General features: G+C 41.6%; 1 protein-coding gene across 1 annotated transcript; it reads right to left on the bottom strand.

The window, feature by feature from the left end:
* Positions 1-21,103: 21,103 nt before the first annotated feature.
* LOC134353306 (interferon-inducible GTPase 5-like) lies at positions 21,104-32,009 on the bottom strand. The gene is made up of 2 exons (XM_063061340.1): positions 31,905-32,009; positions 21,104-23,049 (listed from the first exon to the last, which is right to left on the bottom strand). Exons 1-2 carry the CDS (start codon positions 31,922-31,924, stop codon positions 21,849-21,851), a joined length of 1,221 nt encoding a protein of 406 aa, XP_062917410.1. The 5' UTR covers positions 31,925-32,009; the 3' UTR covers positions 21,104-21,848.
* Positions 32,010-72,089: the final 40,080 nt, after the last annotated feature.

Raw genomic sequence — 72,089 nt, 5'->3', positions numbered from 1 at the left:
ATCAATTCTGTGACTAAAGGTTTCCAAAACACGGGGGCTTATATCAGTGATTTAGTAGAATGACACGTGGGAAGAGCATACTGCAGCGGTAGAAAAACTGTTTGACAGACTTTCCAAGGCCAATCTTACTGTGAACCTCGCTAAGAGTGAGTTTGATCATGCTACTGTTATTTATCTTGGCTATGTGGTAGACCAGGGCCAACTGGCTGCTGTACAGGCCAAGGTTCAAGCTATTGCTGAGGTTCCTGTTCCGACTGGCAAGAAAGCTTTAAGAAGGTTTTCAGGAATGGTTGAGTATTATCATAAGTTTCATAAGAAATTTGCTGACATCGCTCTCCCCCTAACAAAACTCCTAGGGAAGAGTGAAATATTTGTATGGAATGACCTTTGCCAGGGGGCACTTGAACGTCTGAAAACCATCCTGTGTTCTCATCCTGTGCTCAAAGCATTGGATTTTTCCAAACCATTTTCAATAGCAACTGATGTTAGTGACGAAGCTGCTGGGGCAGTAATGTTACAGAAAGGAGTGAATGACATTGAACATCCAGTAGCTTATTTCTCAAAGAAATTTAATGTGCACCAGATAAATTATTCAACTGTTGAAAAGGAATTGTTAGTACTTATTCTGGCCTTACAACATTTTGAGGTTGATATTTTTCCTGCTCAAAGACCCCTTGTGGTTTCCACGGATCATAATCCATTAGTGTTTCTAACTAAAATGAAGGATAAGAATAGAAGGTTATTAAATTGGAGTCTGATATTGCAAGAATATGACCTGAAAATCAAACACGTGAAAAGTACTGACAAATATTATAGTTGATTATTTATCCAGCTATTAAGTTGGAAATTGCACACGTTTTTGCTCTGTCGTCTGATGATCATACATGTATTGTTTCAAACTCTGTAATTAACATTTAGACAAAAAAAATTTTGCCTTCGGCAAAATTTTTTTTTTCTCTGAAGGAAGGGAGTGTGATGGGGTCCTGAATTACCCCTATGAACTGTGCTCTTGAAGAGAGAGAGAGAGAGAGTTATTTAACACCGATATTTTGTCTTGATAAGAGAGAGAGAGAGAGACGAAGTCTAACTGTTGGACTGTCACTTGAAGGCACTGGGAGTAACTTTTTGATTTCTGCTGAGCTGGATGGACCTAGCAGCTCGTAAGTCACTATGGTGACTGAGGGTGGTGTTATTTGATGGCCAATGGATGTTATGATTTTCGGCACCGTGTTTATACTTCACAAGAACATTTGCCTGCTAGTGCATTTCTAACACAGACAAAGGAAAGAGGAGTTATTTGAATGACAGTTGGTACTCAGTACGGTGAGATAAATAGGTGGTCAGATGATATGGACTGCAGACACATGTTTTGGACACTGAATGAGCTTTGTTGTGCCCGCAAAAAAAAAAGTGGGATTTTGGAGGATCGATCGGATGGATCAATGAATGGCTCTTGCAGTCAGAAAAGGGATTGACTGGTGGGGAGTTGTCCATGTGTCCACCCTTGCCTGGGTTGATAGCTCCATCACAGAAAAACCGGTCCCCTTTGTTGTGGTCACAGTTGGTGACTTTTAAAGGATTTTGGAGGACAGCGGGAAGATTGACAGCATCACCTCATCTGAAGACTCAAATCTCTCCCTCTCTCTGTCTCCATCACTACTCAACTCAATACCACGAACTGAACTGAACTTTACTCATCATCGCAAGACTGTATTTTTTTTACCCCTAGACTTGAAGAAGCTTGGTATTTCATATATATATTTCCACACATACTGATTTACTTACTTAAACATATAATCATTGCTAACCTGTTTGATTTGTCTACATTTATGTTACTGTATTGCGTAGTTACGAATAAATATTATTTGTCAATAGCAATACTGGACTCCAAAGTCTTTTCCATCTCTGCTGGTTCTTTATTCCCATCACAGGGTACGTGACAATATGCAGAAAGAACATGAAACTTTTGTCTGAACAAAATATTTTCTGCAGGGAGTAATCTCAAACTTTCAAACTCACTTGGTACAAATCAACATCAGACCCAGATCTGCCAGCAGTGAAATTTGTTGGAGAGGAAGCTGAGTAAATATTTTCAAAATTTTATTCTCTTCGCTTATCAGTTCATGGCCTGGGTCAGAATTGCAATCAAAGTGATGGTGAAATTTAGATACTGCATTGAGTTTGGCTGAATGTGGTGGATTATTGCTGTGAGAACACAGACGTCACTCTGGCCGTCAACTGCAGACTGCCAGGAGTTTGAAGTTACTAGATTTTAGAGGAGCTGGATGAAGGTCCATCGCCTGGTTACAGAGAAATGCAGTGAATTTTGGTGAAATTAACTATTCTTTTCCCATGGAATTAGTTTAGAAATATCAGTGTGGATCTTGTGGTGCTTTGGTGGATTCATTTGGAATAACTGACCCACCGTCCTGCCGAAGGGTTTCCGCCCAAAACGTCCACTGTACTTTTTTCCATAGTTGCTGCCTGGCCCACTGAGTTCCTCCAGCAATTTGTCTGTGTCTCACAGCATCTTTTTCTAACAAGGACAGCAGCCCAGAGATGAAAAGAGACACCCAGCATAATACTGACGGCTAGCGGAATAGAGACGGTCTTACCGTCCTCTCGAACTGCATATTATATATCTTATTAAAAGTTTAAATTATGTAATAATCACAATTTATGCATAAAGGACTGTGCCGAACATTTTCTCAACCTCTGTGGACATTTCATCAGCGAAACCTCTCTTTCTAGCTTTTGTACACGAAGAAATTTTTGAACAATAATAGAAAAAATATTTGTCACATGGAAGGTTATCTTTATTTGCTAATCGCAAATTATTTCGAAAGTTGCTTTTACCGTATTTGTTAATGGTTGGTATATAATCGCTGTCCGATTGGCTCGCTCCCTACACTGTGGTACCGCCTTCTGGTCCTAAGCCACCTGCTACGATATTGCGACTGGTTTCCTGTCTTCAATTGTGTAAAGGTCTTCACATGTGCGGGTCTCTCTTTTTATTCCGAGCTCGATCCATTCTATGAGCCAAGCTATGATCCATGCTATAAGCATTGGAGAAATTATTTGGATTGTGTGTTTAGCCCACTACTCTACTCACTCTACACCCACAAATATGCAGCTTGGCACAACTCAAATAACATCTATAAATTTGAAGATGATACCATTGTTGGCATAATTTCAGATGGTGAGGAAAGGGAATACAGGCGCAAGATATACCAGATGCTGGAGTGGTGTCGCATCAATAACCTTGCACTCAACGTCAGCAAGACCAAAGTGTTGATTGTGGACTTCAGGAAGGGTGAGATGAGAGAACACAAACTAATCCTTACAGAGGGAACAGAAGTGGATAGAATGTGCAATTTCAAGTTCCTGGATGTCAATATCTCTGAGGACCTAACCTGGACGCAACCTGTTGATACAGTTATAAAGAAGGCAAGACAGTGACTATATTTCATAAGGAGCTTGAGAAAATTTGATCTGTCAACGAGCACACTCAAAAACTTCTATAAATGTACAGAGGAGACCATTTTGAGTGGCTGCATTATTGTCTGGTATGGGGCAAGGTGGGGGTGGTGGAAGAAGAGAGCTACTGCGGAAGGTCGAAGTAAGTTACAAAAACTTGTAAAATTAGTCAGCTCCATCATGGGTACTAGCCTCCGTAGTGTTGAAGACATCTTCAAGGAGCGGTGCCCGAAGAGGTGGTGTTCATCATGAAGTACCCCCACTACACAGGACCTGCCCTTTTGTCATTGTTACCGTCGGGAAGGAGGCACTGCAGCCTGAAGGCTCACACTAAGCGATACAGGGACAGCTTCTTCCCCCACTACCCGCCATCGCATTCCTAAATGGACATTGAACCCATGAACCCGACCACACTATTTTTTTACTTGCTTTTTTTGCACAACTTGTTTCAACTTAACTATGTGTATGTGTATTTCTCTATATTTATTTATCATGTATTTCATTCCACTGCTGAATAAAGTTAATGAATATCATTACATATGCCAATGAGATTAAAACTGATTCTGTTTGTTTATTGCCTGCTTCATCTTGTTGTGTAAATTGGACAGATTTAACAAGCGTATTGAGTGGTTAGTGTTGCCGTTTCTGTAGTTTGGGTGACTTGGATGAGCGCTTGTTTGATTTCCAATAAATTATTTCACTGCTGGCTTTTGAACAAACAGTTGCTGTATTTACCTGCAGTCAGTGTCTGTTGTTTCACCCACCCGAACGTGTGAATCTGCTGCCATACAACACTATTGATGGAAATTAACGAGTTTTCCTGGATATTATTTTTAAATGGGAAGAGTGTGGGATTGCGCTCGATTGTTGTATGCTACTCGCATTACTGCACAAAAACTTAATGAAACCCGGAACACTTTCACTAATAATAAAACTAATAATTTATTGTTAATGATCACTTCCATAAAGTGACGAAGAATTGTCAACAAGAGACAATCCCATCAGAAGCATTTCAGGGTGTTTCTGTTTAAAAATAACCCACTACAAAAAGTGCAGCACTTGAACAAAAGCAAAATAATCAACGATGGTCGAATCAGATTTCGGAGACACTCTCAGGGACAAATTAAGTTTCAAGATTCATTTATTCTCCAAGAATGTATAAGTTATACATTTGCCTGCACACAGGTAACCGCAAATCAAGAAAAAGGAAAGAACTAAACTAAAGAAAAAATATAAATAAATAAGGAGTCAGTACTCGATGCATGAGAGAAAGGGAAAAATCTAATCAGTCAAACAATTGAAGTGAACAACATCATTCCAAACGAAAATTGAGTCCTCAGTTCAGAACCCCAGAGAAGGCCCAAAGCCTCGCTTGTCAGTTCATCATAATAGCAGGCACCTGGAGCACAGCAATCCCGTGTACGGTGGATACAATAGATTACAGGAACATTGATGGACTCCAACCATACTATGAACTTTGAGAGAAAAAGCTCATCATAGAGTGAGCACCTGACGCAGCGCAGGGAATGTCATCAGGATCCTCCACAGCCGAAAACTCTTTTGTCACCAAAGTCCATATCTACCTTGGGTAACTGAAATTTGAGACCATGTACCAGGCAGGAAATCATTGTAATCCAACTGATAACTATTTCGTCTTACTTTGACAGTCTATTACAAATCTTCAACCGTTTTAAGGTATGGGAACAGCGGGCATATCCGGGAGCACCAGAGTCCTCCAGGCACCGACATTCCCCCACCCATGATTATTAGTCATTTACACCTGTGTCTCGTTTTACAGATCAGTGCACCTGTGGCCTGTTTCTCTATTTAAAATCTCCATGTTTTGTTTCTCTTCATCAGTTTTGAGTTTAACTACTATGTGTACAGTGATTCTCATTTTAGTCAGTGGCCTCTACAAATCTACAAGTGAAGATTCTTTGTTCAACTCCATCCTTGTGTCTGGTCTCCTCTACACTTAGATCTACCTGGTCTAAGCTTTTCCGAATAGTCCACTAGTTGAAGATACAGAACTCTGCTGTAATAATTCTGGATCAAACAGCCTGGCGACCACTCCTTGAGACACTTTTCAAGAGGAAAGCTTCGACAATAATGTTGTACAGAATGGAGGTACTACTGAAAGTTTATAAGATCAGGATGGATCTTCACTCTCCACCTTTCAAAATTCTCAGCCGATTATGTCAAATATCTTTCATGACACTTTGTTTTAGCCATCAGCATACTGAGACAAATACAGGACTAAATTTACACTACATTAGCGAATTACGGGAGATTTTTACAACGAAAAAGACTATCCAGTTCCCTGTCGACTGCTCATCTGTCTCCCTCTGAGTTTTTTCGTCACTTTTTGGTGGTGACATGGACACACAAGATACGAACTCTGTTCTTTCCAATGTCACTGCACTGCCCAACCTCTGAACCATGCCTGGGTATGTTTACAGAGGGAGCATGTGGTTTTTGGGGACGAGAACAGGATTTCCAAGAAAGGTTGCTACCACACCAGAAAGCGAAGTGCTTTGTGAATAATAGTGCTTGTATTTTAATTTGAAATGTTATTATTTTGTAAACCGTTGATTATCATGTGTATTTTACCAGTGAATAAACTTTCGTAACTTTATTTTTAAAAATGGGGGCTTCCGCTTGCAGCTCAATGGAGTAACACACAAATTCTGTGGTTGCCTTTAATTCCTCCTTTTCCCCAGTTTAAACTTTGAATTTTTAACTTTTAATTGTTGGATCTTAGAGGGGAACAGTTGTCATTATGTCACAATCTTTAAGAAGCAGAAAGCAGCTTTCTGAATCCAGCAATGGAAAGAGAAAAACTTCCAAAGAAAAATCAGAAGATACGCCTGTCTGGGCTGAGCGTTAAGAACATGCGTTGATGGCTCTCGACAAGAAAATAGATAATAACACTTCTGGGATGAAGTCGTTCTGACAGAGTTTTCAGTTTGTAGAGGTAAATAATATTTCCTTGAATACTAGGCTTAAAGAGTCAAAGCGTCAGATAGCGGATATTTCAGCCCGCTTGGAACAGGCTCAACGCAAGATTATCGATTTGGAAGCAAGGTCTCGTCGGAATAACATTCGAATTGTTGGACTGAAGGAAGGATCCGAGAGTGGGAATTTATTGGACTATTTTGCTAATTCGTTTCAATCTCTGTTTCCGGATAGTCTCCCTTAGCCTCCCAATATTGAAAGAGCACATAGGATTTTTACTTCGCGATCTCAAGATCCAGGTAAATCAGGGGCAATTTTGGTCAGTTTTCTTCATTTTAAAGTTAAAGACCAAATCATAAAATGTGCAAGGAAACAGAGTTTTTAACTTTAAGGGTTCCGTGATTCATTTTTATGAAGACTATCCACGGGAAGTTATGGAACAGCGAATCAAATTCGTTCCAGCTATGAAGATAGCCCATGCTAAGGGATTATTCCCATCACTTCGCTATCCAGCCCGATTCAAATTATTTCCTAAGATTCGACTCCATGTGTTTTTTTGGATCCCCAAGCGGCATTGGACTGTGTTAATTCTATTTTGGAGGTGGCCGCGGTCTGAATGGTATTAGGTCTGCTGAATAATTTTCCGAAACAAAACAGGCTTTGAAGATTTCTGATATGTTGAAGATGTCCTTTGATCGATGGACTATTTAAAGAAGATGTGAACTTCTTGATTTGACTGATGAATGACTTTTTCAAAGTCTGTTTGGTATACTGAGTGAATTAACACAGCGGATAGATTGTTAACTGGTATGATTATCTGTTTTTTTCTTCCTTTTCTTCATGAATTAAGTGATAGCTTTCATTGTTTATATAGACTTTTTCATATATATATATAATGAGGAGTGCTTCGTAAATAGATAATTAGTTTTAGTTTTTCTGTTAAAAACAGTGATTTTTCATCGGGCAGTAAATCAAAGGGATAATGGTGCTGATTTTTTTTCATTAGAGATTACAATGTTTAGGTTTAATTTTATTGCATTGACGTCTCTGGAGATTGTTTTTGCATTCCCTAGTTTATTTTTAATGATTAAGTATAATCATCTTTTTTTTTCTTTCTCTGTAGCGCTTTCTTATCTTAGGGCCATGTGTTTCTTTTTTTGTAAAGGGGAGGGGGGAATTAAGAAAAAATTTAAAATCACTATTTAAATTGAGCAGCTCACAGAGTTCTGTTTCTTTTTTTCTTTTTCTATGGGGATGCATTCCGGCTTATTTCTTCTTTTTGCCAGATTTTTACCTTTTGGGATGGTGGGAGGATTGGGGGTAGTTTTGAATTATAGGTTTTATTGTCGGATTAATTTCACATTTTCCAGTTCTTTTTCTCTTCTTCTATTTTTTCCCATTAAGGAGTTCTGGAGCATACGTGTTTTCTATATGGTTATACTCATCACCACCATTTTTGATTAGCCCACGTTGGTATGCGTGTACTTTCGTGTTTTAAAAAATATTTTATGGCAGTTAAACAGATAAACATTATTAATTGGAACATACGTGGCTGGAGTCACCCTATTAAGCGAAAGAAGACTTTTAAAATTATTAAGCGATTCCAGCCCAATGTAATTTTTGCTCAAGAAACGCATATCAGAACGGGTGATCAAAATGATTTTTTAAAACGTAGAAGGGCCTTCAATATCATGCCACTTGTCAAAATAAATCAAAGGGAGTATCTATTTTTATTAAATCTAATATTTTATTTATCCAAGAAGACATTGTGTCAGATATTAATGTTAGATTTTTAATTGTCAAAGGAACAATTTGTAAGAGAAAAATTGTCCCAGTTAATCTATATGGACCTAATGTAGATGATCCTTCTTTTTTTAAAAAATGTATTTGGTTTATTGCCAGATTTAAATGAATATATGTTGTTTATGGGTGGTGATTTCAATTGTTGTTTAAATCCTTTCATTGATAAGAGTTCAACCAATCAGCAGCTGAGGACTGGGAGAAATTCAGAGTTCAGCAGAGGAGGACAAAGGGCTTAATTAGGAAGGGGAAAAAGATTATGAGAGAAAACTGGCAGGGAACATAAAAACGGACTGTAAATGCTTTTATAGATATGTAAAAAGGAAAAGACTGGTAAAGACAAATGTAGGTCCCCTGCAGACAGAAACAGGTGAATTGATTATGGGGAGCAAGGACATGGCAGACCAATTGAATAATTACTTTGGTTCTGTCTTCACTAAGGAGGACATAAATAATCTACCAGAAATAGTAGGGGACAGAGGGTCCAGTGAGATGGAGGAACTGAACGAAATACATGTTAGTAGGGAAGTGGTGTTAGGTAAATTGAAGGGATTGAAGGCAGATAAATCCCCCGGGCCAGATGGTCTGCATCCTAGAGTGCTTAAGGACGTAGCCCAAGAAATAGTGGATGCATTAGTGATAATTTTTCAAAACTCGTTAGATTCTGGACTAGTTCCTGAGGATTGGAGGGTGGCTAATGTAACTCCACTTTTTAAAAAAGGAGGGAGAGAGAAACTGGGGAATTATAGACCGGTTAGCCTAACGTCGGTGGTGGGGAAACTGCTGGAGTCAGTTATCAAGGATGTGATAACAGCACATTTGGAAAGCGGTGAAATGATCGGACAAAGTCAGCATGGATTTGTGAAAGGAAAATCATGTCTGACGAATCTCATAGAATTTTTTGAGGATGTAACTAGTAGAGTGGATAGGGGAGAACCAGTGGATGTGGTATATTTGGATTTTCAAAAGGCTTTTGACAAGGTCCCACACAGGAGATTAGTGTGCAAACTTAAAGCACACGGTATTGGGGGTAAGATATTGGTGTGGTGGAGAATTGGTTAGCAGACAGGAAGCAAAGAGTGGGAATAAACGGGACCTTTTCAGAATGGCAGGCGGTGACTAGTGTGGTACCGCAAGGCTCAGTGCTGGGAGCCCAGTTGTTTACAATATATATTAATGACTTGGATGAGGGAATTAAATGCAGCATCTCCAAGTTTGCGGATGACACGAAGCTGGGTGGCAGTGTTAGCTGTGAGGAGGATGCTAAGAGGATGCAGGGTGACTTGGATAGGTTGGGTGAGTGGGCAAATTCATGGCAGATGCAATTTAATGTGGATAAATGTGAAGTTATCCACTTTGGTGGCAAAAATAGGAAAACAGATTATTATCTGAATGATGGCCGATTAGGAAAAGGGGAGGTGCAACGAGACCTGGGTGTCATTATACACCAGTCATTGAAAGTGGGCATGCAGGTACAGCAGGCGGTGAAAAAGGCGAATGGTATGCTGGCATTTATAGAGAGAGGATTCGAGTACAGGAGCAGGGAGGTACTACTGCAGTTGTACAAGGCCTTAGTGAGACCACACCTGGAGTATTGTGTGCAGTTTTGGTCCCCTAATCTGAGGAAAGACATCCTTGCCATAGAGGGAGTACAAAGAAGGTTCACCAGATTGATTCCTGGGATGGCAGGACTTTCATATGAAGAAAGACTGGATAAACTGGGCTTGTACTCGTTGGAATTTAGAAGATTGAGGGGGGTTCTGATTGAAACGTATAAAATCCTAAAGGGATTGGACAGGCTAGATGCAGGAAGATTGTTCCCGATGTTGGGGAAGTCCAGAATGAGGGGCCACAGTTTGAGGATAGAGGGGAAGCCTTTTAGGACCGAGATTAGTAAAAACTTCTTTACACAGAGAGTGGTGTATCTGTGGATTTCTCTGCCACAGGAAACAGTTGAGGCCAGTTCATTGGCTATATTTAAGAGGGAGTTAGATATGGCCCTTGTGGCTCCGGGGGTCAGGGGGTATGGAGGGAAGGCTGGGGCGGGTTTCTGAGTTGGATGATCAGCCATGATCATAATAAATGGCGGTGCAGGCTCGAAGGGCCGAATGGCCTACTCCTGCACCTATTTTCTATGTTTCTATGTTTCCGAGTTGTTCAGCATCACTTATTAACTCTATTTAATTGATTGTGGTTTGATTGAAATCTGGAGAAATTTACATCCATATGATAGAGATTTTTTTGTCACATGTTCATAAAAAATTTGAGAATTGATTATTTTATAGCTGATTTCCGATTTTTGTCCAATGTCCAGAAATGTGAATATGACATTATCGTTGTCTCAGATCATGCGCCTTTATGATTAACTTTAGAATTGAATGATGTCAGTATTGCGAACTTGCCTTGGCGTTTTTCAGAAAATTTATTACAAAGTTTGGACTTTGTCAAATTTATTGAGACTCAGATAAAAGATATTTTTTCTTTTTAATAATATGGGAGATGCGTCAAAATTGATTATATGGGATATATTTAAAGCATATTTGTGAGGTCAGATAATCTCCTACTTGGCGAAGCTTAAGAAACAGACAAAAATAGAGTTAGATTTTTAAAAATGGAGGGGAATGTGCAGTCAACATTTCGGGTTGAAATCCTTCAACAGGTCTGGAAAATTAGGGTCAGAGGCCAGAATAAAAACAAGGACTCTAACTGCCGAAGTTTCCTCTCCTGCATGAATAATAGATATTATGAATGAACAGACTGCTCGCCAACAGATTCTGTAAAGTGACAGGTGGAAATTCGTCTATATATTGGAACAGAAATTGCTTCACCACCCACAGCGCTCTCCATCATGAACAGGGTCCCGCCTGATTGTGCAGAGATCAGATTCGAAAAAGACGGGTCAAAACAATTCGGGATCTGTCAGCAGCCTCGGATCAGTATTGAAAAATTAAATGAGTTTGTTTCATTCTGGGTGCTGATTAGTCGTTGCATCGGTCTACCTCCCATCCCTTTACGGATTGCCAGTTTGAAGTCATTGATGGCAAGTTCAAAAAAATACAATCATCTTCCCACCACATCTTCACTGACACCGAGCAGAATACTTGGAGTATTGTGTGATGTTCTGTTGCCCTATGATAGGAAGGATGTGGAGATTGTGGAAAGGTGCGGTAGAGGTTTAGCAGATTGCTACCTGAATCAGAGGGCATGAGCTATAAAGGAATATTGGACAAATGTGGTTGTTATCGAGAGCGTCGGAGGCGGAAGGGAGTCTAGTAGGTATTTTTAAATTGTAAGAGGCATAAATGGCATAGACAGTTATAATCTGCTCCACAGGGTAGAAATGCCCACTACCTGTAACGCGAAGTTTTAGTGTACTTGTCGGTCGAAAGCCATTTCTGCCATGCCGGTCATCAATTGGCCCGTTCAAAAGATGCAGCAGCCCTTTCTTATTGAGTGCCACGGCACCAGTGTCTTGTTCCAGTTGCCTCAGGGGTATAATAGTACGTGCGAGAGACTGGCTGGCTCCCTTTGTCTCTGGGGCTCATCTTCACTGTGATTGCGACCAGTGCTGAAGGACCACTGGGAAAGTGCTGCAGATGTAGGAGAGCCCATGTGCACACTGAGCTGAGTATCTGTTGAATGTTTAGTTTTGTAGTAATGCAACTTGGGGAGACATAATTAAGTGTTGAAGTGCTTTGAATGTTTGGTATCTTAGTTTTTGTAACTTGGGGTGACTCAGATGTTGGGTCAAATGTTTCACTGTTTGTGTGTATTCGTGATAATACCAGAGTTGTCGGTGTGGGAGATTTTAATTTCCCGAATATTGATGGCATCTCCCTAGAGCGAGGGCTTTAGATGGGGTGGAGTTTGTTAGGTGTGTTCAGGAAGGTTTCCTGACACAATATGTAGATAAGCCTACAAGAGGAGAGGCTGTACTTGAAGCAACACACATAAAAGTTGCTGGTAAATGCAGCAGGCCAGGCAGCGTCTCTATGAAGAGGTGCAGTCGACGTTTCAGGCCGAGACCCTGACGAAGGGTCTCGGCCTGAAACGTCGACTGCACCTCTTCCTGGAGATACTGCCTGGCCTGCTGCGTTCACCAGCAACTTTTATGTGTGTTGTTTGAATTTCCAGCATCTGCAGAATTCCTGTTGTTTAGGCTGTACTTGATCTGGTATTGGGAAATGAACCCGGTCAGATGTCATATCTCTCAGTGGGAGAGTATTTTGGAGATAGGGATCACAATTCTATCTCCTTTACCATACCATTGGAGAGGGATAGGAACAGACAAGTTAGGAAAGCGTTTAACTGGAGTAAGGGGAAATATGAGATTATCAGGCAGGAACTTGGAAGCATAAATTGCGAACAGATGATCTCAGGGAAATGTACGGAAGAGATGTGGCAAATGTTCAGGGGATAGTGCGTGGAGTTCTGCATAGGAATGTTCCAATGAGACAGGGAAAGGATGGTAGGGTACAGGAGCCGTGGTGTACAAATGCTGTTGTAAATCTAGTCAAGATGAAAAGAAAAGCTAACGAAAGGTAATGATAGAGATCTAGAAGATTATAAGGCTAGCAGGAAGGAGCTTAAGAAAGAAATTAGGAGAGCCAGAAGGGGCCACAAGAAGGCTTTGGTGGACAGGATTAAGAAAACCCCAATTGATTCTACGAGTATGTGAAGAGCAAGAGGATAACGCATAAGAGAATATGACAAATCAAATGTGACAGTGAAAATGTGTGCATGGAACCAGAGGACATAGCAGAGGTATTTAATAAATACTTTGCTTCAGTATTCACTATGGAAAAGGATCCTGCCAATTGTAGGGATGGCTTACAGTGTACTGAAAAGCTTGAGCATTTAGATATTTCAGAAGAGGATGTGCTTTTGGAAAGCATCAAGTTGGATAAGTCTCCGGGACCGGAAGAGATGTCCCCTAGGCTATTGTGGGAGGCGAGGGAGGGGTTTGCTGAACGTCTGGCAATGATCTTTGCATCATCAATGGGGACGGGAGATGTTGTGGAGGATTGCAGGGTTGTGGATGTTGTTCCCTTATTCAAGAAAGAGAGCAGAGACAGCCCAGAAAATCATTGACCAGTGAGTATTAATTCAATGGTTGGTAAGTTGTTGGAAAAAATCCTGAGAGGCACGATTTATGACTATTTGGAGGGGCATAATATGATTCGTAATAGTCAGCATAGCTTTGTCAAAGGCAGGTCGTGCCTTCCAAGCCTGATTGAATTTTTGAGGATGTGTCTGAACACATTGATGAAGGTAGAGCAGTGGATGTAGCGTATATGGATTTCAGCAAGGCATTTGATAAGGTACCCCATGCAAGGCTTAGTGAGAAAGTAAGGAGGCATGGGATCTAAGGGGACATTGCTTTGTGGATCCAGAACTGGCTTGCCCACGGAAGGCAATGACTGGTTGTAGATGGATCATATTCTGCATGGAGGTCAGTGACAAGTTATGTGCCTCAGCGATTTGTTTTGGGACCCCTGCTCTTTGTGATGTTTATAAATGTCCTGAATGAGGAAGTGGAGGGATGGGTGAGTAAATTTGCTGAGGACACAAAGGTTGGGGTTGTTGTGGATCGTGTGGAGGGCTGTCAGATGTTACAGCGGGTGATTGATAGGATGCACAACTGGACTGAGAAGTGGCAGATGGAGCTCAACCCAGATAAGTGTGAAGTGGTTGATATTGGTGGGTCAAATATAACGGCAGAATATAGTACTAATGGTAAGACTCTTGGCAGTGTGGAGGATCAGAGGGATCTTGGGGTCAGAATCCACAGGACACTCAAAGCTGCTACGCAGATTGACTCTGTGGTTAAGAAGGCATGCGGTGCATTGGCCTTCATCAATCATGGAATTGAGTTTAGGAGCCAAGAGGTATTGTTGCAGCTATATAGGATCCTGGTCAGACCCCACTTGGAGTGCTGGTCGCCTCACTACAGGAAGGAAGTTGGAACCATAGAAAGGGTGCAGGAGAGATTGCTTTGATTGGGGAGTATGCCTTATGACACTAAGTTGAGTGAACTTGGCCTTTTTTCCTTGGAGCAACAGCAAATCTGTGGTGTCCTGATAGAGGTATATAAGATGATGAGAGGCAGTGAATGTGTGGATAGTCAGAGGCTCTTTCCCCAGGGCTGAAATGGCTAACATGAGAGGGCACATTTTTAAAGTGTTTGGAAGTAGGTGCAGAGGAGATGTCAGGGGTAAGAATTTTTACGCAAAGAGTGGTGAGTGCATGGAATGGGCTGCCAGTGACAGTGGGGAGGCGGATACGATAGGGTCTTTTAAAAGGCTCCTGGATAGGTACATGGAGCTTAGAAGAATAGAGGGCTATAGATAACCCGAGGTAATTTCAAAGGTAAGCACATGTTTGGCACAGCATTGTGGGCCGAAGGGCCTGTATTGTGCTGTAGGTTTTCTATGTAATCAGTGTCTTCTGTCTCACTTACCAAACCCGTGAGCCTGCTTCCTCATAGCACACCAGATGCTGTGCCTTTAATGTTGGGGGGGAGGGGATGAAGTTTAAATATGTCGAGATTTTTGGTACGTGGAATCGAACAATGCAGAAGACAGATTTCAGAATCCAGAACTAATTCTTTTTTTCATTGCAGTCTACCATGAAATTGCAAAAGCTATGAAATTTGTTATTATTTTTCCCTTGGCATCGCACAACTTGGTAAGTAAGGAATCTTCGCAGAACCCCGACATTTAAATCAGTATACTCATTTTAACAACCATACCTTTTCCAATGCACAATTTCAAGTTTCTGATAATTCTAGCTGAAAGTGTCAGGTAATTCTATGTTCAAACTGCTTCAACCACAGGACTACTTTATCCTTCACCTTTCCTTTCAAACTTGAACAGATCCTGAATTCTAACAGTCTTCATCCCCTTGAACACGTATCCCTCCAACATTCCTGTCTGTTTGTGTTTTTGCTCCCCCTCTGATTACAAGTGATTCATGGTATCAGCTTCACCACCGTCTTCGTAAGTTCTGATACCAGAATGATGGTGAGCTCTTCTTTCCCAACATTTGCCTCTGTACCTACAGTTTTGGTCAGGAATCTGTTTTTCAGGCTGAGGGCACATTGTTTCTCCGCAGATGAATATAGCAATCATGGCCTATCCATACCACTCCATTCCTGCCTCTTCCATCTCCATTCTAATACACTTCCAAGCATAAATTACACACTGTTCTTCTTGCCTTCTTCTGCACTTGTAGTACTGCATTCACTACAACAACCTCAATATTATCAAACATAATGACAATTTTGAAATTGTGGAATGGTGAATTGCCTTCTAACTCACAGAAACTGCATATTAGCAATCGGAAACTTCATCGTGCCACTCATGGACTGTACACATATCTGAATATCAGGCAATTGTCTTTCAAACTATCTTGACCACACTTCCTCTGCTGGTCAGGCTTCCAGAATTTCTAAACTAGGAATATCTCAGCCTGTCACAGTCCACTGTGAGCACTTACCGAACATTCACAGGTGGAACTCTCAAGACAGACCTACTGTTTCAGCCTTCACTTGCCCACATAATAATTCCTTCACTTTCTCGTTATTCTTTCCATCGCCCTGGTTCTTCTAACTTACACCCACAACAGCTTGGATTCTTCCTGCCATTTTGACAGTTAATGCAATGATCCCATTGTTCCAACCACCAGATTTGATTCTGACTCTACCTGTGATCACATACGTTTCCTTCAGCTTCTCTGGGTTCTTCTCACATTTCTAAGTTGGCAAGTTTGATATGTTAATTGGCTTCTGTAAATTATTGTTAGCATATGAAGATAAAAGGAAAACCATGAAGTCAGCTTGTAAGGTTTATGCTTTTTAATAATATTCTCTCTAGAACACGGACAATAAATGTCACAACAAAAATGAGCAGATTAGTATAAGAGCCTGGATAGACACATTCCCTTATCTCCCAGCATTCCAATTGCACTGAATGGACAACACTCCATAATTTTCACCGTTTCATTACATTCCAGCACCATTGATTTCTCCCTGCCCTCAGCACCTTTTGGTATTCCAGACAGACTACTACCTCCATGAGATAAGTTCAAATTCCTCCCGCCACCCACCCACTTCCACTTGTTTTCTTTAATTCAATGTGACCTTCATTAACCATATAACCATACAACAATTGCAGCATGGAAACAGGCCATCTCGGCCCTTCAACTCCATGCCAAACTCTTACTCTCACCTAGTCCCACCGACCTGCATTCAGCCCATAACCCTCCATCCCTTTCCTGTCCATATAGCTATCCAATTTAACTTTAAATGAGAACATCGAACCTGTATTTACTTTGGTCCCCTGTGATCAGAGATGTTCCCATTCGTTCCTCTACTTCAACCTGGCTGATTTTGCAAATTGCAACATCTTTCTTACTTTTTGATGTAGGTTTATGTGTCAACGGTGATCAACCCGATGTTATGAAACAAGTACCACAGTTGATTCTTTTGCACCTTTATTGGCAGCAAGCTATGAGAGAGAACCTTCCATCTGCACTCACAAGGGAGTCAGCCACGCAAGTCTCTCTCTCTCTCTCTCTCTATCTCTCTCTCTCTCTCAAAGCACAGAGATACAGAGTTTTTATAACATCTTTGTCACGGAAGCTCAGCAACAGTGATAGTTCAAGACAAAGGTCACTTAATCACCTGAAACAGAGGTAAACGTACTTGACAAATCACATCAGACACAGGTAAACAGAGAACAGAGTATAATCAATTCTCACATCTTGCGTGTCCTTGTCTGGACACTCAGCATTTAGATGTTAGCAGGACAGATTGAACCTTTAATATCTCAATACAAAAGAACAGTCAGATCAACAGACATTCCGGCTAATCAAATAGAGCAGAATTTAATAATTTAGATAAGAGACTTAACCAAAAATAGGAAAAGAATGTAAAGAATGCCCTGCCTTATCTCCACCTTTTGTTGAAACCAGAAAGTGTGAAAACTAGGAGATGTCTTTCTTGTGGGTTTGGTAAATTTATAATCCTTATTTTTACTCAAAGAAGCAGTTGTGAGACATTATTCAAACATACTGCAGTTACAGACATAGTCGGTACTTAACCCAAAGTTGAAATTTAAACACAAAATCAAAGGGTGTGAAAAGTCAGGAGACAACAGTTGTTCAAACTGCAGCCATTCTCAAACCAGAATACACAGACTCAACCTTAACCATTACTTACAGGAATCTGAGACTCCCCAATTTCCTTCAAACTTTATCATATGCAAAACTCTCAACTACAAGTACAATTGCAGTTTCTCTGACACTAAAGTGCTCAGGTCAGACTAATGTACAAAATAGGTACGGTAGAAGTAATGGAACAACCAAATGCCAATCATGGGTAGGATATCAGCTTTTTCCCAAAGCTACCGAAGAGCTAGATTTGTGATACAGCAGCTTGAACCACTGCAACAATCAACTCAGCAGAAGAGGTTGCACTTTAGGTTTTCAAACACTTAAGCACAAGAAAATTCCATGATAGAGGTTCTTGTGGTTATTGTTCTTTTAAATCAAATTATCCCCATAAAACTAACAGGGTAATATATTACATTTTTCATTGGTTGTTTTAAAAGCCCTCATGGGAGATGTTTCAAGGAAGTCTATTGTCAGGAACCCTTTTGGCTCGTTGAGTTTAGCGTAGCTTACAGAAAGTAACTTCCCCTAATAATTTCCTCCATAACCCACTCATTCCATGTTCCTATCAATCCCATCACTTGCCTGCACTTATAGCAATTTACAGTGGCCAAATAACCTGAAACAGAGCATTTGGGAGAAACCCATCCCAATGCAGATATAAAAGGCAGGAAAAGGTGAAGGAGGGAACAACTGACAGAATAGAATCTCTTGTGTTTTTGATGGCACCATTCCTGAACACAGCTCCTTTGATGATGATGGTGTAAAGCATCAGACTGCTGGAGACTGGCTAATTTCTCTGAAAATTGAAGTCCAGGGAAGAAAACATGGGAGCACTCAGTGCTCACAAGCCGGCTAGTGGCGTAGTAGCATCAGTGCTGGACTTTGGGGCAACAGGCACCAAGTTCGAATCCAGTTGGCTCCCTTGCATGCTTTCCATCCGTGCTGGGTTGAGCGTCAAGCTAGCAACTCGACCTCGTAAAAATAAAGATGCTAAAGAAACGCCACATGATGAGCAATCGTCAAAAAGATCGAAGCAAAAAGCTTGTCTTGACTGCGCCCCAATGACTCCACCAGGAATTAAGAGCATTTCTTCCTCTTCTACTCAGCGCTCACTCTGTAATATCAATGTCATAACGTCTACTGTTTACTTTAATTATATTTACTTATTTTCCCCACACAACTAAATACTCATTAATGCAGCAGAGCATTGAATTAATTGCCAAGATTTAAAGTAACTGAGTTTAATTCATTCCTTCAATGTTTTACTCTGTATTCTTACATTGAGTCAACAATATTTTGTGATGTTTTAGTGATAATAGCCAAACAAAGACGACATTAATTCACACTCTGCACTGACGTTGAATTCTGTGTCCTTCTGCTATACAAGGAGGAATCATTGGAATGTTTGAAGAAACTTTTGGTGCAGTTTCAAATGAAGGGAACTGATTTCAATCATGAAATTTCCTTCTCTTACTGTAAGTGCTGCCTGATTTTGTGAGCATCTCTCTCAGTTGGTTTTCATTTCAGTTTTCTAGCTACTATGGCATTTTCTTTTATTTTTCACCAGGTGCGTGAGAGAATCGAAAATGGAATAGTTCAGGTAGAAGCAAGACAATTTATTAATCTGTTTATCAGAGTTTCTACAGTGGGAATGCCACAGAACAGTGAAAACAAGTTAGCATTTACGAAGCAGGATCATTTTATCTGACAAAAAAAGTACAGTTTAATATTGATAGTGGGATATAATGAAATTCCTATCAACTGGATTTGCAGTGGAAAAGTGGAAAAGACTGAATGTAATTTGCACAATCACAAACGGTGTGTTTTCAATAATATCACAAGAGTGAGTTTCATTTCTGAAGTAGTTTGGAATAATTTGAGATATTGGATGTGACACAGCACTGGTATCATCCAGCGCTGCTCCCTTCAAATCTTCATAAAGGAGGAGTTAAGCTCAATCAGAGTGAAGATAATACAATGTGAGCTTAACTTACAGTTATAACAATGTAAAGTTTTATGATTATTTCAATAACATGTAATTTATTCTGTTTCCTTGCAGTATTCCTTAATTTTTATATTGTGATTTATTAACAAGTATTGATAAACTACTTAGAATAATTCTGACTTGCTGTGCTGTATGGGTGAGTGTTCATGCGAAACTCACAGAACCTACAGAAGGGAGAGTTACAGACAATTTTTTGACTATCTTAAATGATTTCTGAATATACAAGCCCTTCATTGATCCCAGATCTTGCCATTAGCCTTATGCTAAATTCACTAACAAAGTTTTTTTTAAATTATTCAGAGGTCCTCTTTAAGGTAAGTGAAACTGAACTGGTTGTTAAGCATTGAACACAGGGAAAATCTTCCTGGTAGTTAACATCGGATGGTTGGGATGACACTTGTTCTATGTCATTGGTTCAAAGATCATCTCAATTGATACAGACATTTATACACTGCATCCAAGTATCCATCATTTAGCCTGTGCCATTCTATTTTTTAACAAGTAATTGGCTGAGTAATGCATGGTGCTGCTGATCATTGCCCAGCAGCCCACACTGCTGAGTCATCTGTAGGCCAGTGTCGAGCAGGTACATCCTTCCTGTACAATTCTGCAGGCAGATATAGCATAATTTTAAAGTTTAACCAGACAATGGGGTGACCCATTGGGGCACCCTTTGAGAGAAGGGTAGTGCAGACTGATGTGACCAGAATGAACATGAAATTTTCCTGAATGCTATTGGTATCACTTTGCTTTGGAAATTGAAGAAGAAAACCTCAGTTTTTTAAAGAAGCATAACGCATAGCAAGGCAAATACAGCTCCTCCTTGTTAACGAAGGACACTTTTGATGACATCATTTCTGGTTGATCTGCCACCCTTGTGCCTCTTGTTGTCATTCTGGAGATGTGCAGTCCTTTCATCCACCGTCTCTTCATCTCTTCTGCTGTTTGTTGTTTGTCTCTGATGCTGGAGACATGCATTTCTGTGCTTCTTTGTCTCTTCCTCTTTCCTCCTCCTGTACCTGTTTTTGTTAATCTGCAGATGTGCAGTCCTTTCATCCTCCATCTATTCATCTCTTTCTGCTGTTTGTTGTTTGTCTCTGTTGCTGGAGACATGCATTTCTCAGCTCCTTTGTCTCTTCATCTCTCCTCCTTCTATGCCAGTTGTTGTCATTTTGGAGACATGCATGTGTCTCCTCCTCTGCCTCATCTTTTCTGTCCTGACTCTTTGATCCTGGAGTCGTGCGGCCCTGGCCTCATCCGATTCTTGTTCACTCCCTCTCTTTGAAGCTTCCCGACAATGTTTGGCGTCATCTCTTGACCATAATGTCCCCCTTCTCTTTCCAAGCGGCATAATTAGGCTGACCATATTTTTTTACTCTAATGCTGGATAGAAGGTACAAAGCAGTAACACCAAAGCCTCCAGGCTGCTGATTATTCTTGATGATGGCGCTCTCCTAAATGGACGTGATATATTCATCACTGTCCTTTGCAGCAAAAGGATTGATGGGTGTCTCAAAGTACATCATTACAATAAGATATTTTTTTCTTTTCAAATCTTTTTATTGTATAGATAGGAAAAATAACATGAGTACATTGAGGTAACAACACTTACAATGCCTTAAAAAAACCCATCATCTTAAAGATTGAAAACTAAATTTTGTGATAACAAAAAAAACCTACTGAGCAGAAAAGTGAGGGAAAAAAAAAGAGAACCCATTAGGTGTACAACCCCAGAGCCATACGTCATACAAAAAGGTTCTAAAAATAAACATCAAACTGCCAGCAAGAAAAAAAAATACAATAAGATTTAATTATCTCTTATTGATGGGTCTCAGTTTGATCTTTCCCAATCCTGCACATGCTGATGGCGATTAGCAGAACATGACTGGTCGAAATAGCGCTGTCCTGCCCTTTTGCTCCGGTTAGTGTCACTGCTGTGAGCATCGTGAGTCACTTCTGAGGCTGGCCGTGCACATATGTCCTGGTGTCGTGTTGCGGTTTCCATTGTGGCTGACATCGGCTCTCGGGTGAAAGTGGGGCTGTTGATTTTGGCGAGTGAGGAATTTTATACAAATATATAACCCTGAACTATGCCTACATTCTGTAAGTTAGCACATTTTAAGTCGATTTAGTCAAAAATAGTGCCACTGTCTGTACCATTTGCACTAATTGGAGGTCACAAACAGAGCATGAGAGTTTTAGTAGTATATAGATTCATTGAGTAACACTGTTAATTTTGCCCCAGTTTTCCAAATGCTGCAGATCAGAAAGTCCCTCCCAACCCCCTTCAGTGATTAATAAAAAATATTTCCAGGAAAGAATGCAGTAGAAGTGAGCGTTATTGGGTAGAATTAAATAAGTATTTGGTGTTAGATAACATCAAATTATGAACCACAACAGGATATAAACTCTCCTGGTAGATGTTTGTACAGCTCAGTTAATCAGTTTCAAAGGCAACTTTCACCACTGTCTCTGCATTCTCTGTAAGATCCTTCAGTGCAGCACTCAGTATCTTGTACGTCATGAGAAATGATGAGCCTGCTCCAAAAATGGAGCCAATGACAGGGACAAAGTCGAGAGCGAATTCCAGGGCTGAAACGGTAACAACAGCAACCCCCCAACCTAATCTCACAATTACATCTGGGGTTATTTCGCCCAGCAATGGAGCTTTTACTGTCGCCTTCAGCTCTTCCACAGGTTTTCCTGCTCTGTTGGCCAGTCTTTGAAGAGAAGCATCATCCAGACCCAGGCATTTCCGGAAGTGGACAATAGCTCCAATCACTATACCGATATCACAAGCAAGAGAGAAGCCGGGAACTGGGACCGCTCCCAATCCCCCAGAGAGTGTTGCAAACATCCAGACATGTTTTTTCAGAATCTCATTTTTCCTCTGAACTATCTCCACACTTAGATTTGGAAGGGCCAAGACAAAGATCCTTTTCTTTACATTATTTAAATCACCCTCGAGTCCTTCATTTAACCGAGTGAAATCAAAATGTTTCGGCTTTTTACCGGCTATCAGGAACACAGTTGGATCTGGAAACCCTGCCTCTGCCAAACTCCTGACACAATCACTCCGAATCTTTTCCAGCTCCTCTTCTTCATTAAAAACCACCTTTTCATCCCTCGTGTTGTAAAGATCAATGTCAATCTTAGAGCGGACAAAATAGAACTTTTTCCCCAGCCGTTTAATCTCTTTGGCAAGTTTTACATCATTTTCTTTGAATCGACAAGCAGAAATTATGATAAAGAAATCATATCTTTTGAATTTCATTTCTGTGAGATACCTAGCTGCTCGAAATTTTGGAGATCCAATCCCTGGCAGATCCCAATAGCGAACATTGGGCAGAGTGGGATGTGAGTACCCAGTTGGCTCCTTTGTTGTTTCTGTGGTCCCAATTTCAGCTGCTCCTGGATCATCACTCCGAAGTCCTCTCATAGCATTGATGAAGGTGGATTTTCCTGTACCTGATTCTCCTGTCACTGCGATGTTAAGCTCTGTCTTGTCCAGATCAGTTACTTTCTTCTCTATCAGTGGTTTTACTTTTTCCACCCCACCTGTATCAAAATCAGACTTCAGTTTGTTCAGTTCTTCCTGTGTGAAGAATGAGGGGGTCTCAGTCTCTGCCACCTGTTCACTGAAATAAAATATGTTCCATTAAAATTCTCAATTGAAACATCTTCTATTTATATTGTTGTCATGGCATTCACTGAGCATGCTCATGTCAGTTTTGTCCTAGTAATGGTCTAGGTGCTCTTTGCTATTACAATCTGCTACCCAGCAGATATCTATATTTATTATTATAATCTGCATAAGTAGAGTCACTGAAAAGCACAGCATGGACACAGGCCCTTTAGTCCATGCCAAAATGAGTTAAACTGCCTACTCACATTGACCTGAACCAGGAACACAGCCCTCTATACCCCTATTATTGCTGTACCTATCCAAATTCTCTGAAACATTAACATTGCTCACTTGCACCACTTACTCTGGCAGCTCAATCCACAGTCTCTTGACCCTCTGGTCGGATAATATGCTTTCATTTGCTTAACCACCACTGATTTAACTAATGGAGTACATTGATCTCAACCTTTTGTCCAGAGAGCTGCAACTTCACAAACTTCTACCATCTTATTTCTATTCGCCCAATTTACTTCATGTAATCTCTCCCCAATCAACAAGGTTATCTAAACCTTTGCCTCTTTGAAATGATATAGCAGGTAAATTTGATGATGGGAGATTTGGAGCACATGAAGGCCTTTATTGTGAGGTGCGCTAGTAACTGGTTGATACGGTGCAGAGTTGGAGTGGATATCAGAGATTCCTATGCAGATGATGCGTTCTGTCTGCAGTCTGGTGCAGCAATGGGAATAGGATCGGTTCATATTTGACCTGGCATGCTTCAATCATTGATAAGCTCCACCACAATCAAAGATCTACTTTCAGTACATGCAGTTCTGAATGATGCTGCACAGTCAAATTGTTGGAGGAGGATAACAGAAGTAAATTTTCCAAGAAAATGCCCACCTTCAAAAGTCGTGAATGCTAAAGCTAGGCTGAAATATACACAAGCATGCTGTTTGATAACCTGGTGAAATGCAGATAGGACCAGGCAACTTCCAGAATATAGTACAGATGACCTAGACTCTTTCAATGTAAGTATCTACACAAGAAGACATAACATTGCTCTGGTGTCAAATACAGCATGGCTAATGAACACCAATTCTGACAATACTGAAACATCAACAAAGAAAAGGGACTTGCCATCATGGGACTCTCAAGAAGTACTTATTCACTTATTCACCTGTGTCTACTTAGGATTTTTTTCCAGGACAATATAATCTTCAAGCGTCATTTTCAACTTAGTTCAATTGTGGACATGAGAGCTTCCTCCCATACATAATGAAAACTGTCTTTGATCTCAGGCTGAAACTTCATTGAGTGTGGCAAAAAGAACTACACTCTTTCAGTAGGTCATAATGGGAATGCTGAGAGTGGACCCAAATGCAAGACACAGACAATGAAGTACTAGGAACAGGACTCGGAGTGTCAAGAAAGCAAGGGAAATAGGGAAGAAAGTATATTGAACATTGACACAGGCCCTAGAGGAGTCTAGGAAGTAGGGCCTGAGCTAGGACGTGGACAAGAAACACAGAACCCGGACAATGAACTAGGAACAAGGAGCCTGGACTAGCGACACGGAACTCCGGAACAAGAGCCTCGACAAGGACCCAGAACGTGGGTCTTGGTTGGACTCGGAACCGGAACCCGGGTCTATGCTAGGACTCGGGACTTGGACCTTGGCAAGGACAGGACGTTTCTACAGAATAGGATGTGGAACTCCTGCAAAGGACGAGGCACATGGACAGGACAAGACCTCAAAGCCTTGACTTGGACAGGACAAGAGACTCCTGGACAGGATGAGAGAACCCCAGCACCGGGCTGGGCAAGGCACATGGACAGGATGAGAACACAAAGCCTTGAGTTGGTCTAGGGAGACAGGAACGCAGAGCCTTGGTTGATGGAGACAGGAATGCAGAGCCTCGGTCGTGAGAGAACAGGAACATGGAACACAGAGCCGGGGCCCCTCAATGGGAACAGGACTTGGGGCCGGGGCTCTAAACAGAGTCAGGACCCCTCCTACGGAACAGGACATAGGGCAGGGACTCATACACAGAACACTGTGAGACAGATCGTCACTCAATGTAGTGGCAAATGGCCGGACCTTCCTAGCGAAGGCGTGGACACAGAAACAGTTCCAAACTCAAAGTAGCGGCAAACAGCCGGACCTGCCTAGCGAATGCGAGGACACAAAGAGACAGTTCCAAACAATGAAAGACAGATCCTTATCTGGACACAGCAAGGCCCCAGTCTTGTCCTCGCGGTTGAACCTGACAGCATTACAGGCAAGGACACAGGCAAAGTTAGCAGGCGAGGCTTCAGGTGAAGTTAGCAGGGGAGGCTTCAGAAGGAAGGGGAAGGGGAGGGAACAGTCCAGCAACTGAAGCTCAGCCCAGGAGCTGTTTATGTAGCCAGCCCAAGACAAGAATCATGTGCCTCAATTAAGGCACACACAGGACAAGGGAAAACCTGCAATAAGGGTCGATAGACCGGACCGTGAACCGGAATGTGGACTTCAGGGACTGGATCAGGACACAGTAGGCAATAAGAAGAATGCATGCCAACGGTTAGGGAAGTAGTCCATATGAACTGGAGTTTGGATTAGCAATAGTGAGATCTGTTATGCGGGGGCATTGAAATGTGCAAATCTCTTTGCTCGGAAGTTTAAATAAATAAATAAATAAAGTCACTTAGAAGAAAAGGCATATTATTAGAAGATGCAGTCAACAGGGTTAAAAGATTACATTCATGGGATCTTTATATAGGCCTCCAAAGAGCAGCAAGAATGTGGGGTACAAATTACAAAGGAAGACAGAAAAGGCATGTAAAGAGGGTAATGTTATGTTGGTCCTGGGAGACTATAATATGCAGATTTATTGGAACATCAGTTTGGTACTCAATTCCAAGATAAAGCGTTTGTAGAATGCCTATAAGATGGCTTTTTCAAAAAGCTTCTGGTTGAGAACATGAGGGAAAATTCTGGGATTGGATGTTGTGTAATCAGATTTGTTTAAGGGGCCTAAGGTAAAGGAACCCTAAGGAGGCAGTCATCATACTAGTATAGAATACACCCTGCAGTTTGAGGGGGAGAAGATAAAAATGGATGTATTAGTGTTACAGGCCAATTAAGGGAATTACTGAAGCAGGAGAGAAGACCGGCCAAAGTTCACTGGAGTGTAACACTAGCAGGGATCATAGAGGAGTAATAGTTTGACTTTTTGAGAATAATTACAGCAAAAGGCATAGGAGCAGAATTAGGCCAATTGGCCCATCGAGTCTGCTCTGCCATTTCATCATGGCTGGGCAATTTCCTTCTCAACACCATTCACCTGCCTTCTCCCCGAAACCGTCATACCCCGACTACTGAAGAACCCATCAACCTCCACGTGAAATATACTGAATAACCTGCCCTTCACATCAGCCAGTGGTAAGGAATTCCAGAGATTCGCAACCCTCCTGTTTAAAAAAAATTTCATCTACGCTCTAAATGAACATCCCTCTATTCTGAGGGTGTGCCCTGTGGTCCCAGACTCTCCCATCATAGTAAGCATCCTCTCAGCATATAAGATATTCCAGCCTCTGAATATTCAATACATTTCAATGAGATTCCCCCTCATTCTACCTATTTCCAGCAAGTGAAGGCCCAATGCCACTAATCGCTTCTCGTGCGATAATCCTTTCATTCCTGGAATCACTCTCATGAACCTCCTCTGTCTGCACCTCCTTTCTTAAATAAGGGTCCCAAAACTGCTCACAATACTTTGAGAGGCTTCACCAGAGCCTTCTAAAGCTCAGCATTAAATCCTTGTTTTTTATATTCTAGTCTGCTCAGAATTAATATTGACATTGCCTTTTTTCCCTCATCACCAACTCAACCTTCTGAAGGTAGGTAAGTCACCAGATGGAGATGGTTCATACCCCAGTGTTCTAAAACAGGTAGCAAAAGAGATTGTGGAGCAATAGTAGTGATCCTTCAAGAATCGCTGGCATTTGGAATGATCTCAGAATGGAAGGAGGCAAAAGAAAGGAAATTATAGGCCAGTTAACTTGATTTCAGTGGTTAAAAACATAGAAACATAGAAAAACAAACGGCACAATCCAGGCCTTTCGGCCCACAAAGCTGTGCTCAACATGTCCTTACCTTAGAATTACTTAGGCTTTACCCATTGCACTCTATTTTTCTAAGCTCCATGTAGCCATCCAGGAGTCTCTTAAAAGACCCTATCATTTCCGCCTCCACCACCTCTGCCAGCAGCTCACCACTCTGCGTAAAAAAACTTCCCCCTGACATCTCCTCTGTACCTACTTCCAAGCACCTTAAAACTATGTCCTTACGTGCTAGCCATTTCAGTCCTGGGGAAAAAGCCTCTCACTATACACACGATCAATGCCTCTCATTATCTTGTACACCACTATCAAGTCACAGCTGATCTTCCATTGCTCCAATGCGAAAAGGCCAAGTTCACTCAAGCTATTCTCATAAGGCATGCTTCCCAATCCAGGCAACATCCTTGTAAAACTCCTCTGCACCCTTTCTATGGTTTCCACGTCCTTCTGGTGATGATGACCAGAATTGAGCACAGTACCCCAAGTGGGGTCTGACCAGGGTCCTGTATAGATGCAACATTACCTCTCAGCTCTTAAACTCAACCCCACGATTGATGAAGGCCAATGCACTGTATACCTTCTTAACCACAGAGTCAACCTGCATAGCAGCTTTGAGTGTCCTATGGCCTCAGACCCCAATATCCCTCTGATCCTTCACAGTGCCAAGAGTCTTACCACTAATGCTATATTCTGCCATCACATTTGACTCACTAGACTAATTCCGCTCTTGCGTCTTATAGTCTTGGTCCCCTCTTGGCTCGGGTCACCTTGCCATGGAAGAGATCCCAGTGATGCTGTCTGATCTGCACCCACACTTTGTCTGTACATTTCAGCCGTCCAGCCTTCCTGTTTCTAAACTCGCTCGTACATGGCAGAAGGGGTAGTCTAGCGATTACAATATACCACCACTTCTTCTTTACAACTTATCTATTGATCTGTAAATCTCTGTTGCAGGACCTCATCTCCTCCTTGCGTATGATCATTGGTGCCAGCGTGGACTATGCCTTCTCATCATGGGGCAAAATACATTCTGAGCATCATTCCTATAGTGAGGGGACCAGAACTGAGCAGAGTACTCCAAGTGGGGTCTGACCACGGTCCTAAATAGCTGCAATATTACCTCCCGGCTCTTGAACTCAATCCCACAGTTGATAAAGACCAATGCACCGTATGCCTTCTTAACGGCACAGTCAACTTGCACAGCAGCTTTGAGTGTCCTATGACTCGGACCCCAAGATCCCTCTGATCCTCCACACCGCCAAGAGTCCTACCATTAATACTATATTCTGCCATCATATTTGACCTACCAAAATGAACCTCCTCACACTATCTGGGTTGAACTCCATCTGCCACTTCTCAGCCAGGTTTTGCATCCTGATATGATGCTGAGGCTTTATCAGGCATTGTGCAGACTGCACTTGGATTATTGTGAGCATCTTTGTACCCCATATCTATAAAAGGATATGCTAGTATTGTAGAGAGACCAAAGTATATTCACGAGAATGTACCAGAGGCTGAAACAGTTAATGTATAATAAGTGGTTCATAGCTCTGGGTCTGTCTTCATGAGAGTTTAGAAGAATGGAGGGGGGTGGGGAATCCTATTGAAAACTCTTGACACCCCTAAAGCTTTCCACTACCTGTGAGGCAGAAGTCAAATGCATGCAGGATTACCCCTCAATTTCCTACAATGAATCAAGCTCCAGACGCACACAAGATGATGGACTGGTGCACATATGCTACCCAAAACATTCACTTTTTCCACCAGTACCACACAGAGGATGAAGCCAATGGCACTCGCAACATTTCAAGATGCTGCCTGTTTAAGCTATTTTAACAATAAAAGAAATAACCTCTAAGAGAATGGACCAGGGTTTTAGTATGAGATAACATTTCCTCATGTGTCTTCATCTCCATCATGCACAATGCTTAAGAAGAAAGGTATCATTGTTCCTTTAATGTCTCCAGGTCTAACTTGATGAAATCATCAGCCAACCCCAAGAAGTAATCAGATTGGTCCTGAATACAGCAACACTCACAACACGCTGGAGGAACGTAGCAGGTCGGGCAGCATCCATGGAAACGATCAGTCAACGTTTCGGGCCGGAACCCTTCATCAGGACTGAAGAGGGAAGGGGCAGAGGCCCTATAAAGAAGGTGGAGGGAGGGTGGGAAGGAGAAGGCTGGTAGGTTCCAGGTGAAAAACCAGTAAGGGGAAAGATAAAGGGGTCGGGGAGGGGAAGCAGGGAGGTGATAGGCAGGAAAGGTGAAGAATGAATAGGGGAAAACACAATCAGTAGTAGAAGGAGGCGGAACTATGAGGGAGGTGATAGGCAGCTGGAGGAGGGGGCAGAGTGTAAATAGGGATAGGGGAAGTGAGGGGGAGGGAATTACTAGAAGTTGGATAATTCTATGTTCATGCCAAGGGGCTGGAGACTACCTTAGAAGGTATATGAGGTGTTGCTCCTTCAACCTGAGTTTAGCCTCATCATGGCAGTAGAGGAGGCCATGTATGGACATATCCGAATGGGAATATGAAACAGAGTTGAAGTGGGTGTCAACCGGGAGATCCTGTCTGTTGTGGCAGACGGAGCGCAGGTGCTCGACGAAGCAGTCCCCGAATCTGCATCGGGTTTCACCGATGTAGAGGAGGCCACACCAGGAACACCGGATGCAATAGATGACCCCAACAGACTCACAAGTGAAGTGTTGCCTCACCTGGAAGGACTGTTTGGGGCCCTGAATGGTGGCAAGAGAGGTTGTGTAGGGACAGGTGTAGCACTTACGCTCACAGGGATAAGTGTCGGGTGGGAGATCCGTGGGGAGGGACGTGTGGACCAGGCAGTCATGGAGGGAATGATCCCTGTGGAAAGTGGAGAGGGGTGGAGAGGGAAAGATGTGTTTAGTGGTGGGGTCCTGTTGAAGGTGGCGGAAGTTGCGGAGGTTAATGTGCTGGATCCGGAGGCTGGTGGGGTGGTAGGTGAGGAAAGGGGAACTCTGTCCCTGTTGTGGTGACAGGAGGATGGGGTGAGGGCCAAAGTGTGGGAAATGGAGGAGATGCGGGTGAGGGCATCATTGATGACAGCAGAAGGGAAACCACGATCCTTAAAGAAAGAAGACATTTGAGATGTCCTGGAATGGAAAGCCACATCCTGGGAGCAGATACGGTGGCGACGGAGGAACTGGGAATAGGGAATGACATTTTTGCATGTGGCAGGGTGGGAAGAGGTATAGTCGAGGTAGTTATGAGAGTCAGTGGGCTTGCAGAAGATGTCAGTGGATAGTCTGTCTCCAGAGATGGAGACCAGGAGATCGAGAAGTGGAAGGGAAGTGTCCAAGATAAACCAAGTGAATTTGAGGGCTAGGTGGAAGTTTGAAGTAAAGTCGATGAAATTGACGAGCTCAGCATGGGTGCAGGAAGCAGCAACAATGTAGTGGTCAATATAGCGAAGGAAGTGTTGGGGAGCAGTACCAGAATAGATTTGGAGCACAGACCGTTCCACATAACCAGTGAAGAGGCAGGCATGGCTGGGGCCCATGTGAGTGCCCATAGCTACACCCTTGGTCTGAAGAAAGTGGGAAGAGCCAAAAGCTAAGTTATTAAGTGTGAATACCAGTTCCAACAACTGGAGGAGGGTAGTGCTGGTGGGGAACTGGTGAGGTCTATTGTCCGGAAAGTAGCGGAGGGCTTTGAGGTCTTCTTGATGGGGAATGGAGGTGTATAGGGATTGGACATCCATAGTGAAAATGAAGAGGTCAGGACTGGGGAACTGGAAGTTATTGAAGAGATGGAGGGCATGGGACGTATCCCGGATGTAGGTGGGGAGGGACTGAACTATGAGTGACAAAATGGAGCCCAGGTCGGCAGATACAAGTTCGGTGGGACAGGAGCAGGCAGAAACTATGGGTCTACCGGGACATTCGGGCTTGTGTATCTTTGGGAGGAGTTAAAACCAAGCGGTACGTGGTGTGGGAATAATGAGTTTAGCGGCTGAGGATGGAAGGTCTCCGGAGTTGATAAGGGCAGTGATGGTTCGGTAGACAATGGTTTGATGTTTTTTGGTGGGGTCCTGTTCCAGGGGTAAGTAAGAGGAGGTGTCAGAGAGCTGCCGTTTGGCCTCAGTGAGGTAGAGGTCCATCCACCAGACTACTACAGCACCACCTTTGTCTGCGGGTTTGATGGTGAGGTTGGGATTAGTGCAGAGAGAGTGGAGGGCAGTGCCTTCAGAGGGAGTGGGGTTGGAACAGGAGAGAGGAGTCTCTCTGTTCTTCAGTTCTTCACTTTTCCTGCCTAACCCCTCCCCCACCCCTTTATCTTAACCCTTACTGGTTTTTTGCCTGGAACCTACCAGCCTTCTCCCTCCCACCCTCCCCCCATCTTCTTTTAGGGGCTCTGCCCCTTCCCTCTTCAATCCTGATGAAAGGTTCTGGCCCGAAACATTGACTGATTGATTCCACAGATGCTGCCCGACTGGCTGCGTTCCTCCAGCATGTTGAGGGTGTTGCTTTGACCCCAGCATCTGCAGAGTATTTTGTGTTTATGGGCCTGAATACAGCTTTTCAAGAAGGCAGGACCCAGCTACATGCTCAAGGCTGTAATAACGGCTGTTCTTCATGCCAATACCCACATCTCAAAGGCAAACAAAAGAGATTTAATCTGCCATAGAGTCAGATCTATCTTAATCGAAAGAGAAAGCTGAGCACTGTACGGCTTCTGCTCTGGCAGGTTTTGTTGATGCAGGAGAACTGGGAATTTCCAACCTACCTGGAGCTTGACCCTCCCATTCCCGATCTCTGTCTCTTGTTGGCTGGCCTGTATAACGATCCAGTGACTACAGGGCTTTAATCAGATGCTCGGGGAGCCTTTTTGTCTTTTCCTGTGCGTTTTTTCTACTTCTAGAGGAGATGATAGAATGAGTTATGTTTTTTTCTCACTGGACATACCATTGACTCTGAGGCAAATCACCATTAATAACGTTTGGCTTAATGCAACCAACTAGAATATACACAATTGCATTTACTCACCTTGCCTTAGTCAATCTGAAGAAAGAGATTCTGAGGGCGGTTGTGCTCCTTCTCAATGTTCTTAGAAAGAAGGACCTCTCGTGAAGCTCGGAACATAGAGAACTGCAGGTGAATCAAAATGGTCAAAATTATTGGACTCTCCAACATCATCATAAATCAGTCTCCGACTTGAAGTGAAGTGACAGAAACCCTTGTGCTGCATAGTGCCACGTTACTGTCTCAATGGAAAGCCCATGGCAATCACTTTGGGAAAAAGTGCATTTTGCACTCACACTGCCAGTAACTCACAGAAAAATGTTATGTCTATAGAAATATTGTCCGTGAAATTGCAATTGAATTGAAATAAAAAGCTGACTTTGTGAAGACCTTTTCTGTCTTCACAGAAAAGCATAAAATACTAAACATATAGTTCAACACTAAAGTAAATCAAGAGGATGATATTTTTCGCGTTGTATCCACAAAAGCACTGATAAGTGAGAATACAAAGAGACATTGTTACGCAGTGGAAAGAATTCTAACTGGCTGCATCACCATCTGGTATGGAGGTAGGTGGATGACCACTGTACAGGATCGAAATAAGCTGCAGAAAATTATAAACTCAGACAGTCCATCATTGGCACTCGCCTCCCCAACATCCATGACATTTTGAAGGAGCGATGTCTCTTAAAGACGTCATCTAGCAACACCCAGAATATGCCTTCTTCAGGGAGGATGTATAGGGTCCTGACGGCACACACTCAACGACATCTATGCTTTGGCGATTCCAATGCTTATCCGGACAAGAGCTATCTTTACTGTTAGCTGCCAACTATCCTCTGCGGGATCGACCACACCGTCCACACTTCTATTTCTCTACATTTCAACAACGTGCTTCCATTAACAGACCCTTGCCTTCTGGTTCTACAACTTCTCACTTTCAACTTTAGCTATGCCCCCTAAATTTCTCCTCGAATATATTTTGTTTCTCTCTCTTTAAATAAGATCTTTATATAACAACGTTACACTGGAAATCTTCGCACGCTCTGCTAGATGGCTCCAAAAACTTCTTCGGAAACTTTCCTCACAAATGCACTGGACAGCCAATATGAACTGTGTGCTAACTCTCCATGGCTACATGGTCGGATGGAAACTTGAAAGACCAGCCCGCAACCGGCTGAGCCCCGCACCTTCTTCTCAGAGACCACGGCTCATAGGATTTTATTAGACTCTCTGTACCTTGCGTTAAGCGGTCTTGTGAGGACATCTCATTCAGTGCTGGATATAGTCAGAAAGGCTGCTAAAGTGAACTAAACGTAAATGAAACTTGTTTCCCTTATTTGTTTTCTGGGTGGTTTACAATAAGCTCTTGTATTGCAGCGCCTCGGGGTTTTCTCATTTGTGACTTGCGTCATGCGGGTCTCTCCTTGATGGAAACACCCTAACCCGACTACTTTTTATTTCTGTTTTGCACTACTTGTTTTAACTTACCTAATTAATATACACATATATACCTACTGTTATTCAGTTTTGTTTTTACATTTATGATGTATCGCATTGTACTTCGGCCGCAATTTTAACAAATTTCACGATATATTAAACCTGTTTCTGATCTGATTATCAATTTAGGGCAGTTTGTTGCTGTTGTTACGTCCTCAACTTCATTTTCACTCCAAAACCCACAGATCCCCGATGTAAAATCGCTACATGCTAGCAAAATAGGCGGAAAATTTAGGACAAAAGTAACACCTGTTCAGGAGTTTTCTCAAGTTGTTGGCGCTTTACGGTCGTTTACACCGAGACCCTGCTTACAAACTCGCAGGATGTACTGCCCACAATTGTCTCAATCGAATCGTATTAAATTTATGTAACGGGAATAAATAGACTGAGTTCGTTATTCAAATTCTTGTTTTTACCTGCACTGGATCTTTGATCACGGAGGCTCCGTCAGTGAATGTCCGCTATGATCAGCACTCTCGTTGCGATTTGTACATTTTGTGCTTCCGCTCTCATTCACACTGCATACCTCTCCAAAAGGTACACCCGGATTGATGTGTGTTATCCAATAAGAAATAAAGATATACATGAGATTACTTGTTGCCGGGTGAATATTCTTTTAATTCTGCTGGTTCAGTGTGTGATGAGTACAGACGGTACATTCAGATACAGTGTACTTACAGAACGATTCCTATTAACTACAATAGTTAAATCACCGCAACGTACTCATTCACACTTGCCAACCGATTTATACCTTCCTCATTTCTTCAGCCAGCCAGCTACACTGAGGATAATTTACCGCAGCCAACTAACTGAACAAGTCATCAATTCATTAAGATGTGGCAGGACAGGCCAGCCGCTGGGGAGAACGGATCCCCAGAATCACGGAGAGAATATTCAAACTGCCTTCTGTGTCAGGATCGAAGCTTGGTTGCAGGGTTTTGCAGATAAATCTATCCAGAACCATGATATCGATGTAGGATTTCATCAGGTCCTAGTGGCAGGAAAAATCAGTTCCAAATGTATCATGAAAGACCTTCCTTCCTCTAAAGTCAGAACTAAATCAGTTTGCTCATGACTGCACAGTATACAATCTCATTCGCAATGAAAACAAATCAATCTTGCACAATGGCAGAGCGGGAGGTGCAGCTGTCCTGTCCTCCTGACCTTCGATGATGTTTGTGCGTGCAATGTGCATGTTTTCTCGTCACCGTGTCGGTATTTTTGGTGTATTCCAGTTTCCTCTCCTATACCAAAGACATGCGGTTTGGTGGGTGAATGGGTTACTGGAAATTGACCCCGGTTCATTTGGACTGGCAACACGAGGTGCTGAATAGCGCGTGGGAGACGTCTATGAACATCAGATAATGTGAGAGACAAACGTTTATAGATGCACAGTGGGGAGTATCCTCACTGGTTGGATTACATTTTATCCAAATTCCACCAACAGATCACCATGGCCACTGGGAGGTAAACAGATTTGATTATGGTTATTCAAACGGACACGGTAATTACAAAGCCATCCCTTTCCCTCATCCTGGTCTCTGTGAGCGCATCTCCATAAAGTAAATCCCAGCATTCTAACCACTGCTGAAAATGGAGAAACCAGTCAAGAGAACCGTCACTGTGAGGCCTAATGAGACGATCTCTGTGCTTCAGGACTGTTTTGAATGGATGAACTGGCAAGTGTTCAAAGAATCTGCCAGAAACTGAGAGGACACAGACCTCGAGGAATATGCCTCATTTGTCACTGGCTACATCAGTAAGTGTGCAGACAACATTGGTGACTCAACAATGGTCATTTGATTGTCCAACCCTGAATGGTGAGGAGTGTTTCCTATTAAAAGCCTGGGACACCGCCTTCAATTCTGGTGACATAATAACTCCAGAGTAGCCAGGAAATCATCATCTTAGCCATCAAGAGGGCCAAGACCATCTTGTTGCATAAAAGATCAAGAACACCTGTCCAATAATGATTCCCGTCGTATGTGGCTGGAGAGCAAGGACATTGTGCAAAAAAGGACCAAGTCGACTCTACCCCTGTACCAGTCATGCCTCCCTCTCTGACACTCTAAACAACTGTTATGCATGCTTTGCGGCATGCAACACAACACCAACCACAAAATCTACCCCTCTCCCAGGTGATCAGTAATTGTAGCAACAGCAAACATGAGAAAGACTCTGCAGAGTCAACCTTACGACGACGGCCAGACCAGAAAATATCCCAGGTCGCATTCTCAGGGAGTGTGCACACCAGCTCACTGATGTCCTCAGGGATATCTTCAGCACATCACTCATCCAGGCTACAATTCCACATGTTCTGACACAGTCACAGTCATCCCGGTATCAAGGAACTCTACACTTTCAGAACTAAACAACTGCTGCCCTCTGGCACTGACAGCAATCATCATGAAGTGCTTTGAATGGCTGGTAATCAAACATTCCATTCCTGCCATACGAGACAGTCATCAACATGTTCACTGAAAGAACCTTTCTCAAACATATGGCATAGCGTCTGTCATGCACCTGGCCCTGACATACCTAACAAGCAACAACCCTCATGTCAGAAAGCAGTTTCTGCATTTCTGTTCTACATTCAACACTATTGTCCCTCAGATCTTGGCAAACAAACTGCTGCTCCTACTCCACTGTCTAAATACACCACTGTGCAACTGTGTGTTGGACTTCCAAACCAACAGATGTCAGATAGTCAGGATGCACAACTGCACCTTCCTCCCCATCATCCTCAAAATGGGATCCTCCCCAGGGCTGTGTGTTGAGCCCATTAAATGTACACTTTGCTCACACTCAACTGCATAGCCAAAGACATTATACTAATCACATTGTCAAGATCGCCGATGACATGACAGTGCTGGGGCTCATCATCAACAGCAATGAGATGGATGAGATGTCCTACAAAGAGGAGGTAGAGGATCCTGAGGACTGGTGCTAGGCTAACAACCTCTTCCTCAATGTCACCAAGACCAAGGAGATGATTATTGATTTCAGGAGAATTTGCACCAGTCACACCCCTCTTTACATCAGCAGCACAGCAGTGGAATCTGTTAGCAGGTTCAAATTCCTAGGAGTGCATATCTCTCACAACTTATCATAATCCTGGAACACATCCTATATGATCAGGAATGTTCACCAAAGCCTCTACTTTTTAAAGAAGCTGATGTGAGCTGCACTATCAACATCCATACTCAGCTGTTCAATATTTGCACATGAGAGACCACCCCAAGAAGCTGCATCACTGCATGATGTGGAAACTGCACTGTGACAGGCAGGAAGGCTTTGCAAAGGGTTGTGAAAGCAGCCCAATGCATCATTCGTACCAGCTTATCCTCCGTCAAGGACATAAAGTAGATACAGAAAGGCGCCAGTAACATTATGAAGGATCCCACCCACCGTTTTTGTGACTTGTTTGTCCACTCCCATCAGGGAGGTGGCTACTTGGACCATCAGAAACCAAAATAGTAACTTTGCCCAAGCAGTAAGGCTGATCAACATGTCCACATCTAACCCACCCCTCCACACTTCTACCACCAGCAGTTTATTATTTCCTGTCAGTCACCTTAAGTACGAATGTTCCTGTGCCTTGCATCATTGTATGGCCATACAATCAATATATGTATGTATACAAACTATTTTCCAATTTATATTTATTATGTTTCTCTATTATTATGTTCTTTATTTTATTGTGTTTTTCTTATGCTGCATCAGGTATGAAGTAACAATTATTGATTTCTTCTTTACATTTGCGTACTGGAAATGAAATTAAACTATCTTTGATCATGGCCTGTATAGGAACACCAATGCTGAGGAATGGAAAAGTCTAAAGAAAATGTTGGATACAGTTCATAATGTCACAGGCAAAGGCCTTCCAACCACTGACCACATTTACAAGGAGCTCTGCCACAAAATGCAACATCCATCATCAAATACAATCCCATCGAGGTAACGCACTCCTGTGACTGCTACCATCAGGCAGATGGCACATAAGGTTTAGGTCCCACACCACCAGGTACAGGGACAGTAATTATCCTACACTGGTATCATACTCCTGAATTGGTGTGAATAATTTCACTCACTAGAGTCCTGAACTTATTCATGACCTACAGACTCAATTTCAAGGACTATTTAAGACCATTTTCCATAGGAGCAGAATTAGGACATTCAGCCCATCGAGTCTGCTCTGATCTTTCATCATGGCTGGTCGGAGATTCCACTCTACCCCGTACACTGGCCCTTTCACCATATCCTTCGATTGCCCGACTATTCTGGAATCTATCAAGTAACACTTCGAATACACCCACGGAGTTGACCTCCACCTGAGTTAGTAGCAGGGCATTCCACAAATTCACTACTCTTTGACTAAAATATTCCTCCTTGTCCCTGTTCTAAAAGGTTTCTCTTCAATTTAGTGATGTGCCCTTCAGTTCTGATACCCCCACTAGAGGAAACGTCCTCTCCAGATCCACTTTATCTAGTCCTTTTAACATTCAGAAGGCTTCAATGAAATCCCCATGCATTCTTCTAAATTCAAGTGAGTTAAGGCCCAAAGCTGCCAAACACTCCTTCATTCCTGCAATCATCGACGTGAACCTCCTCTGGACTCTGTCCAATGATATTACACATTTCCTGAAATAAGAGACCCAAAACTGTTGACAATACTCCAATTGCGGCATGTCACGTACTCCGTGACGGGGATAAAGAACCAGCAGAAATAGAAACCACTTTGGAGTCTCATATTGCTAACAACTAATAATATTTATTAGTAACTATGTAATACAGTAATATCAAAGTAAATAATTCACACAGGTTAGCAATGAATATATATATGTACGCAAGTCAGTAAGTATGGAAATCTAAGTATGAAAACCAAGCTTCTTTAAGTCTAGGGGTAAAAAGATACAGTCTTATGAAGTTGAGTAAAGTTCAGTTCAGGGTATGTAGTTGAGTAGCGGTGGTGGGAGGAGAGAGGGAGAGAGGGAGAGAGGGAGAGAGATATGAGTCTTCAGGTGAGCTGTTGCCGTCCATCTTCTCGTCGTCCTCCGAAATCCTTTACAAGTCACCGACTGTGACTTTAACCAGGGGGACCGGTTTTCTGTGGTGGAGCTATCACCCCAGCAAGGGTGGACACATAGACAACTCCCCACCAGTCAACCCCTTCTTCACCGCTGGAATAACAATTTGGATCGATCCGCCTGATCGATCCTCTAAAAACTCACTTTTTCTGCGGGCACAACAATGCTCATTCAGTGTCCAGATCATGTGTCTGAGGTCTGTATCATCTGACCCCCCATTTATCTCACCAGGCTGAGCAGCACCTGCCATTCAAAGAGTCTCTCCTTCCTTTGTCTGCAGAAAAGTGCACAAGCAGGCAACAAGTCCTTGAAAGTAACATCAACAACCTGCTGTCGGTCACCGTAGCAACTTTCAAGCTGCTCAGTGCTGTCTCCAATCCCAGACTCAGTAGAAATCCAAAATTACTTCCAATGCCTTAAAGTGACAGTCCAACTGTTAATCTTCATCTCTCTCTCTCCTTTCCAAACAAACCATCAATGATGAATGTCTCTCTCTGTCTCTCTTCAAACAGTTAATAGGGGCACTCCTGGATCCCCTCACACTCCCCTTCCTCAGGGAAAAAAAATTTTCGAAGATGATTTTTTTAGAATGTCCATCACAGAGTTTTAAACAATACAGGGAAAGAACATCAGATGACAAAGCAAAAATGGTTACAGTTTTCAACTTAACATCAGGATAAGCAATCAGCTATGATGTTATCAGTACCTTTTACATGTCTGATTATGAAATCAAATTCCTGCAATACTGGACTCCAATTTAACAACCTCCTATTTTTATCCTTCATTTTATTTTAAAACACCAGCGGATTGTGATCTGTGTAAACCACAAGAGGTCTTTGGGCAGGATAAGTATAAACTTCAAAATGTTGTAAGGACAGAATAAGTGCCAATAACTCCTTCTCAACAGTTGAATAATTTTTCTGGTGTACATTAAATTTCTTTGAGAAATAAGCTACTGGGTGTTCAATATCATCCACACCCTTCTGTAACAGTACTGCCCCAGCAGCTTCATCACTAGCATCTGTGGTGATTGAGTATGGTTTCGAGAAATCCGGTGCTTTGAGCACAGGATCATAACACAGGATGGTTTTCAAACGTTCAAACACCTCCTGGCAAAGGTCATTCCATGCAAGCCTTTCACTCTTCCCTAGGAGCTTTGTTAGGGGGAGAGCAATGTCAGCAAAGTCCTTACAGAATTTTCTATAATACCCAACCATCCCTAAAAACTTTCTCAAAGCTTTCTTGCTGGTTGGAACAGGAACTTCAGCAATCGCTTGAATGTTGGCCTGTATAGGAGCCAGCTGGCCTTGGCCCACCACATACCCCAGATATGTGACTGGGGCATGGCCAAATTCACTGTTAGCAAGGTTCACCGTAAGATTGGACTTAGAAAGTCTATCAAACAGTTTCTCTACCACTGCAATATGTTCTTCCCATGTGTCACTCCAGACCACTAGGTCATCAATATAGGCCTCTGTGTTTTCTAGCCCTTTTATCACCAAATTTATCATTCTCTGAAATGTCCCTGGTGCATTTTTCATCCCGAAGGGCAAAACATTGTATTCATACAGCCCTGAGGGTGTAACAAATGTTGAGATTTCTCTGGCCCCGTCAGTCAATGGAACACACCAGTATCCCTTCAACAGATCAATCTTCGTGAGGTACTTAACCTTTCCCACTTTATCAACACAGTCACCCACTCTGGGGATCGGATAAGCATCCGTCTTGGTTATGGCATTAATTTTCCGGTGGTCAGTACAGAATCTCATGCTACCGTCCGGCTTAGGTACAAGGACGCATGGTGACACCCAGTCTGAGGTAGATGGCCTAATAATACCGGTTGCTGGCATGTACCCGATCTCTTTTTCAACTTCTTTATTTTTCTCAAAGTTCATTCTGTAAGGATGCTGTTTAATGGGCTGAGCTGAATTCAGAATGACATCATGCACTGCCCCGGCGTATCGTCTTGGTGCGTCAGGAAATAGATCTTTGTGCTTCCTAATTAGCTCCTGCAATTGCTCTCTTTGTGCAGGCCTGAAACGACTAACCTTATCAGTAAGGTCCTTTAAGATAAGGGAATTCGTAAGTCTCGTGGATACAATACTCAGTTTAGTGAAATGATTTTTTCCTCATTATCAAATTCCTCAGCCCTCTTTGTTTTCGTGCTCGTACCTACTGGTACCGCCTCAGAATCATGATACAGTTCCAACATATTAACGTGAACCAGCTGCGTGGCCTTCTTCCTGTCAGGAGTTTCAATAACATAATTCAAAGAATCAATTTTCTTCACTATGCAGTATGGCCCATGGAATTTTGCTTGGAGGGGTATGGTCACAAGAGTGAAAGCACCAGTACTTTGTTTCCAACTTCAAACACTTGCTCCCTTGCTCTCTTATTAAACCACTGTTTCATTTTAATTTGGGAGTGTTGCAGATTCTTCCTGGCAAGGTCGTAGGCCTAGTTAAGACTTTCTCAGAATTTTAAAACATAGACTAACACATTGACACACACGTCTGGGTTAGACCATTGCTCCCTGAGCAGGGTCAAAGGTCCTTTGGGCCTATGGCTGAAAATGAGCTCAAATGGGCTGAACCATAAGGACTCTTGAATGGTGTCCCTCACAGCAAAAAGTAGTAAGTGTATCCCCTCATCCCAGTCCTTGTCATTCTTATGGCAGTAGGTCTTAATCATAGATTTTAAACTGGAATGAAACCTTTCCAGAGCCCCTTGAGGCTCTGGGTGGTAAGCAGATGACACAATCTGTTGAGCTCCCAGCTCAGACACTACTTGCTGGAATATTTTTGAAGTGAAGTTGCTACCCTGGTCGAATTGAATTTCTTTGGGTAAATCTACCAGTGCGAAAAACTTGCTGAGTGCTTTTACCACAATCTTGGCCTGGATGTTTCTGAGAGGCACAGATTCTGGGACACGAGATGCAGCGCACATTATTGTTAACAAATACTGATTACCAGCTGCAGTCTTTGGCAAAGGACCTACACAATCCACTATGACCCTGGAAAAAGGTTCACCAAAAGCAGGTATTGGCCGAAGTGGTGCTTTTGGAATGGCCTGGTTAGGTTTTCCCACCACCTGACACGTATGACACCCTCTACAGTAATTGACAATATCTCTCCTCATGTTAGGCCAATAAAACTCCCTCAGGATCCTGTGCACCATCTTTTTTATTCCAAAATGTCCCCATAAAGGCATCTTATGGGCCAGGTTTAAAATTTCAACCCTATGAACCTTTGGAACCACCACCTGGTGCACAATAGCCCAATCCTCACTCGCAGGCACAGTGGCTGGTCTCCACTTCCTCATCAACACCACAGCCTTAAGATAATACCCCAATGTTTCTTTCTGAACCTCCTCCTCAGAGAGAGCTGTCTCTTTTAAAGCCACAATTTCCAGATCTTTATTCTACTCCTCTATAAACTCCTTCCTTGACAAGGACAGGTCTTTCCTCTCCTCCTTGTTCTCCTCAGCCTTACTAACCCCCAAATCCTGTTGGTATTGGGACAGTCAGAAAGTCTCAGGTAAATCAATATTAGCAGCAGCAGCCTATCTGGACATGCTTCGTGTCACTGCACACGCGGGATACACATCAGCATCTCTGGCCGGGTCCTCAGCATCAGCAGGCTTACTTGTGAGCTGAACTGTTGGGTAATCATCCCCACCTGCAAGGTTATTACTGAGTAAGACATCAACATGGTCTATCGATAGCTCAGATTGGACCCCTATTATGATTGGTTTCGACACCAAGTCGCATTTCAAGATTATCTTGTGCAAAGGCACGGCCTCTGTTCCCTTTCCAATGCCCTTAATGATGTTTACTTTTCCAGTGTCTGTCTCCGCACCAAATTCCAAAACATTCTTTAATATCAATGACTGGAAAGCTTCAATATCTCTCCATATTCTATCTGGACTGGGTTTGATCCTCCTTCACACACACAAACCCTTCGGAAATAAATTTATCGAGTCCTTCCTGAACACGGTTCGACCCCCTTTTCTTCAGCGGTGTTTTAGCTGTCTGAACACAGCCATTTGGGGTTTTCTCTTTCTCCTTTCCTTTCCCCCTTTTCATAGCAAACAATTCGATCCCACATGGCCAGGTTTTCCACAAGAGTAACACTTAAAACTGGGAAATTTTTCCCCCGACTGTTTCCCTTCCTCCTTACTTTTATCACTAATCCCCAGTTTACGCTCTGGTTTAGCCGCTGGATTATCTCTACTCCCTTGTGGGTTACTCTTAGTGGGGAAAAATTTAACTTTATGAGTTAGGGTCCATTTGTCTGCTAACTCAGCAGCTTCTGACAGTGTCGCCGCCCCTTTTTCATCTAAGTGCGTCCTTATCTCAACCGAGACGCAGTTTTTAAATTCTTCAGTCAACATTAACTCTCTCATGTTGCCAACACTCTCAACCGCCCCTTTTGAAGCACACCACTGATCAAAGTATACCTGTTTCTCATGGGCAAACTCCACATACGTTTGGTTCCAGGACTTTCTCAAGCCTCGAAAACTTTGTCTGTAGGCCTCTGGGACTATCTCATAAGCCTTGAACACAGCATCCTTCACTTTATCATAATCCTTTGCGTCTTCAAGAGACAGGGCTGCATATGCTTGCAGAGCCTTCCCCTTTGCAACACTCTGTAAGAACACATCCCATTGCGCCCACGGCCACTTCCGATTATGGGCCACTTTCTCGAAATGTAGGAAATACCTATCAATTTCTGCTTCATCAAATGGAGTTACTAACTTAATTTCTCGACTGACACTAAACCACTGCTCATGGCTCACCATCTGAGCATTCTGTTGCCATCTCTCCCTTTCAAATGCTCTCTGTCTCTCTGCCTCTTCTCTCTGTTTCTCTGCCTCTCTAACCTCATGGATCCTCTGTTTTTCTGTGGCCTCAGCCTCGAGCTGCAGTAATTCCAATTTCAGTTTCAACCGAGCTTCAGCCTCAGTATGTACACTACCTTCAGCAAATAACTCTAACGCCTCCTCCTCAAACGTTCCCTTAGCTACATAATGCTGGGCTATTATCATCTGCAACTGAACTTTCCTCATTTTAGTGGTCATCCTTAGTTTTAACCTTTGAGCAATTCCCAACTGCAAATCCCTCTTAGCATCCTTCAACGCCTCAGGGGTTGGTTCTGCCATAAATTTATTAACTTCAAACTCCATTTATGCTGATATTCCACACAACCAAATCAAAAAGAATTTTCCCCAATCAATTCAAACCAGCCTTCCGATCAATTTGTTCATATCGCGGACGCAGGCCCTGATTTTGTCACGTACCCCATGACAGGGATAAAAAACCAGCAGAAATAGAAACCACTTTGGAGTCTCGTATTGCTAATATTTATTAGTAGCTATGCAATACGGTTAAATCAAAGTAAATATTTCACACAGGTTAGCAATGAATATATATATATGTATATATATATATACATATACATATAAGTACGCAAAACAGTAAGTGTGGAAATATATGTATGAAAACCAAGCTTCTTTAAGTCCAGCAGTAAAAACATATAGTCTTACAAAGTTAAGTAAAGTTCAGTTCAGTTCAGTTCATGGTATGCAGTTGAGTAGCAGTGGAGAGAGAGAGTGAGTTGAGTCTTCAGATGAGCTGTTGCCGTTGATCTTCTCGTCGTCCTCCGAAATCCTTTACAAGTCACCGACTGTGACTTTAACCAGGGGGACCGGTTTTCTGTGGTGGAGCTATCACCCCGGCAAGGGTGGACACATAGACAACTCCCCACCAGTCAACCCCTTCTTCACCGCTGGAATAGCAATTTGGATCGATCCGATTGATCGATCCCCTAAAAACCCACTTTCTCTGTGGGCACAACAATGCTCACTCAGTGTCCAGATCATGTGTCTGAGGTCTGTATCATCTGACCTCCCATTTATCTCACCAGGCTGAGCATTACCTGTCATTCAAAGAGTCTCTCCTTCCTTTGTCTGTAAAGAAGTGCAGAAGCAGGCAACAAGTCCTTGAAAGTAACATCAACAACCTGCTGTCGGTCACCGTAGCAACTTTCGAGCTGCTCGGTGCTGTCTCCAATCCCAGACTCAGTAGAAATCCAAAATTACTTCCAATGCCTTAAAGTGACAGTCCAACTGTTAATCTTCGTCTCTCTCTCTCCTTTCCAAACAAACCATCAATGATGAATGTCTCTCTCTGTCTCTCTTCAAACAGTTAATAGGGGCACTCCTGGATCCCCTCACAGGCATTACTTGTGTCTTATAAAGCTTCAAGCATTATCTCCCTGTTTTTATATTCTATTCCCCTTGAAATAAGTGCTAACAATGCATATGCCTTCTTTAACGCAGACTCAACTTATGAATTACCCTTCTGGGAGTCTTACACAAAGAATCCAAGGTTCGTTTGCACAACTGATATTTGAATGTTCTCTCCATTTAGATAATAATCTGCACTATTGTTCTTTTTAACAAACTGCCACTTTTTTGCCAATTCTTCTAATGTCTAAGTCCTGCTGCGATCGCATTGCTTCCTCAGTACTACCTACCCTTCCACCTGTTGTTGTACCATCTGCAAACTTTGCCACAAAGTCATCAATTCCACTATCTAAATCATAGTAACATAGAAACATAGAAAATAGGTGCAGGAGTAGGCCATTCGGCCCTTCGAGCCTGCACCGCCATTTATTATGATCATGGCTGATCATCCAACTCAGAACCCCGCCTCAGCCTTCCCTCCCTACCCCCTGATCCCCATAGCCACAAGGGCCATATCTAACTCCCTCTTAAATATAGCCAATGAACTGGCCTCAACTGTTTCCTGTGGCAGAGAATTCCACAGATTCACCACTCTCTGTGAGAAGAAGTTTTTCCTAATCTCGGTCCTAAAAGGCTTCCCCTTTATCCTCAAACTGTGACCCCTTGTTCTGGACTTCCCCAACATCGGGAACAATCTTCCTGCATCTAGCCTGTCCAATCCCTTTAGGATTTTATACGTTTCAATCAGAACCCCCCTCAATCTTCTAAATTCCAACGAGTACAAGCCCAGTTTATCCAGTCTTTCTTCATATGAAAGTCCTGCCATCCCAGGAATCAATCTGGTGAACCATCTTTGTACTCCCTCTATGGCAAGGATGTCTTTCCTTAGATTAGGGGACCAAAACTGCACACAATACTCCAGGTGTGGTCTCACCAAGGCCTTGTACAACTGCAGTAGTACCTCCCTGCTCCTGTACTCGAATCCTCTCTCTATAAATGCCAGCATACCATTCGCCTTTTTCACCGCCTGCTGTACCTGCATGCCCACTTTCAATGACTGGTGTATAATGACACCCAGGTCTCGTTGCACCTCCCCTTTTCCTAATCGGCCATCATTCAGATAATAATCTGTTTTCCTATTTTTGGCACCAAAGTGGATAACTTCACGTTTATCCACATTAAATTGCATCTGCCATGAATTTGCCCACTCACCCAACCTATCCAAGTCACTCTGCATCCTCTTAGCATCCTCCTCACAGCTAACACTGCCACCCAGCTTCGTGTCATCCGCAAACTTGGAGATGCTGCATTTAATTCCCGCATCCAAGTCATTAATATATATTGTAAACAACTGGGGTCCCAGCACTGAGCCTTGCGGTACCCCACTAGTCACCGCCTGCCATTCTGAAAGGTCCCGTTTATTCACACTCTTTGCTTCCTGTCTGCTAACCAATTCTCCATCCACATCAATACCTTACCCCCAATACCGTGTGCTTTAAGTTTGCACACTAATCTCCTGTGTGGGACCTTGTCAAAAGCCTTTTGAAAATCCAAATATACCACATCCACTGGTTCTCACCTATCCACTCTACTGGTTACATCCTCAAAAAATTCTATGAGATTCGTCAGACATGATTTTCCTTTCACAAATCCATGCTGACTTTGTCCGATGATTTCACCACTTTCCAAATGTGCTGTTATCACATCTTTGATAACTGACTCCAGCAGTTTCCCCACCACCGACGTTAGGCTAACCGGTCTATAATTCCCCAGTTTCTCTCTCCCTCCTTTTTTAAAAAGTGGGGTTACATTAGCCACCCTCCAATCCTCAGGAACTAGTCCAGAATCTAACGAGTTTTGAAAAATTATCACTAATGCATCCACTATTTCTTGGGCTACTTCCTTAAGCACTCTGGGATGCAGACCATCTGGCCCTGGGGATTTATCTGCCTTTAATCCCTTCAATTTACCTAACACCACTTCCCTACTAACATGTATTTCGCTCAGTTCCTCCATCTCACTGGACCCTCTGTCCCCTACTGTTTCTGGAAGATTATTTATGTCCTCCTTAGTGAAGACATAACCAAAGTAATTATTCAATTGGTCTGCCATGTCCTTGCTCCCCATAATCAATTCACCTGTTTCTGTCTGTAGGGGACCTACATTTGTCTTTACCAGTCTTTTCCTCTTTACATATCTATAAAAGCTTTTACAGTCAGTTTTTATGTTCCCTGCCAGTTTTCTCTCATAATCTTTTTTCCCCTTCCTAATTAAGCCCTTTGTCCTCCTCTGCTGAAATCTGAATTTCTCCCAGTCCTCAGGTGAGCCACTTTCTCTGGCTAATTTGTATGCTTCTTCTTTGGAATTGATACTATCCCTAATTTCTCTTGTCAGCCATGGGTGCACTACCTTCCTTGATTTATTCTTTTGCCAAACTGGGATGAACAATTGTTGTAGTTCATCCATGCGATCTTTAAATGCTTGCCATTGCATATCCACTTTCAATCCTTTAAGTGTCATTTCCCAGTCTATCTTAGCTAATTCATGTCTCATACCTGCAAAGTTACCCCTCTTTAAGTTCAGAACCTTTGTTGCTGAATTAACTATGTCACTCTCCATCTTAATGAAAATTTCCACCATATTATGGTCACTCTTACCCAAGGGGCCTCTCACGACAAGATTGCTAATTAACCCTTCCTCATTGCTCAAAACCCAGTCCAGAATAGCCTGCTCTCTAGTTGGTTCCTCGACATGTTGGTTCAAAAAACCATCCCGCATACATTCCAAGAAATCCTCTTCCTCAGCACCTTTACCAATTTGGTTCACCCAATCTACATGTAGATTGAAGTCACCCATTATAACTGCTGTTCCTTTATTGCACATGTTTCTAATTTCCTGTTTAATACCATCTCCGACCTCACTACTACTGTTAGGTGGCCTGTACACAACTCCCACCAGCGTCTTCTGCCCCTTAGTGTTACGCAGCTCTACCCATATCGATTCCACATCTTCCCAGCTTATGTCCTTCCTTTCTATTGCATTAATCTCTTCTTTAACCAGCAACGCCACCCCACCACTCCTTCCTTCATGTCTATCCCTCCTGAATATTGAATATCCCTGAACGTTGAGCTCCCATCCTTGGTCACCCTGGAGCCATGTCTCTGTGATCCCAACTATATCATAATCATTAATAACAATCTGCACTTTCAATTCATCCACCTTATTACGAATGCTCCTTGCATTGACACACAAAGCCTTCAGGCGCTCTTTTACAACTCTCTTAGCCCTTATACAATTATGTTGAAAAGTGGCCCTTTTTAATGCTTGCCCTGGATTTGTCGGCCTGCCACTTTTACTCTTCTCCTTAGTGCTTTTTGCTTCTACCCTCACTTTACACCCCTCTGTCTCTCTGCACTGGTTCCCATCCCCCTGTTGTGAACTAACCTCCTCACGCCTAGCCTCTTTAATTTGATTCCCACCCTGCAACCATTCTAGTTTAAAGTCACCTCAGTAGCCCTCGCTAACCTCCCTACCAGGATATTGGTCCCCCTAGGATTCAAGTGTAACCCGTCCTTTTTGTACAGGTCACGCCTGCGCCAAAAGAGGTCCCAATGAACCAAAAATTGAATCCCTGCCCCCTGCTCCAATCCCTCAGCCACGCATTTATCCTCCACCTCATCGCATTCCTACTCTTACTGTCGCGTGGCACAGACAGTAATCCCGAGATTACTACCTTTGCGGTCCTTTTTCTCAACTCCCTTCCTAGCTCCCTATATTCTCCTTTCAGGACCTCATCCCCTTTCCTACCTATGTCATTGGTACCTATATGTACCACGACCTCTGGCTCCTCACCCTCCCACTTCAGGATATCTTGGACACGATCAGAAATATCCCGGACCCTGGCACCAGGGAGGCAAACTACCATCCGGGTCTCTGGACTGCGTCCACAGAATCGCCTATCTGACCCCCTTACTATCGAGTCCCCTATCACAACTGCCCTCCTCTTCCTTGCCCTACCCTTCTGAGCTACAGGGCCAGACTCTGTGCTGGAGGCACGGCCACTGTCGCTTCCCCTGGGTAAGCTGTCCTCCCCAACAGTAATCAAACAGGAGTACCTATTGTTAAGGGGCACAGCCACCGGGGTACTCCCTATTACCTGACTCTTCCCCTTCCCCCTCCTAACCGTGACCCACTTGTCTGCCTCCCGTGGCCCCGGATTGACCACCTGCCTGCAACTCCTCTCTATCAACTCCTCACTCTCCCTGACCAGACGAAGGTCATCGAGCTGCAGCTCCAGTTCCGTAATGCGGTCCCTTAGGAGCTGCATCTCGATGCTCTTGGCGCAGATGCAGACATCCGGGAGGCTTGGAGACTCCAGGGCCTCCCACATCCGACACCGAGAACAGCAAACTGCCCTCACACTCATACTGCCCCTCTCCTCAAATAGCAACAGAAAATGAATGCCAAACCTTCCTCGCCTCGCCCGTTTCCGCCTAAGCCCGTTGAGCCGAAGCCCTTAAGCCTTCATTCTGCTCCCGGCTCACTCCGCCGCCATCAATGATGAATGTCTCTCTCTGTCTCTCTTCAAACAGTTAACAGGGGCACTCCTGGATCCCCTCACAGGCATTACTTGTGTCTTATAAAGCTTAAGCATTATCTCCCTGTTTTTATACTCTATTCCCCTTGAAATAAGTGCTAACAATGCATATGCCTTCTTTAACGCAGATTCAACTTGTGAATTAGCCTTCTGGGAGTCTTACACAAAGACTCCAAAGTTTGTTTGCACAACTGATATTTGAATGTTCTCTCCATTCAGATAATAATCTGCACTATTGTTCTTTTTAACAAACTGCCACTTTTTTGCTAGTTCTTCCAATGTCTAAATCCTTCTGCAATCGCATTGCTTCCTCAGTACTACCTACCCTTCCACCTGTTGTTCTATCATCTGCAAACTTTGCCACAAAGTCAACAATTCCACTATCTAAATCATTGACAAACAATATGAAAAGTAACTGTCACAATACTGACCCCTGAGGGGCACCACTAGTCACTGGCAGCCAACCAGAAAAGGTACCCTTTATTCCCATTCACTGCTTCTGACTGTCAGACATTCTTCAATCCATGCCAGTATCTTTCCTCTAACGCCATAGGATTTTATCTTCTTAAGTCGCCTCATGTGCGGCACCTTATCAAATGCTTTCTGAAAATCCAAGTAAATGACATCCACTTCTACTTCTTCGTCTACCCTGCTTGTTACTTGCTCGAAGAATTCTTGCAGATTTGTCAGTCAAGGCTTCACAGAAGCCATGCTCACTTTGACTTACTTTATCATCAGTTTCCAAGTTCACCAAAACATCATCCTTAATAATGGTCTCCAACCATTTCCCAACCACTGAACTGTAGGTTAACTGCCCTATAAGTTCTTCTCTTTTGACTTCCTGACTTCTTAAAGAGTGGGTTGACATTTATAATGTTTCAGTCCTCCGGGGCCATGCCAAATCATGTCTTTCTTTTTCAGTCGTTTTATTAAGTTTCAGATTAATATACATAACAATATTAATGATACAAAGAGATCAGTATAACATTGATAATGTTTAACATATACAAGCATAATTTGAGTAAAATATATAATTCAAGCCTCCCAATCTCTAAGTAATTGAACATGAAAAAAGAATTTTATAAAGAACTTCCCAAACTAAAAAATGTCATGCACAGGATTTACATGTCGGTAAAAATGAGCTAATTTATCCTATGGACTATTTAAAACTGTATCAGTGTCTGTCTAGCACACATTGAGGAAGTATTAACCAGTTGATGAATTTTCTCCCATTTCTCTATAGGTAAAGATACCTGAAGTTCTCTTTCCCATTCAATTTATTTTTATTTTATCAGATGTACCAAGATATATTTTTGTAATTAAATCATACAAAACTGCTATTAAGCACTTCTGATAGGGATTTGAACCTGAAGTTTTTTCTGTCATATTAGTTGGGCGAAATATTGGAAAGTTAGGTAAAATACCATTCAACAAACTTCTAATCTGCAGATATCTAAAAAAATGTGAACTAGGCAACTTATATTTATTAGACAATTGTTCAAACGACATGAAACAATTATCCATGGATAAATCACAAAAGCATGCCATTCCCCTCGTTTTCCATAAGGAAAGAGCTTGATCAATTCTAAAGTTGAAAGAAAAATTACAAAGTTTGTAGATATAATAGGACTAGATAAAATAAATTTGTTCAATCCTAAAATTGCGAAATTGAAACCATATTCATATTGTATGTTTAATTATTGGATTAATTATTTGTTTATTCAGTTTGGTTAATGTGAAGGGGAGCGAAGCTCCTAAAATAGAAACTAATGAAAACCCTTGCATAGACACATCTTCCAGGTTTACCCACCGTGGACAATGAGTTTCATCCCAATCTTGCGTCCAAAACATTAAATATCGGATATTAGTTGCCCAATAATAAAGTCTAAAATTCGGCAATGCTCAACCACCATCCTTTTTTGATTTCTGTAGATATTTCTTGCTCAATCTAGGATTTTTATTCTCCCATATATATGAAGAAATTTTAGAATCAATAATATCAAAAATGGATTTAGAGATAAAAATAGGTACCATTTGAAATTAACACAGAAATTTAGGTACAACAGTCATTTTAATAGAATTAATTTGACCAATCAATGATAAGGACAGTGGGACCATTTAGTAAACAATTGTTTAACATGGTCAATTAAGGGTAGAAAGTCAACTTTAAATAGATCTTTATTTTTTTTTTAGTAATTTTGACATCCAAACAAGTGAAATAATCAGTAATTAATTCAAATGGTAATGTCTATAAATTGGAACTTCCATATTTAATGGAAAAAGCTCACTCTTATTCAGATTTAATTTATAACCAGAAAAACTACTAACCTGAGCTAGTTGTAATAAAACTGCTGGGATGGATTTCTCTGGGTTAGAGATATTTAATAGCAAGTCATCTGCATAGAATGATACCTCATGCATCTCCTTCCCATGAGTAATTCCAAATATATTGGGTGAATCACGAAAGGCAATTGCCAAGAGTTCCAAAGCAAAATCAAATAACAAAGGACTTAATGGACAACCCTGTCTAGAACCTCTGAAAAGCCTAAAAATGGGGGATTTCTGATTATTGGTAACTATGGAAGCCAAAGGTGAATGATATATCAATTCAATCCAAGAAATAAATTTTGGGCTAAAGTTGAATCTCTCAAGCACATTAAATAAATATTTCCATTCAACTCTGTCAAACGCCTTCTCAGCGTCGAGTGAAGTAACACATTCCGGAACTTAAAATGAGGGAGTGCAGTATATACAATATTCATTAATCTCCTAACATTGAAATATGAAAAGCGATTTTCAATATATCCTGTCTGATCATCAGAAATAATTTGTGGCAGTACCTTTTCCAATTGATTTGCTATTATATTAGAAACAATTTTGGAATCTACATTCAACAAAGTTATAGGTGTATAAGTCATGGTCCGGTCTGACCTCCACATTCTGGGTCACGGTCTGGTCCATGTACTTCGGACTCTGGGTTTTCCGGTTTTCCTTGGTTTCGGTTGGACTTAACCATAAGCACCTGATGCTCATCTTGGGGCTGGGAATATAAGTGGCCCTGGGATCGAGTGTGGGTGCTGGGCCATCTCGTCCATCTCCCCTTGGAGCAACCCACCAGTGGAAGGCCAGTGTAGTCATCGAGATATGGATTTGGCTGTTCCGTGGCTCACCAAGGTTACCAGCTGCTTCGAGTCTTCGAGCCACCCCGGACCTAGCTCCCTTCCTGTCCCTTGCCTCCATCAGGTAAGCCAGGCCGATTGCCGTTACCCTGCAGTTGGGTCTGTCCCTTCCTGTCCCGTGCCTCCGTCGGGTAAGCCAGGCCATTTGCCGTTTCTCTGCGGTTGTGACTGTCCCTCCCTATCCTTGCCTAGTTGGGGTGGAGTCCCGCGTCCTGCCCAGGAGTTGCCTCGAAATATTCTTGCCCCGTCATGTCCTCATCTAGTCTCCAAGACCCCGGGTCTCCAAGAACCAAGCCTCGTCACATCTCCGCCTGGTCCCCAAGAACCCAAGCCTCGTCACATCTTCACCTGGTTTTAGCATCCGATCCCGAGTCAAGACCCAGATTCTGTGTCCTTGTCCAGTCTCTGGCTCAGAGTCCACGCCCAGGCGCCATGTTCCCAATCCCTCGTCCTGGTCCTGCTTCCCTAGCCTAGTTTTTTTTTTCCTGTCCCTGCTCCTAGTCTGCATCCTCTCCTGTCATTTAGTTTTGTCTGTACCTGTTCCAAGTACTTCAGTGTCTGTGTCTTGCATTTGGGTCTATTCCCAACGCCCCCCTTATGACACTATATGATGCACAATCATTAATGTCTTTATCTTTTTTAGGAATTTAAGAAATGGATGCTTCATAAAAGGATTGTAGTAATTTACCTACGAGTAAGTCGTCCTTAAAAATTTTACATAGCCATGGTGAAAGTAAATTTGAAAAAGATTTGTAAAATTCTACTGTAAATCCATCCAAACCTGGTGCTTTTCCAGTATTCATCGCAAAAATAGCTTTCTTAATATCATCTTCCGTAATGGCTGCATCTAGTTCTTAGCGTTCATTAAGTGGTAATTTCTGAATGTTCAATTTGCTTAAAAATTCATACATAATGGTTGACTCTTCAGGAAATTCCGATTGATATAGAGAGGTATAAGAGTCTTGAAAAGATTTATTAATTTCATCATGATCAACTGTCAAGGTACCATCACATTTAGAAACTTTACTAATCAAACATTTAGTCAAAGCAGCTTTCAGTTGGTCTGCCAATAATTCACCCGATTTATTACCAGGTACCTGTATATAAAATTGACACTTAGTTTTAAGTAATTGATTTTCAATCAGGGAGGTTAATAACAAATTATGTTGCATCTGAAGTTCAACCCTCTTTTTATACAGTTCTAAATTAGGAGCAACAGAATACTTTTTTTATCAATTTCTTTAATCTTATCAAACAATGTACATATTTCATTATTAATTCATTGTTTCAATCCAGCAGAATATGAAATAATTTGCCCAAAAATATATACTTTAAAAGTATCCCACAATATTCCACTGGAAATTTCATCCATAGAATTAGTTGAAAAGGAAAAATCAATCTGTTCTTTAATAAAATTGGTAAAATTTGAATCCTGAAGTAAAATGGAATTGAACCTCCATTGTCTAGCACTAGAAATTATGTCAGTGAGTTTAATTGATAGTTTCAGAGGTGCATGGTCAGAAATAGTACTTGCATCATATACAGATGCAATAACAGATGAAATTAATCAAGAATCAATAAAAAATCAATTCTCGAATAGCTATGATATACATGGGAGAAAAAAGAGAACTCTTTCTCCTTGTGATGCAACAGCCTCCAAACATCTAAGATTCTGGAATCAACTGAAAAGGAGTTTATAAATATAATGGATTTGTTCAGAGTATTTGATTAGAGGCAGACCTATCCATCAAAGGGTTGAAGCAACAATTAAAGTCTCCATCAATTATCAACTTATATTCGTTTAAATTAGGAAAAGATGCATATAAATGCTTAAAAAATTCAGGATAATCAGTATTTGGTGCATAAATATTAACCAAAACAACTTTTTGATCATAAAGTAAGCCAGTAATTAGCAAAAATCTACCATTTGGGTCTGAAATTGTTTCATAATGAACAAATGAAATCGAGGAATCTATAAAAATAAAGACTCCTTTACCTTAGATTGTGAATTACATTGAAACTGTTTCTCTTCCAAAACCTAAAAAAAAACACTGATTATCCATTCTCCTCACGAGTCTCCTGAGCAAAGATAATCTGAGCATTCAGTTTACGAAAGACATTAAAAATCTTCTTCCGTTTAATCAGATGATTCAAACCATTTATATTCCATGCAACAAAATTAAGAACATTATCCATTTTAGTAAAATAAGCCAAATGGTATGCAAAGGGTTAACCTTACTGCACAGGAAACCCATGACTCAGGAAGAGGAAAAAGTTTAAAGAGAAATTGGAATCTATGACTCTTCAGACATATTTGTAGTTTCAGAACATCCCACTTGGAAAATACTAATCTAAAAGAAATACAATCCCCACCCACCAAGCCTGACAAAAAAACTGGCCACAGCCAGCCAGTACACTAACTAATCCCAAATACATTACCCCCAGCTCTCATGAAGACATAACTCCAAATGGAAGGAATGTAATAAACCACCCACAGACAAAACCTTATGAGAGAAATATCAAGAAATGGACAAAACAAATATTGAAAAAGAGAACCCTGTCATTGCGAAACATTTTGAAAGTCGAAATCTTGAAAAATGAAGCAAAATACAATCCTATTGATATTTCAAAAAAAGAACAATCTGTCGCCAAGTCAGAATGTTAAAGGAAAAGTTAAAAATATTTACATAAAATAATAAAAGAGAAAAGAATTCTTAACATCAAAGCATAATAAACATCTATACTTCAAAAAAAATACAGGTATAATCCAGCCGAGAATGAGAATTCCCGAACTTTAAAGGCAAATCTACACATTAGTTTTAAACTAATAGACAACTAGATTCAAACATGAGAAAGCAGTAAATTTATTAAACAGTTGAAAATTAGTCAAGTCCTTCACGAAATTGACGTGCCTTTGCCACTGATTTAAACCATTTACGTGATTTATCTGGCAAAACAACCCTTAAACACGCAGGATATAATAACACAGGTTGTAATTTCTTTTGGTATAATTCCAACATCACCAACTTAAAAAGAGACCTCTCTTATAACAACTCTGGACTAAAATCTTCCACCAAATGAAATTTGAGATCCTTGTGCTCAATGACACCTTTCCGACGTGCAACTCGAATTAACTGCTCCTTAGTATGCACATAGTGGAATCGTAGAAGAACTGCTCTTAAATCTTTAAATCTTTTGGAGATTTAACTCTTAACGAGCGATGAGGGCGGTCTAGTATAGGGGAGCTGGAAAACACTTCAGTATGCAATACCTCCATTAAAAATTGAGCAAATATTTTGGTGGGATCGCCACTTTCAACATCCTCACGATGTCCTATAATTCATAGATTCTGTCTGTGACTGCGATTTTCCAGGTCAGTGATCTTGGCTTTATATCGTTCCAGCGTTTGAGTGGTCGAGAATACCTTCTTTTCCAACGAGCTTAATCTACGGTCTCTTTGTCTGCACTTTCATCAAGATCCGAAATTAGTTGTTGCTTTTCATTCTCACGTTTACTTGCTCCAAGATGATCTTCAGTATTATTTAACTTTATCTCGAGATTAGAAAATCTTTCATTAAATTTATCGCGTTTGTCATCCAAAAGCTTGGATATAACTTCAAAAGTCAGTTGTACCTGTTTAGACTGTTTAGGGTCGCCTCCTTCTCCTCCATTTCCATCGTCGGCTTCCTCGCTCTTAGCAAGTGCCTTTTTCCCTCTGGTTGCCATTTCCAAGAATTAAAGGTCAAAATTCAAGCATACAAAAATAATGTAAACACTTCAATATGAATACTAAACGGGTGGTAAATAAATGAAAAAAAAGAATGGAGCAAAGTCAAGTGCGACTTACTCCATCTAATGCTTTAAGAGAGTCCCGGATAATGTGATTCTAGTAAGGTCATTGACCAATGCATCTGCTGTCTCTTCAGCAACCTCCTTTCGGACTCTGGGATGTTGTCCATTTGGTCCAGGTGACTTATCCACCTTAAGACCTTTCTGGTTGCCTTGCAATTTCTTTCCTTTGTAACAGAAATGACAATCACTCCTGCTTCCTGACACTCATGGACCGCTGACATACAGCTAGTGTCTTCCACTTACAACTCATATTCTCGGTGTTAATTGTACTTTTTCTTCTTTGGCATATTGGTCTTTGTTTATACTGAGTTTGTCATGAATTCTATTGCATTTGTTTATTTTCCTGTAAGTGAGAGAGATATACACTACAGACAGAGAGACTGATAGCCTGCATCTATATCTTCCTCCCGTCCAGGATCAACTCAGATTAAGTCCTTCAGAACGCAGAGAATCAATTCCCACCCCTGTGAATCCACTCATTACCATCTGTGGAAATCACTTGGTCAAACCCAGCATCATGTACATAATCACATTTACAGTATAACAATTGAAAGAAATTTCTAAACAGGTTTGTAAATTTGCACCACCTCCCACTGGTATACCTTTCTTCAATAATACCTACCAACAAATGGAACTACATGGTCTGGAGGACTTGGAGAAAATGAAGTTAATACCCATGTGTCTGACCCCCATGATACATTCTGCTTTGCCCAATGCCCGGGATGGAGATGGTGCCCAAGGAATTTAAGGCAGTGAACCTGACTGCCATTTGTCACAACAGCGGGATCACTGTGGACAGCTAAATTAAAATTAGACAATGGAAGATTGGACATCTATTACCATTTGCCACAGAACTTTGGACACACTTCATCTGAGTGCTTGGACAAGTTGAATAAATCAGGCTAAATACACAGGCTCAGGTAAACTGGACAAGGACACTAATGTCATATGCAACTGAGAGTCAGGCAAGAGTGTGAAAGAAGTTTGAATCCATTGACAACCTGAACTGATTGTAGATTTTAGGAAGGAGTAGAAAGATAAATACACACTAGTCTCATTGAAGAATGTGGTGGATAGATTGGGCAGCTTCACCTACCTGGGTGTGAATATTTTGCAGGATCTATCCTGGGCCAGAACATAGAGGCAATCATGAAGAATGCTTGACACAATCTTATTAAAGGAGATTCAGCATGTAATCAAAGACTAGCAAACTTTGACAGATGTACAGTAGAAAGCATTCTGACTGGTTATATCATGGAAACTCAAATGTACAAGAATGCAAAATGCTACAGAGAGTAGTGGTCTCAGCAAGTTCTATCATGGGTACACCTCAACCCACCATCAAGGTCATCTATAAGAAGTGATGTCTTACCTTCCACAAATGCCTGCGGCAAAGAATTCCACAGATCCACCCTTCTCTAGCTACATAAATTCCTCCTCATCTCTGTTCTAAAAGGAAGCCCTTCTATTCTGAGACTGTGTCCTCTGGTACAAGACTCGTCCACCAGAGGAAACATCCGTTCCACATCCACTCTAATTGAATCTTCAAATACTAAAATGAATCTCAGCGGCTTGGACGCACCCTGGCATTTTGGTAAAATGTGTTCAAACTGTACTCTTACACGTTTCGTGTCGATGAATTAATGTTTTCAGTTGGTCTGCCAATGACTACTGGCTATGGACTGTGCCAAAATGTCAAGAGAAGGTTTGCCACAATGAATGTAGCAACTGGAACATCTGCATTCTCTCGAGTCCTAGTGATGCACTGCGTGGAGATAAATGAATAATGAGTTTCCGAGAGGCTGAATGCTGATGCCACATTAGTGCACAATATCTACCCTCACACCACCTTCTGCCAATTGACGTATTCTTTTTTTTTATCTTTGCCAAACGATTCTGAGGAACTATAATTGTTTCAACTCATCTAGTTTGGAGAGATCATTTTGGCGTTGCCACCAAGCATCAGCAAATCACCTCGATGCGTGTCACTTTCCCCGGGAACTGAGCCCGGATAGTGAAAAGAGTAATCTTCTCAGAAAACGCATGTAGGTGCTGAATGTTCATACTGATAGTATATTCAAACTTGAAACTATATTGTCACAGAGCAGTATGTCCACGCACATACCTTGTTTATATTTTGCCATTTTTAAGCCATGCTTGAAAACAAGCGGTGCAGATAGATCTTATTCATTTATAGTTCTTGAGAAAATCGGTATTGGATGGAGTGGAAATCACGAGTACTCCTCTGTTTAACACAAGCATTGTCTGATACAGCCAAATAATTTGCTATTGGAATGAATAATGACAAAAACGACTGTCGGAACAAAAACCAATCTGTCTCCAAATAATGTAGGTGGACTTCGTTCGCAGATACTCTGATCCGTTTTCGTGTTTAATTTTATAAATGGGATCAAAACAGACAAATGATAATTGGATTGTTGGTAAAATGAATAATTTGGAAATCAAAGCAGATAGCAGCTATTTTGTCCCAGTGGTATACTTTTTCCTGAAAATTTTCACTCACATTTTTACAAAAATTCACTGAAGAAAAGAATCTGATTATGAAGGATTGTAATTTTTGCAGAACAATAGGACTACGAAAGCATCAGAAGTCTATAGAGGAAATAATTATTTCAGAATATCTCCCTCTTACCTGGTCACACTTCAATATGAGTCTGTACATAGCAGGAAAATATGTGCAAGTGGTCGGTTCTTTATTATGTGAAAGAGAAAAAAAAATCTAGTATTTTATCAACGCCCAAAATCCTGGAATAATTCCAAGTATTTCATCGCATAGAACACTCCGATTTCATCGATTTTTAAGGCATTCGCCCACCATAAAACAGCAAGTCTAACCAGTACAGAGTTTAAAACGGCTGATAAAGATACATTGCAATTTTGCGGGAATTTTCGATATGATATTGTGACTGGGTCCTGAATTACCCCTATGAATTGTGCTTGATTACCCCTATGAGCAGTGCTTTTGAAGAGAGAGAGAGAGTTAGTTAACACCGATATCTTGTTTTGAAAAGAGAGAGAGAAAGAGAGAGAGAGAGAAAGATGAAGACTAACTGTTGGACTGTCACTTTAAGGCACTGGGAGTAACTGTTGGATTTCTGCCGAGTTCGATGGACCGAGCAGCTTGTACGTCACTACGGTGACCGAGGGCGGCATTATTTGAAGGACAATCGATGTTATGATTTTCGGAGGCGTGTTTATGCTTCGCAAGGACATTTGCCTGCTAGTGCATTTCTTGCACAGACAAAGGAAGGAGGAGTTATTTGAATGACAGTTGGTACTCAGTACGGTGAGATAAATGGGAGGTCAGATGCTATAGACCTCAGATACATGTTTGGGACACTGAATGAGCTTTGTTGTGCCCGCAGAAAAAGTGGGTTCTTGGAGGATCGATCAGGCGGATCGATGAGTGGCTCTTGCAGTGAGAAAAGGGATTGCCTGGTGGGGAGTTGTCCATGTGTGTCCCCTGCCTGGGTTGATAGCTCCACCACAGAAAAACCGGTCACCTTTGTTGTGGTCACAGTCGGTGACTTTTAAAAGATTTCGGAGGACACCGGGAAGATCGACGGCGTCAGCTCATCTGAAGACTAAAAGCTCTCTCTCTCTCTCTCTCTCTCCCCATCACTACTCAACTCAATACCATGAACTGAACTGAACTTTACTCATCATCATAAGACTGTATCTTTTTACCCCTAGACTTGAAGAAGCTTGGTTTTTCATATGTATATTTCCACACTTACTGATTTACTTACTTACATATATATATATATATATATATATATATATAAAATCATTGCTAACCTGTTTGATATATCTACATTTATATTACTGTATTGCGTAGTTACTAGTAAATATTATTAGTTAATAGCAATACTGGACTCCAATGTGTTTTTCATCTCTGCTGGTTCTTCATTCCCGTCACGGGGTACGTGACAAAATTGGGGCCTGTGTCCATGATATGAACAAATTAGTGGGAGGCTTCTTTGAATTGATTGGGGGAAATTCCCTTTTGATTAGGTTGTGTGGAAAGACAGCCGAAATGGATGTTAGGACACTTCTAGCATCGCCAAACCCTGTGGTTTTGAAGAGAGCGAAAAAGGATGATGTGCGGGACATTGCTAAGGAATTGAGAATTGAAGTAAAGAATGGTATGACTAAGGTAGAAATTCAAAGAAAAATAGTTGAATATTACATTTCAATGAAACAATTTACTGAGGATGTATTGAAAATGTTTGCTGAAGGTAAGGTATTTACTGAGACTGTGGTTCATTTTTAGATTTTTTTAGATTATGAGGACACTCAGTCCTCTTTTATTGTCATTTAGAAATGCATACATGCATTAAGAAATGATACAATGTTTCTCCGGAGTGATATCACAGAAATCAGGACAGACCAAAGACTAACACTGACAAAACCACATTATTATAACATATAGTTACAGCAGTGCAAAGCAATACCATAATTTGATGAAGAACAGTCCATAGGCACAGTAAAAAAATAGTCTCAAAGTCCCCAGTTGATCGACTTCCGAGTCCCTGATAGCAGGCGGCAAAAGGGAGAAACTCCCTGCCATAAACCTCTAGGCATCGTCAACTTGCCGATACCTTGGAAGCAGCCAACCGCAGCTGACCCTGAGTCCATCCGTCCGAAAACTCCGAGCTTCCGAGCAGCCTCTCCAATACAGCCTCCCGAGCGCCTTCGACCTCTCCCTGGCCGCTGAAACAATCAATTGAATTTGGAATTAAAACAGCTCGAGGCTGATGAAGCAGAAAGTCAGAGGATCCGTGAGGCTAGAGAGGCAGAAAGACAGAGAGAAGAGGCAGAAAGACAGAGACAGTTTAAAAGGGAGATGTGGCAGCTGAGAGGTTTAGTGTCAAACCCTGATGATTTTTACAGCTCGGAAGGGCTTGTTTTGTGTGATGAATTTAAAAGGTGTGCTCCTGATGATGTAAGGGCATAGCTGCATACAGAGGATGCCGCCACCCTGCGGGGGTCTCCTAAGAAAGCAGACAAAGAGGTTTTAACCCACGAGCTTGAGTTTACTCCAGATGAGAGTTTGCCAGAGAATAGCTGGGAGGTTTGGGGTGACCTTGAGTTTGAAACTGGGACAAGTGATGACAGCCCAGAAGAGGCAGCTGTCCCGACTGCCTGTGTTCAGGTTGTTGAAGTACCTGTGAATTCAGAGAATTCTGAACCTTGTGTTGAAGCTCAGTTAAAGTCTTGGTACTAGTGGAATGTGAGGATTCTCAGTTACTTGTATTTGACAGTGTTTCAAAAGTTAATGATTAGATGAAAATTGGTGAGGAGGTGTTAATGAAAATAATGTGGGAAGTGCTGTTCCTGGACTTTTGGATAAAGTGCTGGAAAAGTTTGGACTGGTTACGCGACCTTTGACCCTGCTTGCAGGACAAAGGCCTACTGAGGGAGGATGGGCTACTCTGTGGAATTTTGTTTGGACATTTGGAGGTACACACCTGCAAGGTTATGGTTTTGTGAAGAAGAAGAATTGTTATGATTTTGGGGTGGAAGTTGTTATGGAAGCAAGTCGAAGTGAAGGTTGTAATCAAATGAATAGATTGTTTGGTCTCTTCCATAATGTATACGTGGTTCCCATAAGCCTGGTGATGGTGCTACGTTTAGTAAACAATGGAGGAATGTTGACACCTCTCCAAGGTCAGGCTGATATAGCTGTTCAACTGATGAGCATTGCCGCTGTTAAAAATTCACACAGAAAGACTGATGTTTATTTTACATGTTCAGATAATCAAAGTATGCTGAGGTAGCCTGTTCAGGACTGTGATAGCAAAACCAGAGGTTTAAATTATGTTGATGTGTCACAGTCCTTTCTACCTTCCAGATTTCAGCAGGACTTAGAGGGTAGTAAAGCTGATAAGAGTAAGGTGTACGAGGAAGGTTTATCCTTATTGAGGAAGAAATTTATAAAGGAACAGAAGCGAGATTCTGAAATGGTGGTTTTAAAGGAGATAACTCTCACAGGAGAGGAGGTTCAGAGAGAGTCAATGGGATATTACCTTAAAGATGGGGTGTTGATGAGGAAGTGGAGGCCAGCCACTGTGCTTGCAAGTGAGGATTGGGTTATTGAACATCATGTGGTGGTTCCGAAAGTTTACAGGGCTGAAATTTTAAACATAGCTCACAGTATGCCTTTAGGTGGACATTATGGAGTGAGGAAGACAGTGAACAGGGTTATGAAGGAATTTTACTGGCCTGGTTTCAGAAAGGATGTTGTGAATTTTTACAGGACTTGCCTACCTGTCAAGTTGAGGGGAAATCTAATCAGGTTATTCAAGTCACACGACTTAAACTGATAACCTGCTTTTGGTGAACCTTTTTCGAAGGTCATAGTGGATTGTGTAGGCCCATTGCCAAAGACTGCAGCTGGTTATCAGTATGTGTTAACAATTGTGTGTGCTGTGTCTAGGCCCCCTGAAACAGTGTCTTTTGAAAATATCAAGGCCAAGACTGTGATGAAGTCATTCAGTAAGTTTTACACACTGGTAGGTCTGCCCAAAGAAATTCTATTTGACCAGGACAGTAACTTTATTTCGAGAACATTCCAGGGGATAGTTAGAGAATTGGAAGCTAAGCACATGGTGTCATCTGCATATCACACAGAGTCCAGGGGAGCCTTGGAACAGTTCAACTCAACTCCTAAGACAATGATTAAAACATATTGTGTGAAAAATGGGAAAAACTGGCATGAGGGGGTTCCCCTCCTCTTATGTATTGTTGGAGATTCGATTCAGAAGGCATTGTAGGGTAGTCTGTTGGAACCTGTGTTCAGTTACAGGCCAAAAGGACCTTGGACCCTACTCAGAGAACTATGGTCTGATCTGGAAACATGTGTCAGTGTGCTTAATTATGTTTTAGAATTCTGGAAAGGATTTAATAAGCTTTGTGACCTTGCAAAGGAAAGTGTACAGAATGGTCGAATTAAAATAAACCACTTGTTCGTTAGAATGGTAACTGGGAGAATTGTTATGGAAGAAAATGGAGTCATGGAATCTGATAATGGGATGAAAAAACATGTTTACCCACTGAATCTAGTCTCACCAAGATGTCAGAATTCCACTGTTTTGAGAAATATTACTGATAAGGTCCATCAGTTGGACCCTACACCACAAAAACAAGTGAAAGGACTAATTGGCAAGCACGGAGAATTACTTTCTGACATTCTGAAATGGTGCACAGGTGCAGTGCATCATGTCATTATAAATTCAGCCCAGCCCATGAAACAGCATCTTTACAGAATGAACTTTGAGAAAAGTAAAATTGTTGAACAAGAAATTAGAAACAAGAAAGAACAAGGAAAGAGAATGAATGACTGTATTGATAGTGTGGGTAAGGCTAAATACCTGACAAAGATTGACTTGTGAAAAGGATGCCGGGGTGTTCCTCTGACGGAGAGGGCTAAAGAGATATCAGCATTTGTGATACCATCTGGACTGTATGAATATAATGTTTTACCCTTTGGGATGAAATATGCTGCAGGGATATTTCAAAGAATGATCAATTCTGTGACTAAAGGTTTCCAAAACACGGGGGCTTATATCAGTGATTTAGTAGAATGACACGTGGGAAGAGCATACTGCAGCGGTAGAAAAACTGTTTGACAGACTTTCCAAGGCCAATCTTACTGTGAACCTCGCTAAGAGTGAGTTTGATCATGCTACTGTTATTTATCTTAGCTATGTGGTAGACCAGGGCCAACTGGCTGCTGTACAGGCCAAGGTTCAAGCTATTGCTGAGGTTCCTGTTCCGACTGGCAAGAAAGCTTTAAGAAGGTTTTCAGGAATGGTTGAGTATTATCATAAGTTTCATAAGAAATTTGCTGACATCGCTCTCCCCCTAACAAAACTCCTAGGGAAGAGTGAAATATTTGTATGGAATGACCTTTGCCAGGGGGCACTTGAACGTCTGAAAACCATCCTGTGTTCTCATCCTGTGCTCAAAGCATTGGATTTTTCCAAACCATTTTCAATAGCAACTGATGTTAGTGACGAAGCTGCTGGGGCAGTAATGTTACAGAAAGGAGTGAATGACATTGAACATCCAGTAGCTTATTTCTCAAAGAAATTTAATGTGCACCAGATAAATTATTCAACTGTTGAAAAGGAATTGTTAGTACTTATTCTGGCCTCACAACATTTTGAGGATGATATTTTTCCTGCTCAAAGACCCCTTGTGGTTTACACGGATCATAATCCATTAGTGTTTCTAACTAAGATGAAGGATAAGAATAGAAGGTTATTAAATTGGAGTCTGATATTGCAAGAATATGACCTGAAAATCAAACACGTGAAAAGTACTGACAAATATTATAGTTGATTATTTATCCAGCTATTAAGTTGGAAATTGCACACGTTTTTGCTCTGTCGTCTGATGATCATACATGTATTGTTTCAAACTCTGTAATTAACATTTAGACAAAAAAAATTTTGCCTTCGTCAAAATTTTTTTTTTCTCTGAAGGAAGGGAGTGTGATGGGGTCCTGAATTACCCCTATGAACTGTGCTCTTGAAGAGAGAGAGAGAGAGAGTTATTTAACACCGATATTTTGTCTTGATAAGAGAGAGAGAGAGAGACGAAGTCTAACTGTTGGACTGTCACTTGAAGGCACTGGGAGTAACTTTTTGATTTCTGCTGAGCTGGATGGACCTAGCAGCTCGTAAGTCACTATGGTGACTGAGGGTGGTGTTATTTGATGGCCAATGGATGTTATGATTTTCGGTACCGTGTTTATACTTCGCAAGAACATTTGCCTGCTAGTGCATTTCTAACACAGACAAAGGAAAGAGGAGTTATTTGAATGACAGTTGGTACTCAGTACGGTGAGATAAATAGGTGGTCAGATGATATGGACTGCAGACACATGTTTTGGACACTGAATGAGCTTTGTTGTGCCCGCAAAAAAAAAAGTGGGATTTTGGAGGATCGATCGGATGGATCAATGAATGGCTCTTGCAGTCAGAAAAGGGATTGACTGGTGGGGAGTTGTCCATGTGTCCACCCTTGCCTGGGTTGATAGCTCCATCACAGAAAAACCGGTCCCCTTTGTTGTGGTCACAGTTGGTGACTTTTAAAGGATTTTGGAGGACAGCGGGAAGATTGACAGCATCACCTCATCTGAAGACTCAAATCTCTCCCTCTCTCTGTCTCCATCACTACTCAACTCAATACCACGAACTGAACTGAACTTTACTCATCATCGTAAGACTGTATTTTTTTTACCCCTAGACTTGAAGAAGCTTGGTATTTCATATATATATATTTCCACACATACTGTTTTACTTACTTAAACATATAATCATTGCTAACCTGTTTGATTTGTCTACATTTATGTTACTGTATTGCGTAGTTACGAATAAATATTATTTGTCAATAGCAATACTGGACTCCAAAGTCTTTTCCATCTCTGCTGGTTCTTTATTCCCATCACAGGGTACGTGACAATATGCAGAAAGAACGTGAAACTTTTGTCTGAACAAAATATTTTCTGCAGGGAGTACTCTCAAACTTTCAAACTCACTTGGTACATATCAACATCAGACCCAGATCTGCCAGCAGTGAAATTTGTTGGAGAGGAAGCTGAGTAAATATTTTCAAAATTTTATTCTCTTCGCTTATCAGTTCATGGCCTGGGTCAGAATTGCAATCAAAGTGATGGTGAAATTTAGATACTGCATTGAGTTTGGCTGAATGTGGTGGATTATTGCTGTGAGAACACAGACGTCACTCTGGCCGTCAACTGCAGACTGCCAGGAGTTTGAAGTGACTAGATTTTAGAGGAGCTGGATGAAGGTCCATCGCCTGGTTACAGAGAAATGCAGTGAATTTTGGTGAAATTAACTATTCTTTTCCCATGGAATTAGTTTAGAAATATCAGTGTGGATCTTGTGGTGCTTTGGTGGATTCATTTGGAATAACTGACCCACCGTCCTGCCGAAGGGTTTCCGCCCAAAACGTCCACTGTACTTTTTTCCATAGTTGCTGCCTGGCCCACTGAGTTCCTCCAGCAATTTGTCTGTGTCTCACAGCATCTTTTTCTAACAAGGACAGCAGCCCAGAGATGAAAAGAGACACCCAGCATAATACTGACGGCTAGCGGAATAGAGACGGTCTTACCGTCCTCTCGAACTGCATATTATATATCTTATTAAAAGTTTAAATTATGTAATAATCACAATTTATGCATAAAGGACTGTGCCGAACATTTTCTCAACCTCTGTGGACATTTCATCAGCGAAACCTCTCTTTCTAGCTTTTGTACACGAAGAAATTTTTGAACAATAATAGAAAAAATATTTGTCACATGGAAGGTTATCTTTATTTGCTAATCGCAAATTATTTCGAAAGTTGCTTTTACCGTATTTGTTAATGGTTGGTATATAATCGCTGTCCGATTGGCTCGCTCCCTACACTGTGGTACCGCCTTCTGGTCCTAAGCCACCTGCTACGATATTGCGACTGGTTTCCTGTCTTCAATTGTGTAAAGGTCTTCACATGTGCGGGTCTCTCTTTTTATTCCGAGCTCGATCCATTCTATGAGCCAAGCTATGATCCATGCTATAAGCATTGGAGAAATTATTTGGATTGTGTGTTTAGCCCACTACTCTACTCACTCTACACCCACAAATATGCAGCTTGGCACAACTCAAATAACATCTATAAATTTGAAGATGATACCATTGTTGGCATAATTTCAGATGGTGAGGAAAGGGAATACAGGCGCAAGATATACCAGATGCTGGAGTGGTGTCGCATCAATAACCTTGCACTCAACGTCAGCAAGACCAAAGTGTTGATTGTGGACTTCAGGAAGGGTGAGATGAGAGAACACAAACTAATCCTTACAGAGGGAACAGAAGTGGATAGAATGTGCAATTTCAAGTTCCTGGATGTCAATATCTCTGAGGACCTAACCTGGACGCAACCTGTTGATACAGTTATAAAGAAGGCAAGACAGTGACTATATTTCATAAGGAGCTTGAGAAAATTTGATCTGTCAACGAGCACACTCAAAAACTTCTATAAATGTACAGAGGAGACCATTTTGAGTGGCTGCATTATTGTCTGGTATGGGGCAAGGTGGGGGTGGTGGAAGAAGAGAGCTACTGCGGAAGGTCGAAGTAAGTTACAAAAACTTGTAAAATTAGTCAGCTCCATCATGGGTACTAGCCTCCGTAGTGTTGAAGACATCTTCAAGGAGCGGTGCCCGAAGAGGTGGTGTTCATCATGAAGTACCCCCACTACACAGGACCTGCCCTTTTGTCATTGTTACCGTCGGGAAGGAGGCACTGCAGCCTGAAGGCTCACACTAAGCGATACAGGGACAGCTTCTTCCCCCACTACCCGCCATCGCATTCCTAAATGGACATTGAACCCATGAACCCGACCACACTATTTTTTTACTTGCTTTTTTTGCACAACTTGTTTCAACTTAACTATGTGTATGTGTATTTCTCTATATTTATTTATCATGTATTTCATTCCACTGCTGAATAAAGTTAATGAATATCATTACATATGCCAATGAGATTAAAACTGATTCTGTTTGTTTATTGCCTGCTTCATCTTGTTGTGTAAATTGGACAGATTTAACAAGCGTATTGAGTGGTTAGTGTTGCCGTTTCTGTAGTTTGGGTGACTTGGATGAGCGCTTGTTTGATTTCCAATAAATTATTTCACTGCTGGCTTTTGAACAAACAGTTGCTGTATTTACCTGCAGTCAGTGTCTGTTGTTTCACCCACCCGAACGTGTGAATCTGCTGCCATACAACACTATTGATGGAAATTAACGAGTTTTCCTGGATATTATTTTTAAATGGGAAGAGTGTGGGATTGCGCTCGATTGTTGTATGCTACTCGCATTACTGCACAAAAACTTAATGAAACCCGGAACACTTTCACTAATAATAAAACTAATAATTTATTGTTAATGATCACTTCCATAAAGTGACGAAGAATTGTCAACAAGAGACAATCCCATCAGAAGCATTTCAGGGTGTTTCTGTTTAAAAATAACCCACTACAAAAAGTGCAGCACTTGAACAAAAGCAAAATAATCAACGATGGTCGAATCAGATTTCGGAGACACTCTCAGGGACAAATTAAGTTTCAAGATTCATTTATTCTCCAAGAATGTATAAGTTATACATTTGCCTGCACACAGGTAACCGCAAATCAAGAAAAAGGAAAGAACTAAACTAAAGAAAAAATATAAATAAATAAGGAGTCAGTACTCGATGCATGAGAGAAAGGGAAAAATCTAATCAGTCAAACAATTGAAGTGAACAACATCATTCCAAACGAAAATTGAGTCCTCAGTTCAGAACCCCAGAGAAGGCCCAAAGCCTCGCTTGTCAGTTCATCATAATAGCAGGCACCTGGAGCACAGCAATCCCGTGTACGGTGGATACAATAGATTACAGGAACATTGATGGACTCCAACCATACTATGAACTTTGAGAGAAAAAGCTCATCATAGAGTGAGCACCTGACGCAGCGCAGGGAATGTCATCAGGATCCTCCACAGCCGAAAACTCTTTTGTCACCAAAGTCCATATCTACCTTGGGTAACTGAAATTTGAGACCATGTACCAGGCAGGAAATCATTGTAATCCAACTGATAACTATTTCGTCTTACTTTGACAGTCTATTACAAATCTTCAACCGTTTTAAGGTATGGGAACAGCGGGCATATCCGGGAGCACCAGAGTCCTCCAGGCACCGACATTCCCCCACCCATGATTATTAGTCATTTACACCTGTGTCTCGTTTTACAGATCAGTGCACCTGTGGCCTGTTTCTCTATTTAAAATCTCCATGTTTTGTTTCTCTTCATCAGTTTTGAGTTTAACTACTATGTGTACAGTGATTCTCATTTTAGTCAGTGGCCTCTACAAATCTACAAGTGAAGATTCTTTGTTCAACTCCATCCTTGTGTCTGGTCTCCTCTACACTTAGATCTACCTGGTCTAAGCTTTTCCGAATAGTCCACTAGTTGAAGATACAGAACTCTGCTGTAATAATTCTGGATCAAACAGCCTGGCGACCACTCCTTGAGACACTTTTCAAGAGGAAAGCTTCGACAATAATGTTGTACAGAATGGAGGTACTACTGAAAGTTTATAAGATCAGGATGGGTCTTCACTCTCCACCTTTCAAAATTCTCAGCCGATTATGTCAAATATCTTTCATGACACTTTGTTTTAGCCATCAGCATACTGAGACAAATACAGGACTAAATTTACACTACATTAGCGAATTACGGGAGATTTTTACAACGAAAAAGACTATCCAGTTCCCTGTCGACTGCTCATCTGTCTCCCTCTGAGTTTTTTCGTCACTTTTTGGTGGTGACATGGACACACAAGATACGAACTCTGTTCTTTCCAATGTCACTGCACTGCCCAACCTCTGAACCATGCCTGGGTATGTTTACAGAGGGAGCATGTGGTTTTTGGGGACGAGAACAGGATTTCCAAGAAAGGTTGCTACCACACCAGAAAGCGAAGTGCTTTGTGAATAATAGTGCTTGTATTTTAATTTGAAATGTTATTATTTTGTAAACCGTTGATTATCATGTGTATTTTACCAGTGAATAAACTTTCGTAACTTTATTTTTTAAAATGGGGGCTTCCGCTTGCAGCTCAATGGAGTAACACACAAATTCTGTGGTTGCCTTTAATTCCTCCTTTTCCCCAGTTTAAACTTTGAATTTTTAACTTTTAATTGTTGGATCTTAGAGGGGAACAGTTGTCATTATGTCACAATCTTTAAGAAGCAGAAAGCAGCTTTCTGAATCCAGCAATGGAAAGAGAAAAACTTCCAAAGAAAAATCAGAAGATACGCCTGTCTGGGCTGAGCGTTAAGAACATGCGTTGATGGCTCTCGACAAGAAAATAGATAATAACACTTCTGGGATGAAGTCGTTCTGACAGAGTTTTCAGTTTGTAGAGGTAAATAATATTTCCTTGAATACTAGGCTTAAAGAGTCAAAGCGTCAGATAGCGGATATTTCAGCCCGCTTGGAACAGGCTCAACGCAAGATTATCGATTTGGAAGCAAGGTCTCGTCGGAATAACATTCGAATTGTTGGACTGAAGGAAGGATCCGAGAGTGGGAATTTATTGGACTATTTTGCTAATTCGTTTCAATCTCTGTTTCCGGATAGTCTCCCTTAGCCTCCCAATATTGAAAGAGCACATAGGATTTTTACTTCGCGATCTCAAGATCCAGGTAAATCAGGGGCAATTTTGGTCAGTTTTCTTCATTTTAAAGTTAAAGACCAAATCATAAAATGTGCAAGGAAACAGAGTTTTTAACTTTAAGGGTTCCGTGATTCATTTTTATGAAGACTATCCACGGGAAGTTATGGAACAGCGAATCAAATTCGTTCCAGCTATAAAGATAGCCCATGCTAAGGGATTATTCCCATCACTTCGCTGTCCAGCCTGATTCAAATTATTTCCTAAGATTCGACTCCATGTGTTTTTTTGGATCCCCAAGCGGCATTGGACTGTGTTAATTCTATTTTGGAGGTGGCCGCGGTCTGAATGGTATTAGGTCTGCTGAATAATTTTCCGAAACAAAACAGGCTTTGAAGATTTCTGATATGTTGAAGATGTCCTTTGATCGATGGACTATTTAAAGAAGATGTGAACTTCTTGATTTGACTGATGAATGACTTTTTCAAAGTCTGTTTGGTATACTGAGTGAATTAACACAGCGGATAGATTGTTAACTGGTATGATTATCTGTTTTTTTCTTCCTTTTCTTCATGAATTAAGTGATAGCTTTCATTGTTTATATAGACTTTTTCATATATATATATAATGAGGAGTGCTTCGTAAATAGATAATTAGTTTTAGTTTTTCTGTTAAAAACAGTGATTTTTCATCGGGCAGTAAATCAAAGGGATAATGGTGCTGATTTTTTTTCATTAGAGATTACAATGTTTAGGTTTAATTTTATTGCATTGACGTCTCTGGAGATTGTTTTTGCATTCCCTAGTTTATTTTTAATGATTAAGTATAATCATCTTTTTTTTTCTTTCTCTGTAGCGCTTTCTTATCTTAGGGCCATGTGTTTCTTTTTTTGTAAAGGGGAGGGGGGAATTAAGAAAAAATTTAAAATCACTATTTAAATTGAGCAGCTCACAGAGTTCTGTTTCTTTTTTTCTTTTTCTATGGGGATGCATTCCGGCTTATTTCTTCTTTTTGCCAGATTTTTACCTTTTGGGATGGTGGGAGGATTGGGGGTAGTTTTGAATTATAGGTTTTATTGTCGGATTAATTTCACATTTTCCAGTTCTTTTTCTCTTCTTCTATTTTTTCCCATTAAGGAGTTCTGGAGCATACGTGTTTTCTATATGGTTATACTCATCACCACCATTTTTGATTAGCCCACGTTGGTATGCGTGTACTTTCGTGTTTTAAAAAATATTT

Source organism: Mobula hypostoma, chromosome 10 (assembly GCF_963921235.1).
Source record: "Mobula hypostoma chromosome 10, sMobHyp1.1, whole genome shotgun sequence".
Lineage (NCBI taxonomy): Eukaryota > Metazoa > Chordata > Chondrichthyes > Myliobatiformes > Myliobatidae > Mobula > Mobula hypostoma.
Note: the sequence above shows the minus strand (reverse complement) of the source record. Positions and strands in the feature narration are given on the sequence as shown.

Excerpts from the sequence above, each read along its gene's own strand:
- LOC134353306 (XM_063061340.1), bottom strand. The coding sequence starts at position 31,924 with ATGGGAGGGTCAAGCTCCAG. Across the intron at positions 23,050-31,904 it reads ATGGGAGGGTCAAGCTCCAG|TGAACAGGTGGCAGAGACTG; the intron begins GTAGGTTGGAAA and ends ATTTTATTTCAG.